The sequence below is a fragment of the Clupea harengus genome, chromosome 21, assembly GCF_900700415.2.
Source record: "Clupea harengus chromosome 21, Ch_v2.0.2, whole genome shotgun sequence".
NCBI lineage: Eukaryota > Metazoa > Chordata > Actinopteri > Clupeiformes > Clupeidae > Clupea > Clupea harengus.
The window spans coordinates 17,492,890-17,562,819 of record NC_045172.1 but is presented as its reverse complement, the minus strand read 5'-3'; the positions used below and the strand labels follow the sequence as shown (position 1 = coordinate 17,562,819).

The window sequence follows — 69,930 nt, the reverse complement described above, 5'->3', positions numbered from 1 at the left end:
GAAGAATAATTGAAAAAGTACTGAAGAGAAACAAAACAGCACAGAACATGCAAGTGGACAGGATAATGGAGTCAAGGAAGAACTACAGTAAGCTAGGAGGGTCCTCCATACTGGAGTAAGAATGGAAGACAAAGAAACTAATGTGGGCTTTCAAGTTGGTCGTCATATTGAGACTTTTAAAAGTATGAATCGACAGGAAGCAAAGACAAAACTGCAAATACTGAATAACAATACTTAAGTTAACCTCACTAGACAAAATAATTCATAGAAAGCTTTTTGGTTCATATTTTATCAAAGAAAAATAATTCTAATATTACTTTACAAAATAGGTAAGTCATTATGAAGATTGTTCAGCTTCTTTATGCTACATATTTGGCTTTTTTTGGAAAATGCATTTCTAAAAAAAATTATGTGCATCACAATTTAAGATTGACTGTCTGACCAGAGACAGTTAGATTATCAGACGTACAGGTCTTGGCCTGCTGGTAAAGATGCAGCATCTAACACCCCTGAGCCCCAGACGAGCTGCGTCTGAAGAAGGTGCATGGCTTTTGGAAGGGACTATGGCAAAATGGTTCGCCATTTCGTACCCTCCCCCCATCCCCACATCATAGCCTCTAAACTATGCAAAGCAATGGAAGAAGCAGAAAGCTCATTTAATGCTGTGGCATGTGTTGAGACTTCTTCGATTGATTGATTGATTGATGGAAGCATTCTTAATATGCAATGTGCAAATCTCAGGTTGATGTACCCATGACAGTACTGCGCCACAAAATACACTCTTTATATAGTTAGTGTGACTCTTCATGTGGTACATAATTAGAGGGAGCATTACATTTTCTAAAAGTGACCTGTGCTGGGAACTAGCCTATAACTATCATGTCCGAGTCTTATCTGTGCTGAGGGGGCAAAACAGCTCTTTTAAAGGATTGCAGTTTTGTGATTGCTCCCACCCTCCACACGTGATTGGATCGCCACCTTCTGAAAATATCAACTGTGCCTATTTTCCTCTTTTGTTTGTTTCATCCATAAATCCAATGAGAAAGCCGCACAGAAAATCAACAGGAAAAAAAAAGTCAATCCAGACCAAGTATACAACGTCCAGACCACAAAGAACCAACACCTTCTCAGAACATGAACATATAAAATGAAACCCACCAGAGCTACCTCACCAAGTAGCAGATTAAAGTCCAAAATAGCACCATTCATCAGTGTCTTACTTCCGTGGCAGCATCTCAATCACTTACCACAAGGAAACAATGCATTTCTACAGCTACTTCTAAATTACAACGCACATTATTATAGATATCTTTTTATACTAGCAAAGCAAAACAGAACCAAAAGAAAAGAAAACAACAAAACTAAAAAGCAACATTCTAAAAATAAAACAAAATGAACACACCATGAGCTCAGAAAGCACTTACTAAAATACATGATAAGCAGGGACTCTTAGCCTCAGGAAATAACTGTCAAGAGTGTGAATAGTGAAATTAGATTGACCGTGGTATCAGAATGAGATTAAACATAGATCTTTAGTGTGTGACTCACAAAAGAGGGTCGTTAGCACACGTGGAAGGTGTGCCTGTAGATTGAGTGTTTTATTGTCTGTAGGATTTCTGATGTTTTTGCCATCTCGTTCAGAGGTGCACATGTTCTGACTTGCATAAAGCTTAAATACAGAAAAGACACAGGGACTTTTGAGATCCTGATCAGAGCACTTGTGAACAAGTGCATAGACCAGAGTGAATCAACAAGACAAACGAGCTGTGCTTGGCTTTGAATAGGTCTGAACTGGGAGTTGGGCGCTGACAAATGGTTGTGGTGCTGGGGCCTGGGGTTACGAACTAAAACGACATATACAGTGGATGTGGAGAATGAAACAAGCAGTGCAAAGTGTGTTGAGTGGACAAGTGGAAGACATGCTGCTGCAAGGGCTGTCGGCCGTGTGGGGCCACCTGTGGGGTTTGTAAACACAGACGCATGGGCTTCTGGGTAGCTCCAATCATGTCAGCTCTACCTCAGGTTGCTTTCTCCCCCCCCCCCCTTTTTTTTTGGCATCTTTCCCTCCGTCTCCCCCAAGAAGGTTTAAATATCATCAAGGCTTAGAGTCCCGAGTTTTCCTAACACATTAATAAAAAAAAAACTATAATAAAATACACAGACACACAGAGGGAGCCATGCCCCACACTCATGGTAGAGCTTTACCTCATACCGTACAGTCAACCAAAACAAACACAAAAACACATAAAAGAAAATGACTATGGAAATAAAAACATTACAATATGGGGGTAAAATCTCCCCTGTAGGTTTTTTTTCATGATAAAAACCCTATCTATCCAACATCAGGTGAAAGGAATGTTGAGTATTCATTGTCGATCCCCTCCATTTCGGAAGAGAAAGGGACTCTGATGTTGCCACTGTGAAGACAGAACAGAATAAAAATAAATGGTCGTCATATCTTTTTTTACTCAATGATTTGTCACTACACGTACATCACCACCGCAGCTGCCGTCTATAACAGTAGCCCATTTTCAAGTTCCTTCTAAATTAAGCCTCTTAACCGTCACTCTACTGTCTGCTCCACTTACCTCAGGGAGCGTCCCATTGCTCTGGTTCTCACTTAGATGCCGGTTTCTGAAAGAAAAACCAAAAAGGTCATTAGTAGAGGTCACTAGCATGTCTGAATTGCAAGTCTTGAAAATCTTACAGCATAAACTACACTAAAGGCACACATCACACATACTTCCTGTGCTTTGATGAACCAGTGTGGATTTTCCACTTGCTCTTAAGATTTAATTTGACCAATGAGGTAGTGTGGGCTTGACTTCTGATACAAGGGTGTTTAATGAATGAACGTCAACGTTTGGGATGTTTCTGCATCAGCAGCTAAGCCCATCGTTTCTGTAACAGTGAGTGGTGGAATATCCAGGGAGGACTTTCTCTGTCTACACAGGGAGGTTAGTTGCCTCCAAGTTGGGAAAGCACTTTGAATTGATATTTAGTCATTTTGCCCCTTAAAAATATTTTTTCTGCTGTTATATTCCATCTGTGTTAGAACACCTTCCTGTAGCTGTACTGCATGACTCGAGCACACAAGCCTTACTGATGATTTGGACTTCTTGTCTGGAATGTTTGCCCCCACACACACACACACACACACACACACACACACAAGTCAGACTAAAGCAACTCCACACGTACACACAGAATGTAGAGTATGTTCTGCCAGTGCGCATGACAGCCGCAGAGTGGCTGGCCACCTGCTCTGCTCTGCTCTGCTCTGATCTGATCCAGCCTCTCAATGCAGTTCAGCAGCTTCTCCCTCCTGCTCCAGTCAAACCAGGTCACGTCTCCCCGCCTCACACACACACTCGCTTTCCCTCCTCCCCCCTCCCCGCCGCCGAGTGCAGCTGAACCCGTTGATCCCTCCTCTGCCTGCAGCGCGCGCACGCGCGCGCACGCACACACACACACACACACACACGCACACACACACACACACACACACAGCGGGAGGCACACCCCTCTTGACTCAGCTCCAACAGCAAAGCGCCTTAATACACTCACTCTCTTTTTCTCTCTCATACATACATACATACATACATACATACATAGACACACAGACAATGGTCCATCTAAGACAGTATGGCTGACATCACGCAATATGACACACATACAGGTCTTGTTGCATTGTCCAACACCAAGCTGTGACCAGAAGCCAACATGCTTAAAGGTTGGAGAGGAGGGTCTCACCACTTAACATTAGCAAGTGCAAGGACAGCCAGGAAAACATGCACTACATGAATAGCACTAAAATGTGTCAAGACACATATACTTGCCTTACTGATACAATCTATGCGAAAAGCCTGACATTGTTCTATGCAAAAGCCTTGACACAATTATCCTGATTTTATTCACTGACTTTCACAACCGACAAATAAAATACTTTTGTACTTCACATCACCAACAAATCTTTTTGCAAAAACATTGACACGTTCAAGCTGAAGGTGATATTGCATCGGAATCAAAAAATGTGCCGCTCTAAGCTGCAGACCTTACCGGGATCATCTGTTAACAGCTCCACTGCAGACCCGGCGCGCCAGACAGGAGTGAGGGGGGAATACTGCAAGACAATGCACACCGGTATTTTGACACCAAACATCGGTAAACAGTGACACAAACGATCTGTCTTATTCAGTTGGAGACAAATATGCGGTCTACAGCATGTTGAATATTCCAGCTAATTTGAAAACAGAACCCATATCTTCAGCTGTGATCTAACAGAGTATGCATGACTTCATCGGGTCTCGTCGTCTAATTTTAGGACTGTAGCTACTACCCAGTCATACATCCTTGTACTTAGTCTTTTTAGCGTTCATTTGTCAGTGTACATAATGTTCCTACCTAGTAAAATGAAGCACCCACAACGGTAAACCTTGGAATAAGTTGCAAAAAAATCGGTTTCTTGTTGACTGCCCGTTAAGGTCAGTGAAATGCTCTCTGCCTAGATGTCATTGTGAGCTATTCTAATGGAGCGACGAGGTGATAGAAGGAGAATACCAACTCTTTAGTTCAGTACGGTCATTTTGTTACCATAGCACACGGGCAGTTCTGCAAACCCAACTGATATGACATGAAACACATACTGTACTGCAATAAGTATGTCTTGCAACCAAACCTCTTATCAATGTGCAAAGTATTCAGTTTGCTGATAGCCAGGGCAGCTGCTGGATAGCTTCGAAACAACCAGGAGCTAATGTCAAATCGTAGACTTATTAACCCTGACGTCAACAGTGAACAACAAATAACTAACGTTAGACTACTAGTGATGTTCACGACCTTTATATAGTTAGGTAAGGTTATCCATCATACTAAAATATGTACTGCGTCGAAATTGGTTTCATATATGTTAAAGGAAATTGTCCGAACAGAGACAACGGGATCGCTAAATGACTATGAAGGGCTCAACGCTTCCAGTTATTTCCCCTTTATTTACCAAATTTGGTCGCATTGCCACGACTTTCCGGTTGGACTCCACCACAACTGAAGAACAAAGCCGCACACTTCTCAGGCTAGCAGTTGCAGTCAGGCATGATCATTGCTCACTAATAACATTCACGCGTTGATGACATTTCTAACAAATATTGAGCTAGATAGATTGAGTAATTGTCTCGTCAAATACAGACACAATGCCCAGTTAGCCCTCGTTTGGCAGCTGGAAAGCTCAAACCATGCTATGCTAAGGTTAGCTGGCAAACGTTACACTTGGAGTATGTAGGAGGACTTGCATTAGGTAACTGCAAGCGACCCAGTTAGCCGTCTTCCATGCAAAGGTTTTGTTTCATGGTCGAAATATACGATATGCAATTCTACTGTTAAACATCTCTGCTAGAGAACTTCGCTAATCATCGACCTTATGCTAAAAACTACTAAGTATAAGCTTTAGCCAAGTTAGCTTGCTGAGTTATTCAGAGGACTGTCTTGCAAGGTGATATTTTGCAAGTTTACCAAGCCGTGTCATTGCAACTATCTGGCATTAATGCAGTCAATGTTACTTACACACCCCTTCATGTCGTCCAGTTTTGACTCAGAATTGCTGTTGCACAGCAATATCATGCAAAAAAACAGGTAATTCAGTTGAATGGATATTAGATAGCCAAGGTACCGTTCTCAAAACAATTAGCACAGCCTTTTACTGGGTACTGCGGCCCCGTTTAAGGCTGCGTTGAGTCACCTACCAATAGCTTTAAATTTGGTAGTTAGTTACACCCAACAATGAGCCTTTCTAACCACTGTTGGCCTGGGGCCAAGCCCCCCATTCCAGCCGCAGCAACGATACCGCTAGCCAGACTGCTTACTCGACAGTCCGACAAATCTACCGAAGCCCTTCTCTGTCTAGAGGCAAAAGATGCACCAATCAGAGTGAGAGCTGTCTCAGCAACCTCCTATAGAAATCTAGTTCTATCTTGAACGTAATTTTAGTGGGCCGATGTAACTAAACCCATCACTGATTGGCCAGTACGTGTAAGTCAGCGCTCAATTATTCCAACATTGTAACTTTTTGGAGTTCCTTGCAGCTATAACTTTTAGTGACAATAACTATGCCTTGACTGATTTGCATTCAGCATCCTTATGCTGTTCAAGATTGGGTGCCATCCCCAATTTGCTCTAAAAATACATTATTTTTCTTTGCTCACTCGAGGTAAAGCCAGTTTTCTCCAGGTTCTGTAGTGATGTGGTCCGAATGTTTGGCTGTTACTTGACTGAAGCACAGTGTGTGGCACATGCATAAGAAATGGATGCATGAAACATAAGGCTGTGGTCCTCGAAGTGGAGAACATTATGACGGATGTTGTCACTACAATTGAGGGTACTCTTAGGTGAAGTAGTCAAGAGTACCTGAGGCTACCCTAACCTTGACGCTGAGTGGTGGGTGTTATTTGCTTTCGCTGGAGTTACAACTAGCCTAAATGATTTACTATACACCTCAAAACACTGCATTGGAAATATAATTTTGACCACCTTTGGTTTTTGGGGTAACATTTGAATTCAAGTTAACTATTTATATTTGCCTGAAAGCCTGACAACTGCAGCTATGAAACAGGGTGCATCTGTGCACTTTAAGGATAGCAAGTTAAGGTGCCTTCCAACCTGTGCGTGTTTTCCAATAGGCTCGCGGTCCACTGCTGGTGTCTGATAGTCCTAAAGCAGAAAAGGTCACTCATTAGTGCAGACTTTCTTGTGTTCTTCTTACCTGTAAAAAAGGCCTCTGTTAAATGAAGAAGGTAAATAATTTGCATAACAAATAGTTAGTCAGGTTTCCATATTCCTAATGTATTCAGTGATTCACCTACTCCTGCTGTGTCTTACTGATTGACCAAGCTATTTATAGGTAAAATCAGTAGGTTTAATTGTTTTTCTCGTCTGGCCCATAGTCACTCTATTCTCAGCACCACCTTCTGGCCATTGCTAGTATTACATATACTTTCCGGAAGCTAAGAACATGTAGTCCCTCAACAGGAAAGATACATCTTTGTCCTATTTTTTCGACAGTTTGAGGTTGTGCACTAAAGAAGTAATCTAGAAGTATTTCAGAATTCCACAAGCACTCTAAAATGTCCCCCTTTGAACCAATCTGTGGTAACACCCTTTTTGTAGAACCCTCGGCACTGCTACACGCCTTACATCTTTGCCGATACCTAGACAGGTCCCTTAAAAGCAAATCAATTAAATTCGGTGTCTTCGTGGGCAAAATAACAAAATTTGTATGTGTGTGTTAACATGTATTGTTTGTTATTTATCCATGGCTTGAGTCTTTATTCAGGCTTTGTTTTATAGAACAGCTGACAACAAACTGTTGCTGTTTTTTATTATTTGCAATGTGGACTAAGACACTTAAGTCAAATAAATGATCAATAACATTAGTTTATAGAAAGTACATTCAATATTTTTGTCAGATTTCAGCATATGCAAAACAATTATCCATATCCAAAGTATGCATACAACACAAATATTTCAACAAAACTAAACATCAGAGCAAGACAGCAAACCAGCTACTTAATTACTAAGATGTACTTAGTAAAATGTTTCACTGACAATCTTTAACAGCTTAGGATCTCCTATAGAAATACTCAATACAAAAGAGTAACTGAATTCAAAAGAGAAAATAATAATGTGACCCGAATTCCTGGTTACCTGAAATGATAAGGATACCACCAAATGAAATAGGTCTCAAGGGACCTAAATTCTTTCAAATAATAGATTTTACTTCACATTGTAATATTCATTCCTCACATTTATATTAAATGGAGTTTTGTAAAGTTGTCCTAGCATATCTGTTAGTAATACTAAATATGATCATTTGTAATACAAAAACAATGCAATATCATGAGTAAACACCACTGTCAGATAGTGATCATAAGTTTAAAGCTGCACTTTCACTTAAAAAAAAAGCTGAGTTAAATTCTCAGATATAGATAAGATAGTTGCTAGCAATTGCAAAGTTAAGTTACTATGGTCAGGCAGAGATAACTGTAATAATACATTGGGTGTGGGCTGCTAATGCAAGAAGGGCAGTTGCTGAGACACATGGATGAGGGTTGCCATGGTGACTCATACAGAATGAAACCTTTGGATTATCAAAAGTGTAGAAAACCTTTTTCTACTCATTTGGCTCACTGACATCCTCAAAGCCATTCAAAGACAGCTCTGCCATCTGTCTTGCCCTCAGTCAGCACAGTATCACTGCACTTTAACATGAACACTGCATTCTACTCAAGAGACCAAAACAAAAACACTAAGAACAGAACATGAATGTCATAGTCTGATGAGTCTACAGATTATAATACTAAAGTATTTTAAAAATCCAGTATATAACAATTTAACAGCTAAAGAGTTTTAAATCCAGTATATAACACTTGAACAGCATTTGAACAGCTCATGTATTGATTATGTCAGCCAGAAGACACTGTCCTTCAGCCAGCCCCATAGCCTTGTGAGCCAGAGGTTTACCCCGAGCTCTGTCAAGTACTGGATCTCTGGGGTGAGCATCTTACGGCAGAGCTCAGCATGCTGAGATTCAATGTCCTTCTTCAGATTGTATCCCATAATGGATTTCTCCCCCATGGGTTGCCATGGTGCCAACTCTGTATTCTTGATTCCAGTGGATTCCACAGCAGCTCCACCCTCCACACAGATGGCCCTCATCTCTGCGTTCCTCCTCCTCAGCTCCTCCACCTGTATTTCCATACGCTGGCGACCATACACTTCCACCTTTGCCCAGAAAGAGTAGTTAAAGTGGCGGTAGAGCCTCCAGTCAGCACTGTTCCATTGTAGGGCTTTGGCCCTCAGTGCAGGGCTGAGCCGGGACACAGAGGAGCCCTTCCGAACATTGAGCTTGAGAAACAGCAGGTCCTCCATCTCCCAGCAGAGGGCGTCCTTCAGCAGGATGAGGGACTCCTCAAAGTGCTCAGCCAGCAAAACCAGCTGGAAACGCTCAGACACCTCATGGATTGCCCGGGTCACACCCGGGTCATTTGCCTCCAGAGTATTGTCATATCCAAAGTCAAATATCAGCAGGTTCTTGAGGTAGAATGAGTTAAACCCATCAGAGGTGTAGTACCGTGCCGGGTCCTCCAAAAATGCCCTCAGTTTGTCTTCCCCTGGGATGAACCAGGTGAACGGCACCACATGGTGATAGTAGTGGAAAGCCGACTCAAAGACTTCAGACGGGTCTCGCAGGATGGTGAAGAAGGCAGCATCAGGAGGCAGCAGCTGTTCCAACTCCAATCTGTTAAAGCGCATGTGGTTGGCCACCACATTAAAGCAGGTGCCTGGACTGTAGTCTCGAACATATGAGCGGAGAAAAAATGATGGGTAGAAGAAGTCATTGCGTCCATCCGGGAGGGCAAACTTCAGGTGGTGCTTGTCTCCAAAGCGGAACAGGATGTTGAGTAGGGTGCTGCTGGCTGTCTTGTGGGTCTTCATGAACATGAGGTTGGTTTTTGGAACACAAGAACTGTCTTGACCCCACGGTTTGTGAGACATATTGGACGACTCATTTTGAGTTTGAAGGCAGGAAGATGCCTGTGAGATCCTGTGGATTGACACAGCAAGACATTGACAAGTTTTATTTTTTAAATGATATGATCATTTTGAAGGCATTTATGGAAAACCAAGTCTATACACTCCAAGGAGTAATCTAATTGCAACAAGGCAGAACTCCCTTTAAACAAGAAGACACCTACTTAATATTCCTACAGCAACCACTATTGAGTTTAGACTTACATTTGCACATTTGTCTGGACTGGTGAGGAGAGGCAGTAAAACACCATAATGACGGACACCAGCAGCCCACCCATGATGAACCTCCGTGTCAGAGACCTGAGCTGAGTGCTCTTCAGGTGCTGCATGCTCGCCCAGGCTACTCTGGAAAGAATCTGGTCTGGAAAGAATAAATGTTTTGTTTTGAATCAATGTTTTGACTGTGGCACACTGCATGGCCTGACAGAGGCAAGCTTTCTAGAGTTTTGTGGCAATAAATTTCATTGCCAAATCCTCATACTGCCCACTGACATAAATTAATAACCTATATGATTGCATGGCTTGGTACAGTGGCCAACTCCTTCCAATACCCTTAAGAACAGTTAATTGCACATATTTTATGCAATTAGGCAACAACAACCAGTGTTGCAGTGTAAACAGTTAACGCTGTTCATCAAGCTTTGACAATAAATAACTCAGCTTAACCATGTAGCCTACACATCTTATGACATGGCTTAAAACCAGTCAGGGAAATGGAGGCAAGAATACATAAAAGGGGGAAAAAACATACAAACAAAGAATAACTTGATCTGTCATTTTGTGTTGATAACAGCTATAATGCATTATATGATGGCAAGTTGGCAGCTGTTTTAAATGTGGTTGGTGGCTGAAAATGACAACCCTCAACTGTAAGTAGGGACTATTTTAAATTTTGTAGGGACTGTATTTTAAATAGGGCTTATATACAATTGTGCATGCCTGAACCTCAATCACCTGGTTTTCTGATTCTTGAAATTCTGGTTGATCACACCATTCCTGGAGATCACATCAGTATTCTTATCAAGAAAATGTTCAATGCTAATCACTGTATAAGCTGCTGGGTCCTCTCAAAGCAGCATATGTTGCTCTCAGATGCTATGCCTGCTCACAATTCTTACAATTGCCTGCACTGTAATGCTGCACAATCACATTAGAATATTCTGAGAGTGCTAGTAGAGAACCAGCTAAGTTCATCTTAAACTAGCACGTGGGACAAGAATTTGCAAACAAAAATTGACAGTAGCTACCTATCCTAGCAAGCTAATAACAGCTACACATAAAGTAACGTTACTTTGCTAACATTATCTATCAAGTGCACTTATTTGACACTCAAAATCCATTTACTATTGTGGCTTAATTCAGGTAAAGACGTGTAACGTAATTTAGTATAAAGTATTTGTTAGTTACCCTGCCAGTTAGAGTACAATTACATAGTTCAACAGACTCCGAGATGACTGAGCTGGTGAAGTAACTCCAGCTATCTAAGTTAGAAGCTAAGTTTATGAAGTGGTTAGTTTTAAGTGGAAACGTTAAACTGTCTTGTAAGAGTTGGACGAATGAGTATAATGAATATTGGGTTAGATATTGAGAATGGCTATAAATGCAATCGTCGGCCAGGCACTAACACCGTATTCGTTAGCCAACATATAACACAATGTTATGCTAAAGGTAACCCCATTTAGATATCTAAAGTTAGCTAACAAGAGAAGATCGGAATGATCAAGCCTTGACATTCAAATTAATTGGTGCCTGATCACACCAAAGATCAAAGAAGACAAACAAAGCGATTTTAAACTAATCAAACATAATTGGCCAGATTTGTTGCACTACTAAGACGTTACTCACTAGTTACTGCCACAGTCCTTTCTGCATTTCGATCATGCCACCAGTTGTATGATGTGGAAGATAAAGATGTGACAGTCATGAGGCTCAGTAATTAAAAAAAACCTAAACTAGACTAGAGGAGGCAACCCAACCTCATGATCTGTTAATGTTCCTAATTTTGCATAAAACTGTTGGACAATTTCAGTGTAAATGTAAATTGCTTGAAGTGGCATTTCAAACGCAAAATTAGACAAGGTTTCTTTTATTTGTATGAATACTATTTTTTATAAATACATCTCACTCCTATTTACACTAAACAGGGCTCTAGAGCCTCATACCCTGTGTAGATTGTTAGAGGAGAATGCCAAGTCTTGTCACGCCCCATCCACAACCCCCATGTTGATTTATGAAACATACTGTTTACAGAAATCACCGCTTCTGAAATGTTCAGATTGCAGTATTTAACACTGATCATGGGAACTGAAATTGTCTTAGTCTGCGTCATACTGCAGGCTACCCCTGACCTTGCATGTATTCACACTTGACTAAGGTTTAAGATATGCACATATAGCAAGGTCGCTACTATGGTGTATTAATACATGAAGAGGAACTTATCCTGTAACCGATATGACCAAATGATGTACATCATGACAAGTTTGCCTGTGTCCTGTATTGATGGAATTCGGTGATTAAACATGCTGTGTATGATCCAACAAACATGAAATGCTTTGGGCCCTGCCTCATTTCATACATATTAAGGCTAAGTATGGATGCACTTCTGAATCTGACTTCTTACCAAAAGTGTGATACTGTTCTGGTAAGTCTGTCATAGTAAGGAGTCAATATATTAAAAATGAAAAGTGTTTTAAAATATTAGGCTATTCATCTAAAGGCAGGCACTTTTCGGACTGACCAGTGAGTGTAAGTTTTTCACTTTCCTTTCATCAGACTATTAATCAGTTGTTAGACTTATAAAAGAAAGGAGGAAAAAGAGTGAGAGGAAGCGAAGACTGACCAACACAAACTATTATAGAGAGAACTATTATAGGCAACATTACAGCAGGTCTCATTACTTGACCACTTAACCACTCCCTCAGGCACCGCAATTGAGCCCTCTATCTGTCCAGTGATTCAAGGCATTGTATGCACAGCAGTTGATTATTAACTTAACATGAAACCTTAATAATAAATAATAAATCTCTTAAATACTTCATTCACAAAACAAAATGTATGGATTTTTAAATTAATCTCAAACCCACCTGCTCTTTTGACAGTAGTAGAGGTACTGTATGTCTTACCATGGGAAAATAACAGTGGCATGTCAAAAGACTTTATGTTATAGGTTTCTGTTGTACTTACTGTTGCTTTGAGGAGTTTAGTAAGAGATTAAATTCCACAAGAAAGGTTTTGAAGATAGAGGTAACGCCAGCTGCTACAGGTAATGTTGCTGCTCCAGTCATGTTTAGTGCTCAAAAACTCCATTTTTGTCATGACACAAACTGCTGCCTGAAGTACTACAGAAACCCGTTCCACGGGTGTGCAGTGCTTATCATGGGTAGATCCTGTGTTTTGTGTTTAGTTTTTTCCATTGTGTCAGCACTAACTATGCTCAAGTGCCTGTGATGCAGAAGCTTTTTTGAGATGAATATGCTCATGTGGCACTCCCAGTTTTGATGTTTTTAGAGTATACAAATAGTTGTGGTCTCTATGTACAGAGCAACCAAAGAAAGAAAATACAAACTATACAGATGACATGGGCAGGCCACAGTGCAGTTGATTTAATTATGTTATGACATGCGTCTTATTAGCACAATACTTGTTGTCCATGTTGGGCTGAAAATGATATCCTTTCATAATGATCACAATGACTTGGGATAAACATGAACCTTTTCATGAGATAATTTGAATGTTACAAATTCATTATCCAAATGTAATAGCTGTGTTAATTCATCCATGGAAAACATGCGGTTTCCATCATCACATGTTCATCACTGTGTTCCCTCAACAGGTGCTGTTATATTGAACATATTCTTCATTTCTATAGACTCAATGTATAAACAATATTCATAGATTTTGTATTTCTCTCCTATGGGAATAAATGTCCATATATACGTAATGTCCTTGCTGCCGTAATACTTTAATCTAGGTCTGGGATCATTAAAAGATGAATGACTGTTCTATCTATGCCTTCACAACATGATTATTACCACCTTTCTGACTGTTTAGCCTACATCATATTTTCAGGCATAAGTGAAGTTGTGGGAACGCAAGCACTTTTCTTCAGTTTCATTTCCCAGTGATACATTTATTTGGGATATATGTTGTTTGTGTTTTTTCTATCCTTAATCGAAGGAGCATTGTTGAAGATGTGATGAAGTTTGGAATGCAAACGGTAGATTTCATGTTATCCACAAACATTCTGCTGTCAGGAAGTGACTACTACAAAGTTGCGTTCTTGGTAAAGTTCATGAACATGTGTATGGTGGTGCCATGCGTTGCAAAGCATAAAGAAATTCCATAAACTTTTGAACTTTAACTGTGTATCATGAACTTTTTGTTTTTGAATGTGCAATCAACATGAGGCAAAAGGATGTCCAGAAGTGGCAGAGAGTGGGGTAAAACGAGCCAGTGGGTAAGTGGAACCACCGCCTGTATCTGGGCAGCCATACACAATTTTTGTCATGTGACACTAAATTTAATTTGCATTCTCCATTTTCATATTGCTGTGGAAGAAAGAACCATGTGGATACAGGTAAGTGTATTTTGTCCCAATATTTTCACAGGCATATTGTTTGCCTGTCAAAGTTTTTTGGGGGGCTTATTAGGTATAATCAGTCTCACATCAAAAGTAGTTCATCTCAGTTAAAAAAGTTATATCAGATATGTTGACGAACTGGCAGTGTCTAAAAACAGGTGAATGAATTAGTAGAAGTGTAGCTCTGGGTTGCTAGACTAAGCACTTTTCCCGAAAGTGTGGGGCAAAATGAGCCAGAGCCTTGGGGGAAAGGTCAACCGGTGCTTCATCTTACGCCCTCATGTTTACATGAAGTCAAGTCAAATATTTTGTGTTTAAATTAGTGTTGCATCCTAACAACAAATAACTGACATTATTTTTCATATTTTAGATGTAGCATAACAGCTGTCTTGCCAGGTAATTAAAGAAAAAAAACAGATAGGAGCTTCATACTCATGTGCTTTTAGCTCTAATATTTTAGCCCCATATTATATCGTCTGTTTGAGTTAGGCACACTGTTAAGGGTTCAATTGATTGCACACATCCTGAAATTGTGTTGTATGCATTATTTTATATTCCCTTGGCTATGGGTAAATAAAAGTTTTAAAAAACGGCTCATCTTACCCCACTCTCCCCTACCTGTGCTTTAGGTAGGTTTGTGCATCAGACATCTGTTTAATTTAATCCTGTCTGAATATTGTGTTAATCTATATAGCCTCTGCCCTACATGCCTCTGCCCTACATTGCTCTGCCCTGGACTAGAATATCCAGTTCTCAGGATTTGCAGCGCGTTCCTTTAATGTGTGCTTTTTTTCTGAGTTTAATGACAGTTAAAATTCTGACTATGAACTCAAAAGTTATTTCGGACTTTTTTTCTCAGAAATTCTGACTTTAAACTCAGAAGAATACACACATTACAGAAACGCGCTGCAAATCCTTTGATTAAAAAATATATAATTTTCTGACTAATATTGGATGTGCCAGTCTGCGTTAAACAGACTACATGAATAGTATAAATATCTATATCTATCTATATATTTTCAATACTGTTTTTATGCCTTAGTTCCACCAAAGTCCTTATAACGTCTCTGGTTCTACTTAATTGCTGCTCATTCTCTCTACATGACTCTGCCCTGGACTAGAATTTCCAGTTCTCAGGATATGCAGCGGGTTTCTGTAATGTGTAATGTTGTCTGTTTTTCCAGCATGTTTTCTAAAAGCTGCACATGTATTGATGAAGCTGTTTTCTTTATTTGCTTATGTTTTGTCTCTTTGTATGTGTTTTCTTAAGTTGCAGTGCCATGAATTCTCAGGGCCACCGTATACTTCACCAATTCACCAATATGGAATATATTGGTTTGTGTCCCCAGGTAGGCGTGTCCCTTCATGCTAGTGCTCCTTGAAGTGGGGTAGGCTCAAAGCACTTTTGGGCAATAGCTCAACAACCGTTTTGTCAAAAAGTACGGACTTTTAATGTTAAGTAGGAGGCATATGACCCTGGCTCATTACGGTTTGTTTGTGAAATAGCACCACCTAGTGAATAATGTCTAATGCAAAAGCTAGCACTTCATTAGGCAATTTCTTATGATGTAACAGTTCATGATATTTGACACACTGCATCGCTACCACATTTTTTTTGATGCATACCAAATTCCATAGGGGGCGCTGCAACTACCACATTTCAGTATCTCAAGAATGTCTTAAGCTAGAATTTTGAAATTTGGTATGCTTGTACTTGGTTACATTATTTGGGTGCACACCAAATCTTTTAACATTTTGTCCATAGGGAGCACTGCAGCTGACACATTTCACATGACACATCTCCAAAAGTTACATTTGTCAAAATATGGGAAAGGTAAGTAACTATCATCAACATGATCAATACTTTCCTGAAAAACCTGTAGTAATTGGTAATTTAGAAAAAGTTACTGTAAGAATAACATTTATATTGTTAGTAATATTACGGCATAAAAAATTACTGTACTTGAAAATGTATGTATCAAATGTGATACAGCAGGTATTTAAGGTAAATACATCAAGTACCACTATGCCATGCTATGACATACACAATCCCTCCGTTGTCTTTGTATTGCAATTCATGATGCTGACAGAAAGATCATATCTCAGGAACTTTTTGATAAAAGGAAACTTGGTATATGGACTCCCAGAGTGGAGCAAATATTTGGCATCATTAGCATCACGTCCACTAGAGGGCGCTGTAATACGCAGAAACTTTTCTTTCTTTTTTTTCCCACGACAAGACGAACTAAAAAGGTTGTAAAAGAACCAACCCACATAAAATATTACAAAATATTCCAAAGCCAATAAACAAAAGTTGTTTTTAGAATAAAATATGTGATCAATACATTTTCATAAAGGTACGGAAGTGTAGTAAGGCCACCTAAGGTGTTATTTCCCTCCCATGCCTCCAGGTGATTTGTTTTCTGAGTTTAATGTAAGAATTTCTGAGAATAAAATCAGAATTTCTGAGAAAAAAAGTCAAAAATAACTTCTGAGTTATTTCAAAAACTCAGACCCCTCCCCATTTTTTGTCAAAACACGTCGATTAAAACATATATCATTTTCTGACTAACATTGGATGTGTCAGTCTGCATTAAACCGACTACATGAATAGTATACATATCTATATATTTTTTTTTATGTTCAATATTGTTCCAAGTCCTTATAACATATCTGGTTCCACTTAATTCCTGCTCATTCTTTCACATTATTTAGCAGTGATATTAAGCACTGCTGTGGGAAATATCTTGTTAGAGTGTGGATTATGGAATCATTTAGTTTATCAACTGTCCCCCCAAGCAAAACAATGAATACTCCTCCATAGACCCCCTTCTCAAATGTTTTGAGTCTCTGCTGCGGGAAAGCTGCAAATACAAATATTTCACAACGAATTCATAACGTGCTAATGTGCTAACAGGATAGTATATGTTTACGTTGCTGAAACCAGGCCGATGCTTCTCTGCTCGGCCGCAGCTGACCTTGAGGGGGCGGGATTGCACAGTAGCGTCTTGATTGAACAGTCGGTGAGGGAGCGGTGAGCAAATACTTCCTGCTCCGGGGGAAGCTCGAGACCTTGTTTATTCTGTCCTGTTGATAAAGGTAAAACATATAAATGTACTGTAAGTTGTTTACCTGTTTTCTGTATCCGTATTGTGCATGAGTAAGAATCATACAGTGCAGTGAGGTCATGCCCGCCGTTTATTTTTCAAAACTGATAACGTTAGTGTGTGCCTGTAGACTACTAGCTGACTAGCTAACGTTAGTTATCTAGACGGGAATGTCTCAACAAAGAGGTTTGCTCTGGTAATGCAGCTAGCAGGATAACCAGCATGACTGAAAGTGACTGATTGCAACGCCACTGCAGAGTTTGGATGAAAACGCAAATTAGGAATGCTTCAGCAACTATCGTGTGTTATCTCGTTGTGAGTGAGTCACTAGGATATGTGTTGTGCGGTTCGAAGCAACTGCTATTCTTCTAGCTAATGCTACACAATTCAGCTGCTTAGCTAGTTAGCTATCTTGGCCCAGAGGCCTGAAGGAAACTCTTTCATGTCGGCCCTTTGCTAACGTTAACTTAAATAAATCGGAAGATCATGTGAGGTAAGGTGTACCAATGTAATGGCTACAGCTTTGGCAGAGTATTTATCGTTTTTTTTTTTGGAAATCCATTCATGTTGGCCAGCTGCTTCAAGGAATATGCTCCTTCCTGTACCCTAATGTTAATGCTAGAATACGAATATCAGTGTAACCTGGCGTTAACATATTTTTGCTGATAACACCGTGTCCCTCAGAACAATAACCGTTCATGTTTCATTTCCTAGCTGCATATTCAATTTGGCAAATTTAAGCGGAAAGACTAGATTATATCGGCAAATTTGTTAGCTTTCTATCTGTCTGTAAACGCTAGCTAGATAGCTTGCTTGCTTGCTTCAGGGGCGGTAAAAAGGTCTTGCTACTTCTCTTTAGGTACGTTAGGTGTAGCACAGGAAGAGAAGCGCATCATCAGTTTATGTAACCAGATATGAACTGAAACCGAATGTAAAGTTAAGTGGGCCATGCCTGAAAGTAGCATTAAAATGTTCTGTTATTTTTCGTCGGTGGCTATATTTTGTGCAGACATCGTCCCCTCAATATACCTAGCTAGGTGGCTAGGTACTTATTGCAGCTGAACCAGTTTTAATCATGCGAGTAGTTTTGGGTGTAAGGTGGCTCACGTTAACGTTGCTTCTCACGGAAACCCTTTTCAGTTGCTCTAGGTTTGTCTTTACAGTATTGTAATGCAACATGTTGTACATATGTTTAACATCTGAAAACAGTGCATGCCAAAATCAGTTGTGTTGCAGAAGGCTGTATTAACACTCGTGTGTTTTGAAGTTTGCAGACTCGGGCGCTGGAGAGGTCCTTTGGTGTGTTTCTTGAGCTCCTCACACACTACCACCTCACTGCCCAGAGTTCTAGATTTGTAATTAGGGGATTGTGCGAGAACGGACTAGGATTGGGATTTTCTTCGCACCTGTGCAAGGAAAACGCCATCTCTCCACGTTAACAGGGATAGGCCCAATCCAAGCCATGACGGACGGGAGGATCTATGTAGGGAACCTTCCCATGGATGTGCAGGAGCGGGACATTGAGGATCTCTTCTACAAATATGGAAAAATTCGGGATATTGAGCTGAAGAACAACAGAGGCACCATCCCGTTTGCCTTTGTGCGCTTTGAGGACCCACGGTGAGTTAGTTTCTGCGCCAGGCGGTTTCATTTTCCGCCCAGCCTCAGAGAGAGAGATCATGGAGGAAGGGAATGTCAGGTGTCCGTCATTAATAGAGAATTAGGAGTCCTTTACTCTTTCCCCCAGGGATGCCGAGGATGCTGTCTATGGAAGGAATGGATATGGATTTGGAGACTCTAAGCTGCGTGTGGAATACCCTCGCTCATCTGGATCCAAGTTTAGTGGCCCCCAGGGAGGGGGACCCCGGGGAAGGTTCGGACCCCCCTCTCGGCGGTCTGAGTTCCGGGTGATAGTGACTGGTAGGTAGACGTCGTGGGTCGTAGGCTTTCAACCTCCTTTCACTCACTGGACTGGCCTCAGCAGGAGGATTATTCTGGTCTAGTTCACTTACAGCATACTTACAGCATGCAGAGCTACAAGTCTGTAGCACCTGGTAGGTGGAAAAACTTCATTTTTGTTTTGTTAACTTAAATCCAGAGTTACTCAGGTGTAAGTCAAAATTTAAACGGTGGTTTAGCATTAATTGGCATTTGCATCAAAATAGGTCTTAAACCTCAAGTGACCTACAGATATCAATGTAGTCAGCAATACTGGTTTGGTCAGTTAACAATAACTTAAAAACTGCAAAAATAAATTTGTCACTTAATGTTTATCCTCGTGAAAAAAAAAATGAAGTACACATGAATTAACTCTGGAATGGCCTGGGATATGAGTGCTGTGTGTGTGTCTTATGCAGTCTTATTCCTCCTCTCAGGCCTCCCCCCGACAGGCAGCTGGCAGGACCTGAAGGACCACATGCGTGAGGCAGGGGATGTGTGTTTTGCGGATGTTCAGCGTGACGGTGAAGGTGTCGTAGAGTTCCTGCGAAGGGAAGACATGGAGTATGCCCTGAGGCGCCTCGATGGAACGGAGTTCCGCTCTCACCAGGTAACGGAAGCGCTAGCATGTATTTTATGACTGGTGAAACAAGGACAAATAGTGGGTAACCTTCAAGGAGTGACCGGTTGACTATTGTAATGTACAATATGTTGTGTTCTGTGCTGTGTGTTGCAGGGGGAGACTGCCTATATCCGAGTTATGGAGGAGAGGGGTTCCAGCTTCGGGCGCTCTCGCTCTCGGTCCAGATCCCGCGGGCGCTACTCGCCCCCATACCATAGCAGAGCTTCCCCCCCTCCCCGCTACCACTCACCCCCTCCTCGCCACTCCCTGTCCCGCCATAGCCCCCCCAGCCGTAGGCTCCCCTCACAGCACCACAGTCCCCCTCCACGTCACTATCGGTAAACATCCCTCTCCAGTGCAGGAGAGTTTTGGCCCATGTCTGTTTTTCTTTCTTTTTAAATCCCATTCTCCCGCCCTTTTTATTTTGAAATTTACATTCCATTAAGATTGCCCCACCCCAATTAAGGCCTTAATTGTATGAAATTTTCTTACAAATCTCTGATTACATAAGATGTGTTTCCTGGATTTTACCTTGTCATGCCGTCAGTCAGTGTGTTTGTATGTATAGTGTGAGTATGACCTCCATCTGCTGAACCATGGGAGCTTTGCCAATACAGCTTACCACTGGAGTCCACACACTTTGGGTGTGGGTGTAATGTACGTGTAGGAGCACCTGCGTGGCAGTCTGAAAGCCATCCCTACAATAGTCCTTTCTGAAGTCACCCTTGTTTGAATTTTATTTTTATTTTTTTTCACTTAGCCCAAACAGCTCAGCTGCTTAAGCACTGATAAGACAATGTTCTGATGGAAATCTGGTACACCTTTGTTTTTTCAATATATTTTTTGTTTTGTTTTAAATTAAAAAGATAATCATTTTAACTCGCTCATTCTTATGCCCTCGGTTTTGTTTTGTACCCTTTGATGGCTGTATGCAAGGAACATTTATTGTTTGTTTTTCAATTAAAATATTGAATCACATTCAAATTCTGCTTTGGATGTTTGTATCGTCATAAATTGTCATTTATGTATATCTGAATGTTATGGCGTTGATGCATTGCCAATGGGTCCCAAAACTATCCGGTGAGCTGAACTGGCAGTTGTTAAAGGGTCGGAGAAATGGGACTCCTGTCTCTTTACTGTCCAGACAACCTGACTCAGGATCAGTGTTGTTGTGAAAGCATTATGGAGTGCAATTTGACGGGTCACCAATCAACAGCCAGTCAAGTAAAATGCCATGTCCTTTGCCTGCTCCATTCAGGTTACTCACACAGTCCAGAAACGGAAAGCAAACAGTTGCTCAAGACTGAAAAACATTTAATTTATAACTAGCTTTGCGGGGAAGAAATATTTGTGAAATAAACGCTTTATTTAAAAGGTCTATCCCCGACTACATTTGAGATTGCTTTAATGTTTTAAAATTAAGAACATTACAATAATGATCGTGACGCTTACAAATCATCGTAAATCTTTAGATATGGCAAATTTGGATGGATGAAACATCTTGAGTGGTACATTCTCATGCTACTGAAACGCTTAAATTATTTATTTAATACATTGTCAACAGTGTATAGGATGTACTTTGTGCTGCACAACTGTCCCTGGCTGCTACACAAATGAGATCTGGTTATGTATTTAAATGCCAATTGAGTCGTAAGTAAACGTGTAGAAAATATTGTGAGCCTTTATGCTTCTCAACATACATTTTACATGTAAAACCAAATTATATAAAAGTTTATAAAAATGAGGTGAAACAATCCCTTAAGCATTTCAGAATTATCAGCCAACAAGTCAAGTGGGTAACAGAACATTACTGTTAGGTACACATTTTAATGAGTACAGAACAGAGTTGTGAGACCTGTGTGTAGTAGTCATGCACAAATAAATGTACTGTGAAATTCAATGTCTGCCTCAACCAAAACATAAACAAAAAGCTCAACATTTTCTGAAGTATAACTTGCATGGCACTTCCGTAAGGATCAGTAGCTCATATTACTGCTAATTTAAAAATAGCAGTAGTTACATTTCCAAAAAGAGGTCGCAGAAGCAAGTTAACAAGATTTGTCTCCTGTCAGGCTGAATCTTGTCTCTGAAGACAATCTCGACCGCTCCAGACTTTCATATCTGATAGAATTATTTAAAGGCCAATGATGCACAATGAAAATTGCATCACCGATCTTCAAATGCAGTTAAGAGGCTAATTGACTAAATGAAACCCAGGATGGATTAACTTTTCAATTTCTCACACTTCTGGAAGGTCGTCGGCTGATAACATGATACAGCAAAAGCAAGTCATTTCATACTCCCCAATGTCTGCCTGGCGTGAAAAGGCCCGCTTCCCGACCCTCGAAGACACCTCGAAGACCCCGTCGTTGGAGTTCCCGGGATGCCAGGAGAATGGATACAATTTTCAGTTATTATGTCAACTGTCAGGCTTCTCTTTGTCCGGTCCCATGAATTCAACGCCATCAATTGGGATGTCCTTCTCTTTGATAGCTTTCTGAGAATTTAGAAGTATGGCACAGAAAAGATACGATTTAAATGTATGTGTTCGCTGATGGGCTAACTTTATGCAGTGTAGTGAACTAAACATTTCCAGGTCATCGATGAAATCATGAATGATCTAAATTATCTATGTTGTTTATGTCCAATAAGTGTATTTTGGAAACATTCACAATGCTTGAAATATTTTGTCAAGCAAGGTTAGGCAACCAGGCAATGTGAGGCTACACCCCACCCCCCCATCCCAAGGACAGCGTTTACCTCCATAGCATCTGATAGCGTTTTACTCATACGAGGTTTGAAATAACCTACTCTAGACCAGCAAAAACCTAAAACTCAAACTAAATCTTGTAAAAAATATTTTCCTAGCGATACCGTAACATAGTTCGTTTGCTTGCCTTACCTGAACACACGACTGATATTTCTTGAACATTTCGGTGCAAGGATCACTACTCCGATCGCCTTTCAAAAATTTCTCTGCAAACCAGCGGTTAAAACACTGATCATATTCACGCTTTAAATCAGTGCATCCCTCTCCAACGCTATTCATCTTTGTGAAAATGCGTATAAATGACTAGTTTCTGATATATATATATATCTGCAGGCTAACTGTAGCTGCAATTCCCTGTCACCCCAGCGTATTTCCCCTCCTGATTCTCCTTGACCCACGTGGTCTGTCAGAGAAGTCGTGTTTTGATGACGTCTACGTATTAAAGCGAACGCTGCACCGTCATGGATGAGTCTACTTGTTCAACAGATACAGATCCAAAACTTAACTGGATCACTAAATGGATGCTGTTTCTGGCTTTATTTTGTATCCTGGTGTAACTCAACTGATGGTGTCTGAGGCTTCTTCACGCAGTCTGCACCTCAGATTTTGTATATGGGATGTGGTATGTCCTTCCTTGTACTAATTTGATAAGGTGTTCTTACTGTCAGCCACACCTGCTAGGTACTAGCTTCTTCCTCTTCCTCATTCCTTATTTGCATGTCATACTCTATTATTATCTAATGCTGATATCATATCAGTTCACCACAGAGCCATTTTACAGATCCACAAGTCAATTGCAGACTGACCTGACAGTGATACATCCACCATGCAACTGATTAATACAATCAGAAGCTTTTTTGGCTGCTGTTGGCTACCTGTACAAGCTAGGTATCTAATGACTGTTGGTAAGATGTGCATGTTATACCTCTGAATTAGTTGAAAATAACCACAGAGTCAGTCATAGTTTTCTTCATCAAGTTGAATGCTGTTTACTCGACAATCACAAAAGACAGAGAGAGAAACCCGCGATTTCCCCTGAACTAATTACCAGAGACTCAAACAATCGATCCTCAGATCATAGATTTAGGCAGAATCACTAGATAACTGATTACTTTTTTATTAGAAACATAATATTGGCTGAATTAATTAAATATCTAAGGCACCTTAATACCATTTAAACATTTACCATTCTCGTAAAGCCAACCATATGGATTTTTACCATGTAACCAATAAAGAAATATTATCATCACCACTAAACAGATGTCAATTCTCATTCTCACGCTGTGCTCCATCTGTGTCATATGTTGATATGTTATCAAAAACCTGAATCAAACATTTAAAGCTCACACACAGTACAGCAGTGTATCAAACACCTTAACAAACATTTAAAGCTCAATTTAAATCAATGTTTGGATCATAATAGCTGAATGTGCCAGCTGAATGTACCATGTAACATGAATACAACAATATGTGAATCTGTTTATACATGTCTATACATTTTCATCTTTATAAGTCTGTATTATTAAAATATCAGTTCCCATACATATTTATGATGCCTTTGTTAACGCACTGTCACGTCACAAATTTACATCTATGGGTTTCAGAAATATCTTCCATTGTGATGCTGACCTTTCCTATAGTTATTTATTTCTCTTTAACACCGCCCCTTTTTCTCACCCTGTTAATATGTTGTGTTTCTGTGTTAAGTTTATCCTTGTTTGATCTGCATTTAGCAAAGCACTGAAATTACACAAATAATCTCTCAAATGTTGATGAGCCTCACACAGAATCTTAAAAAGTGAGGTAACATTCACCAAAACTTCTTCTGTTGTCTATTCTGAATGTATAAGGCCATGTATAATGTCCTTGGGTCTAACCGTTACATGATTGCTTGGAATTGCTGGTTTACACTGGTTTCTCTCTGGCTCTCCCTTGAGAGAGTAATATTGCTGGACAGTAGTTTGGTTTGTGGTGTGTGTGTGTCTGTGTGTGTGTGACCCTTTGCCTAGACTAGTTATCTTCTATTGAAGTTGTTTTATAAATCTCTCTGTCCTTATTGCATCCTGTAATTTCACAAGTTGTAACACGTAGTGTACAGAAAGCTTGTTAAATGTTAAAATAATGCACAGGCTGTGGAATGCGTCATAATTACAGCTATCAATCTAAAATGCTATTATGTCAATTAAACTAAAATGCTTCTGTAATTTTGCGAGTGAGAATGATCAGTTCTGCAGATGTGAGGGTTTCATGAGTAAGCGTGAGTTGAATAGATAAACCAGGGTGCAAGGCTGACCACACCCTTGTTCATGCCATTCTGTCTCTCAACACTTCAGTCAGTGGAAACATGCAGTCTTTTCAGTTGGAAAGTAACACACAACAAAACACCTTGAGACAGTTTGCATAACCATGAAATTACTGTGTTACACTTTTACATATATTTATTACAGATTGATAAATAATTCACAACACATCAGTTTCCACAATATAGTCACAGTACAATAAAAATATATAGGTTTACTTTTTTTCTTAGCTTACTGATGTATGTACATCTATATATTTATTTGTTTATTTTCAATTCACAATTTTTAACACTGACTTCATATATCATATATGTGTTTTACATTGAATGTCATGTAGTTATACAGTGTAATTCTGAACAGCAGCAACATACATCAATAATTCTCAGATTGGGTGTGAGTGAAATATACTGAAGACAAAAGATTAGTGTTTTTTACACTGGCACTTTTTACCAATGACACTGTTTTTCCAGGTGAGTTTTAACAGGATCTAACAATCACAAAGCGTGTGAACAAATGTGAAAGTGGTGAACAAATTGTAAAAAAGGAGGCTGAAGGAAAGATGACTTCTCCATATTTTTCAGAATCAGCTAGCAGAGTCTCAATCAGACCACATTACCACAAACACCCCAATCACACATCGCAAGAGGGTTATATAAGCAGTAATCGACATGAAAGATATTCACTGACAAATCCCTGAACAGAAGAGCTTACAGTAACCTAAGGCAAAAGTTACAACAGTATGTGCAAATAGTTTTTTTTCTGCCTTCATTGATTCATACCTGAATGAAAAATCAGGGGTTATTAAACAAAGAAACACCATGTTTGTGCAGTTGGTATAGCGTTTCTAATCATTTACACATATGACACCAGCATTATTCAAAGGCTATTAGTCACGGAGGCTAAAACAAGAATGTATGAAACAATGTTATGTTACATTTGGCTTTGAGTTTGATGTGTCATTTTTTAACATCCCATAGTAAGTCATATACTGCAGGTCTATTGAGGCACGTTGATTACACAACCAGTGATGTTGTGGTGAACAGCCCCCTGAATAAGTCTTTCACAAAACTGAATCCGTAGATGAAACAAGCTAACACAACTGATAACACTTCTAACTAAAAAATCCCAGACCTGATCCGACTAGAATTTTTTAACCAACCAAAGCAGGTCACTTAAGGCTCTGTGGCCAAGAACCAGCGCCATCCTGAGGTCACCTGTCAGAAGGGAAAAATCCATACCCCCAGTTTACTAATCTGTTCACTCAGTTCATGGATGGATTCTTAAATCTGTCTGACAATTTAATTATCCATGTGTAAATATTTGCAATCCAATGCCTCCGTCTACCAATCTATACTAATATGAGGGAATGGATTGGTAAATTGAGAGCATGAGTGGCCAAGACTAGCCAACTATGAAAGTGAGGGAAGGAATGTTCACATACAAATAAAGAGAGAGAGAGAGAGAAGAGATGAGAGGACAAATTGTTAAATTGAGTGAACTAATTGTTATAATGAGGGTAGGATTGAACCCTTATGGTAATATAGATCAACTATGACACTTTTCCAGTTCCGTACCTTGGTGATACTTTAGGTTCCTTAAATTCTACACTCATCTGACTACTACAGTTTGTGCTTAGGAACGACCAAGGTGGTATTAATCTTTCTGTTATATTTTTTAAATAACATAGACAATATATGAGCAATATTGTTTTCAAAGAAGCTAAAAAAATAAATACATTTTCAAGTGTGAATATTTATTATGGCTTTCTTAGCTTGGGACAGTTTCTCTGTTGCTTATTTTGTTAATATGGTACTAATGAGCTCCCAAAGAGATTAATATAGCATTATGACCTTAAACATGGCCTCACAATATCTCTTAATGATATATTGGTCTTTCACATGTCATTTTTTATTTTATTTCATTTCTATAATAACCCAAATCCGTCTAAGAAGAAAAGGTGATAAATTCCAGGTCATGACAAGCATGATGTTCAAGCATGCAACTAAACTCTGTGGGCAAATCTGGTATTACATCCTCTGTGTTCGGAGCATGATTACCAGCTTATTTAGACGTATCGGATTACAATTCATTAAACGGGGCGATTTGGCCCTGATTTCTTTTTTGTTTTCACATACTCTCTGCAGCAGGATCTGGCAGCACAATAGGAATGACATGATGGTGGATCTCGCCTACTTGTTCTCAATGAGGGTTTGAACTTTGTTGACTAACTCCCGAGCCTTGACCAGAACCTGTGGGACATCATGTCGTTCGGCCATTTCTGTGGAGAAAGAATTTGAAACAACTGTACTGTTTACTAGGGTGGTCACGAACAAGGCAAGATGTGTGTCCACTGATGAAGTGAGTTGACTACTCACCGTTGAAGAATTTGATGATCTCTGTGAAGTCCATGTTATTCTCCAGGATGATATCCCGGTAGTGCTCCACGAGGGCAAGGGCGATGAAGAGAACAAAGTGGCTGGAGGACACAGACCTCGCTGCCCAGACGGTCTCCCAAGCCGAGAACACGTCATCATACACCATTTCTGAAGGGGAGACGATTAGTGTTAGGCTCAGTGTTTGCGGTTCGCTACACCATGGCATTTATTTCAACCATCTAATCGCATGAAGGTAAGCAGGATCAACTTGCTTAAGAGTGCTTTACAATGAGTAAAGAAATAGCAGAAAACAGAAGATATGGTTCAATAAAAAAAAAAAACACTGATGATCGTGTAGTGTTTCTAAGTAAAACGACTTTAAAAGACAAAATAACGATTTCAAATCAGGAAAAGACAGTTACTGTATAGCTGTAACTTACCCCTCTTGAAGTCAAGCAGAAACCAGCGGTAGCAGAAGTAGAAGTGAGTGTAGTCTCCATTCTGCTGCATCAACTCAAAGAGCTCAGAATCTAAGATCTAAGATGAAAAAGGAACACATCTTTTACTGCTGTATAATTCATTCACATGGATCCGAACTACTTTTCAGGCTTCATGATTTCCCAGAGTGAAGTCCTAGTGTAAAGACAGATGACTAAAAGAGTGTTGTCCTTCTATAGAACTATCAGGTTTCCTGCATATATACTGTACCCCAAAGCACTTCACAGTCACAGTAGGAAACTCATCTGAACACCACTAGTTTGTAGCACCCACTTGGATGGCGTAACAGCAACCATTATGTGCCCTACAACCACAACCCACTGGCTGTCTTGAGAGGGTAGTGTGAATGCAGACCAAGAATTTTGATAATCTGCAATGGGGCATTGGGATCCCCACAGGCTGCAGTTTCAATTCACTCTACTGGGCCCCCAAATCGCTCCCAGCAACTAGTTTAGCTTTTCCAGGAAGTCCCCCATCTTGGTACTGATTAAAACATGCGTAGCCTCTGAGGTGAAGTTTGCTGATTGTGAGTTACATTGTAGTCTGGGTGCAGGAAATGTGGTGGGTCACATATTTGGGTGTATTTGTCACAGCAGGTATAGAGTTTAGTCATTTTATGTCTGAGATACCTGGATGAGTGAACGCATGTTAGCAAAGTGTGAGTCCATGGCTCCCCCATGAGGGAAGTTTTGGTTCATTCTCTTCATGAGTTCAGTGAAGCAGCTGAAGGCCATGGCTTCTGTAATGGTGGATAAAAAGCATACAGTTGTTTGTAAAAACAAGTACAATTTCACCAGTAAAATGCGCTTTCTAAAATATTGATGTGCTCCTGGGTTTGACATTATAAGAAAACCTACCAAAGGTTCTATTCACAATCAAGATGCTACCCATATCCCTTACACTTTTCTTCTAAGAATGTAGTTTAGCACTAGCGATGAGCATAGATGTCTCTATTTGGCATCTATCAATTCTTTATCGAGGGAAAAGTTTTGAAATGAAACAACGTGTAAAAAAATGAACTAACCATCGTCCAGGATAACTAGCAGAGGTGCTAGCAGGTCACACATGCCCTGAACATAGCCTATCTCCAGATGCTGCCACACATAGCTGAAGGCAAAACACATTTCAGATTAGCAATTTTGATTAGCAGATTAGCAATTTAGATTAGCAGATTAGCAAAAAAGAACATAAATCATTCAGGGTTTCCTCTTCACTGTTGATGTGATAAGACTGCAGTAACCTGCACATGATGTTGCGCAGTTTTTCCAAGTTGGCCGTGGTGAAGTACCAGTAGTTCCGGTCACACCTGTGAACATCCTTTTCGATGCGGTGAAGGTTGAGCATGTACATATCCAGCAGTTCTTGCTATGAACACAAACAAGCATTGGTATTTAATCTTTAAGCATCTAATCTTTACAAGAAAATGACTGGTAATATTGACTCCATTATGCCAAACAATTCAGACAAGTAACTGTGGACTAATGCAATTATTTAAATACAATTCTTTTCACTATACATTGCATATTGCCATGGAGAACATTGGGTCTAACTATTTCACTAAATGTTTACTCGGCATGTCATGAAGTTACTAGAAACTGCCCCAACAAGAAATAGCTACTACTTGATGTTATACACAAATCCTCTCGGACAGTATGCGTGATAAGCATGTGTAAATAAAAGAAAGTCAACTGGATATCTAACAACCAAGGTAGTGTTTAGATGTTCATAAAGAACACTTTTGGTCAGTAGCACTCACAGAGTAGGTTGTACCGATGGAGGACACAGGAGAGGCCAACTCGTTCTTCAGCTCCCCTCTCACGGCCAGGGAATCTGCCTTTGGGAAGAGGCTATCCATGTCAGCGTCTTCCTCGGACAGGATGGACTCCGTGGCTTCAGGGCTCGTGTTGGGACCCACTTCCAGACGGAGCTCCAGGATGGGCATGTCCATGCCAGGCTCTCTGGGCGTGCGCTGGGCAGAGGGGGCATCCAGGGTGAGGAGCGGCTTCCCCCAGTGGTCATCAGAGGCCATACAGATCAAGGAAGTAGGAATCTCTTCCATTTCAAGGGCGGAAGGGGAGTCGTCTGAGTCGGCCAGGTCTAGGGTGGAGGACTGCTGGGTGAGGAGAGGCGGAGCTGAAACACAGCCTTCAGACTCAGGGTTGGAGTCTCTCCTCTCCAGAGCCCAGCCAAGTCCCTGCCGGATGGCTTTGATGTCTTCTGACTCAGAAACACATGTTCCCTCCATCCCTGGAGTGGTGATGTCCTCTGATTCAGAGCCTTGCTGTGCAGTCTTCTCACCCGCCTCTGATGAGGGGATCTCTTTTGTTGGTGACAGTTCTTGCTTTGATTCGGAACCCAGCTGAACACTGCTCTCAGCTGTCTCTTTTGTTAACAATGGTTCTGCTTCTTTTGAATGTGATTCTGTCTGAACAGCATTTTGGACTGTTTCTGACAAATTGACCTCTTTTGTTGGGGATGACTCTGGTTGCTTCGATTCAAGTACTGGGTGAGCAGTATTTTCATCTATTTCAGATGAAATTACCTCTTTTGTTGGTGATGACTCTGGTTGCTTCGATTCAAGTACTGGCTGAGCAGTATTTTCATCTATTTCAGATGAAATTACCTCTTTTGTTGGTGATGACTCTGGTTGCTTCGATTCAAGTACTGGCTGAGCAGTATTTTCATCTATTTCAGATGAAATTACCTCTTTTGTTGGTGATGACTCTGGTTGCTTCGATTCAAGTACTGGCTGAGCAGTATTTTCATCTATTTCAGATGAAATTACCTCTTTTGTTGGTGATAACTCTGGTTGTTTTGATTCAAGTACTGGCTGAGCAGTATTTTCATCTGTTTCAGACGAATTGACCTCTTTAGTTGGTGATGACTCTGGTTGCTTCGATTCAAGTACTGGCTGAGCAGTATTTTCATCTATTTCAGATGAAATTACCTCTTTTGTTGGTGATGACTCTGGTTGCTTCGATTCAAGTACTGGCTGAGCAGTATTTTCATCTATTTCAGATGAAATTACCTCTTTTGTTGGTGATGACTCTGGTTGCTTCGATTCAAGTACTGGCTGAGCAGTATTTTCATCTATTTCAGATGAAATTACCTCTTTTGTTGGTGATAACTCTGGTTGTTTTGATTCAAGTACTGGCTGAGCAGTATTTTCATCTGTTTCAGACGAATTGACCTCTTTAGTTGGTGATGACTCTGGTTGTTTTGATTCAAGTACCGGCTGAGCAACATTCTCGGCTGCTTCAGATGAGCTGATCTCTTTTGTTGGTGATGACTCTGTTTGTTTTGATTCAAGTACTGGCTGAGCAGCATTCTCAGATGAACTGATCTCTTTCGATGGCAAAGAATCTTCTGCCTCTTTTGACTCAGAGATTGCAGGCTCTTCTAGAATTGGGGATTCGCCGATTTGTGGTTTAACTGTTTTGGGTTCTTCCTTTTGAGGATCCTCAGATTCCTCTGTCTTCAGGGGATCATTTGCCACAACACTTGGGCTATGGTCTGTTACAGAAACCCCACTCCTGTCTTTGGGTACATCGGGAGCTTTGTCTGAGAGGATTTCGGCATGCTCCTTGTTCAAACTCTCAAACTTCTGAATTGCACCTTCAGTACATTGTGTGCTATCAGGTTTCTTGTCCATTTCAGGGGATTTCTCGTCAGCTGTTTCCGGTGTCTTTACCGGGCTTGACTCTGTTTCCTGGTTTTGTTCTGGAGTTGGTATGCTCTCCTGTAAGTTGTCAGTTCTCTCTCCTGACCTATCCAGGCCCTTTTCCTCTTCTGTCTTAGAACCCTTTTCCTCTTCTGTCGTAGAACCCTGTATCTCCTGTGCTTCAGAGCCCCCCTTTGCCACTTCAGCTTCAGCTTCGTTTTTTTGTGGCTCACGCACCAATCTCTCTTCAGAATCCACCTTCTCAGGTGCAGAAGGCTCACTCTCCTGGACGTCTGTTTCTTCTTTCATTGAAACCCTTCCTAAGGCTTCCTCTGAAACCACTTTTGCTTTCTCGGAATCCACCTTCTCCTCAGGAACCTTCAGATACTGCTGTTGTGTCTCACTACATTTAGGGTCTCTATCAGAGAGCGCCACTTCACTCTTAAGTGAGTTTATTTCTAATGCCTCACCAGAATCTGATTCCATAGCTGGGGCTGTGTTATCCTGCTCTGATGCCCTGGGAGCCAGAGGCTCACTCTCCAGGACGTCTGTTTCTTCTTTCATTGAAACACTTCCTGAGGCCTCCTCTGAAACCACTTCTGCTTTCTTGGAATCCACCTTTTCACCCAGTACCTTTACATCCTGCTCTGATGGATGGGGCTTTGGGGGGTCACTCTGTGGTGGGGTCGCTTTGGGCTGGGAGTCAGCTACGCTGGTGGGGGCTCCTTCGGCAGCTTGCTCTGGCTTTTTCGTGGGAGTTTGAGAAGCCCCAGCTCTGGCCCCAGAGTCATGGGCAGAGGCTTCGTCGGTGCTGGGGGAGTAGTCGGAGACGCCAGACGTGGTGGAGAAGTTACGAGACGACGGGTGGCCGGAGTCAGGTGAGCTGGTGCCATTGGCGAGAGGCTTGGGCAAGGGTTTTTGTTCTTCAGGCTTGGCCTCCAATTCAGGTTGATCCTCTTCATCAACAGAAACAAACACCTAAAATGAAACATAAATTGGTCAGGTTTATAGCACACAAATAATACCTAAGACAGGACAAGTACATATATGACAAAGTACTGCTTTAATGATCAGGTTGTCTGACGGACTGCTGCTTTAATGATAGTGAATGCATGAATAATTATACATGGCTGAAAAAATATGCCAGCGCTCCCTCCTGCCCCTACCTGTGCACTGCTGTTAGTGTCACTGTGGGAGGAGGCGTGGGTTTGTCTCTCAGAGGTGCTGCTGCTCTGGGACGACTGATGCAAAAGGAGGGATTACTGATAAACTACTGATGCATTGATCTTAATTTGTTCACAAATGTGATATTTCAGATAAAAATGGTCATAGCAAGACTTAAAACAATTGTCACAATTATATTCAAACATGCAGCTTAGGTGTAGGTTTTAGATCATGTTTTTTGAGAGGTGCAAATCAACACCGAGGCGTAGTGTTAAAACAGGCCATGGGAATGAACATTGCATTCTCACAAAACTCCGTACATAGCCGTTTTAACTGAAACTGAGCAGCGGTCTGACAGTGAGGTTTGTGCACCTGGTGAGGTTTAGGGTCTAAACCATGGCTGGTTTCATTTCTATATTTTGACCTCGGCTTGAGCAGGGACAGAGGGGTACGTCACTGAGCTGCTGAGGTGGGAGTTCTCACTTACGTCTGAGCTGACGGTGGAGTCATGGCGTGGGCCTCGCTCCCCTCCGGTTACGGAGGAGCACCGAGCCAAGGCGGCGGCATGCTGTTCCTGCTCACGCTGCTTCACGATGGCCTCACATCCTAACCACTCACTCATCGTCTGCTCATAGCTGGCCCGCACTTGCTCATCCACCTACACATACGCACAAGCAAACATAGATATGTATATAAACACCAAATACTAATGTATCAGCATACTGTGTATGTTAATATTACTAGAATGATGTGTTATATAACACACAAACCTCCTTCCTCTCCTCTGGGGTCATGGTAAAGGTATAGTGGCCCAGTAGGAAAGGCCAGACCTCCTTGCGTATGCTGGGGTCCACCCCTCCATAGTAGACCAGGCGCAACAGCTCCACCTCTTCATAAACCTGCACAGACAGACGGAGGACACATCACAACACAACTTCATTGCCCAACGTAGTAGACATTTTCTTTGGCTATGCCTAGACTACCTCAGACACAAATATGAGGTGACTTTTGATATTTACATTGGTGATCATCAAAAACACATCTTGATAAGCAAGCTGCAATTCAGTAAGACTCCTATAGTTTTATATTCAAGATTTAAGTTGCTGAGGTAATAAAAGACATTAAGTTTGTGGTTGAGTGTGACACACTTTATTATTACAAAAAAAGAAAAAAAGATGTTCTTTCTGGTTGTTATAATGTGTAATGCAGAATTCCCTGGACTATTCTGAAGTGTTCCAGTAATTTTCCTAGCTCTGACCAATCTACTCAGGTTGTTTCTGTAATTATAACTGTCCCTGAAAATGAACTCATATCTAATGGTTCACTACTCTTCAGTTAAGGTCAATGACTTTGAATATAAAACCTACAAATTATACACACTGCTTGTAACAATAACACAACATAAAGATATTAATAGTAAAACCTAAATAATCACACATGTACTGTATGTTCAACCTCTGGACATAATGTATATCTCAATACATCCAGCACACTTCTGTGGGTCTTAATTGTAATTTTGTGTAAGTAAGGTGCTTTGTTGGTTAAGGAGGTAATGAAGTTTTTGATTAATATGATCCCATTTAAAGAAGCCCCATTGGGACTGATCTCTTACAGAGGAGTCCTGTAGGAAGGCATTCCACACTTCCAAAGTAAGACCGCCTTTGGCATCGATGGGGAAATCGTGCTCGACGATGGAGGGGTTCACCAGGGCCGACAGGTGTGTGCGCACCGTGGATAAGTGACGACAGTAGGCCAACCCTTTGGTCAACAAGAAGAGGGACAGAACATATATTATGCAAAGATGTTGCTGTTAATATTCACAGGTACTGATAACATGTATGTCTAACAGTTGATTAGATGTTTGAACCTAATACAATACAGAGTATCCCCTTATGTAAATCATTATATAAATATTTTAGTCACATACAATATTTATGGGTGTGCAAATTACACTAGTAGGAAAAAATGGCCTCTGCTAGGTTTCAAAACAGAGGAGACATTTTTAATTCCTGTGCATGCAAGTGCTCTCGCTGTACTAAAGGATGGTGTTAATGGTGTATTATAATATGCATATATTTAAATATATTTACATTCATTTTCTGGTTAACACATGAAAAGTGTAAATATTTTGCCATATGTGACAAAAATGAATGTGTATCAGGATAACATATTGGTACATACAGCCATAGAAAGCACGAGAGATGATCTGATACCTCATGGTCTCGCACAGTAATTTCAGAGGAGCCCTGTATGTGTAGAGTAGAGAGCAGATTAACAACAATCATTTTCCTTTCTTGAGGCAATACTATTATGCAATAAAGGTCCCCCCCCCCATCCTTGTTAGGGATAGCTGCGATATGAATGTACACAAGGCATGTTTTTGAATCATCAATGTCCCTAAGTTTGAATTATGCTCTGTTTTTGACAGCTCTCTCAGATGCTGTGCGAAATTGCATCTTAAAAGAATCTAAGTAAAGAATACGTTTTAAGCTGCTATCTTCATCAGCGTTACCATGCACTGGTGGTAATTGAGATTGATGGTAGGATGTATCATTTACACTGGCCTGTCATGGTTGCAACCATCAGGAAGGCCCCCATCTGAGGAACCATTCTGGGAGCAGGAAGAGCAGGAGGACTTCCGTGGTGATGGTTGCCACAGGCTCATGGCTGGATCTATGAGCTCAGGTGCAACTGCATCAAATAGAGTCATAATGATTGTCATCCTATGCATCACACAAAATGACATTTAAATACACATGTGACTCCTGGGTGATACCCAGGCTGGTGGAGCTTATTACTCAAAAGAACATATAAACAATCCAAAACAACATTATACATGATATAGCATGAACAGAAAAAATAGCTATTCCGCATGGTGAGGGATGATGAAATCAAAGGGATTTGGAAGGGGTGAAGCAGACTGTACCAAGCTCACACGAACACGAGGAGCACGAGGTGGAGATGACGGAGAGAGGGATGGGACACGGAGGAGAGGAAATGACATCCGTGCCAGCCTTAACCCAGCCAGCGTGACAGGATGTTACCTATAAGAGGAGGGGGGGGATGTGGACCAAGTCATGATGCAAAGCTAACGGAATGAACAGAGCTTAACACAAAGTCAAGGGAAATGGTGGAATGAACCGGTCAATGGAACCAGTAATCAGATTATGGCCCTGGCATCACTTCACAGAAAACGGCAAAACACACCAAAGTCTGACTGAGTGGAAGGCAGCAAGATCCGGAAGACATAGTCCGTGGCTTCATCTTCTTCTTTGTCTGAGACAGACTCACAGGATCCGTGCGGGCTTCTTCTGCGAAGCTTAGGGAACACTTTCCCCTTTGGTAAGACACAAGACAGGCCTGTCACTGTAACCCCCACACTATTCTCTTTTGACTCTCATATATTCTTTCAATGCGTCTCACAGACTGCCTTTACATTGTAATTCAAGGGAACTCCTGACATATTACACATGACTGGTGGTATTTGAAATCGATCAGTCCTGTATGGTGAAATTACTGCTAGAGGTAGACAAGGCTGTTTCTAGAACACTGCTGCATCAACAACTTCATAACAACAACAAATATACACAAGAACAGAACTAAATCTGTAGCCTCCAGCTATAATGTACATAACATTTATTCCTATCTCATGATGAATAACAAGCTAACATGCTAACACAGGCATGCTAACCTTTCCCCTCTGAGACCATAGCGGTGGGTCCAGCTGCCCATGTGGGAGGAGTCCATTCTCCAGACAGGTGAGGAACTGCAGCAGGTGACCCCCTCGAGGGAAACGCAGTGGGGGTCTCTGAATCCCATCCTGGCTTACCAGGACCACTGTGCCTCCACTGTCCACTGGAAACATCAATATGGGGCATTTACACTTGAAACAAGTTTGTGATGAAAACTTTGTCATGTGAAGCTAATACCATTGGTATTGGTATGATATCGGTATCATATTATGAGGAGCTTTACTGTACCATGCTGATGGCAGTGCAGATAAACAATTTCTTCAAGACGGATGGTCATTGCAAAATCCCAGTATACACTGTCAAGAATAATATGATGTTAACAATAACTAACAGTGAAATCATATAGATATAGAAGAAGGAGATATTCTTGTTCTGTGGCACAGTATAATAACACACTGTGATTTTTATTGCATTTTGATCATAGTAGCTGTTTGAAGCTCAACCTTTTCTCATATTCAGGGTCTCCCATGGTCCCATTCATCAGTTGGTTCGGGGTCCACTTCAAGGTCATCAGGTCAGCTGTCTGGTGCAAAGAGAGGTACCCTGGGATAGACTCCATGTCATCCGTCTGTCATAGGAGGACCAAAGTGAGGAAGCTGTGAGAGATCTACATCATGCTAACCTCCTAACCCTAAAGTCACAATCGTTACTGTCAACAGGACCAAGGAAACTGCAAGATGTATAAAAAGAATTGTACATGGAACTCATCACAACAAATAATTTAACTATTTTATTTTAACTGTTTGAGATTCAACAGTGCCGTGTTAATACTTGATTCGCTTTTATCGATACAACAATTTTTTCTCTATAGAGCCTGGTCTTTCAGTTCGGAGTATGACCAGTCATTACCAGTCATTAAGAGACTCACATACCGGCTGCACCAGAACATTGTTTTTGCCGAAGAGTAATGTGGCACGGGAGTTCTGGTGAAGAGATTCCACATAGTCCCTCGCCCAGAAGGAGGGCCGGTCATCTATGCTTCCACTGGACTGTCTTTTTGTGATCTACAAAACAGGGCCATTGTTTTTAGTGACATGCAGCAAAATGATGATAAATATTTCAATAGCATAGAGTATTCATATTTTGTCATGGGAATTAGTCACCGTACAGCCAGCTAAAACATTTCATGCATGACATGACAAATCCAGATTATATCTGTGTGAGTATATTGTACTATCAAGTGGTCTGTAAGTTTCATTTTCCTATTGCAGATCGCACAACCCTGGTTTCCATAGCACCCAGCAAGCAAGCAAAGCAAGCTCGCTAGCGTGTTTTTCCCAAGAGATACTTAGGAGGGACTGGGATGTACCAGGGCCGGGCGTTTGGTGGGGGAGTCCTGACGGCAATGCCCACTGTGGATGCGGTGCCTCTGTACCAGCTCGTCGGCCGATGGGTCGGTCCAGAAGTGATTGGCCGTCTTGGCCTTGGTATACTCCAGAGCACAGGGGCCCACTACAGGAGCACAGATATCAGAACACCAGATATGTTAATCAAAGCCTAAGCAATAGAAGAAGTTAAATCTGTTGAATATTCAACGGCCATTACCATCTTCTGATTATGCTGAATAATTATTATATAGAAATGGATTCATTTATACCTAACAATGAAGCTAAAATCGGTCCCTCCGTAGGGTCACGCAGCAAAGCTTCCCTCTCATAGAATTTGCTAGAAAATGAGAGATTTTTTTATTACATCGCAGATATCTGCCAAAAATTAAGAAAAAATATAATCTCCATGACACGACCATGTGTGGTTGATGGATTGTTCTCTAACCTGCTGTTCTCCACCAAATAAAGTACAATCTTGTCTAGAACTTTCTCTGTCAGAGCGGTGCGAATCCACAGATATTTGATGGCCTGAGGCGACAGGTTGGGCAGTTTGGACAGCTTCTGGTTGCTGTCTTGGTTCAGTCGGGCCTGGTGCTGCCTGAGGTGGTTTAAAATGGGTCCAAGTTAAAGCTTGTGGAGCACAACACAATGTACTGACAAATGAAAACAAATAACAGGTATCAGTAAAAGATTTTACACAATAATAGAACAGTGGACACTGTTATCTATATTAATAAAGATTGTCTGTAGAATTCACATATTGTTTAGGTCTCAGAGCTGGCCATTTCAGACTGACATAAATGAATACTGCCTGATATATCGTTGATGTGTTATGGGTATTTGTCTGTACATAGATAATCCCCGCCCTATTTACTTTCTTCGGACTAAGAAAAGAGTAGAAGAGCATGTTTAGCCAATAGAGGCACAGAGAAAGACAGCCAGACAGGCAGGCAGACAGACAGGCAAGCAGGCATACTCAAACACATGACTCTGATGTGTATTCTCAATATGTGCTGTGGGCAATATGCTGTTGAAATTAAAATTATAATGTCAGTACACCCTTTTAGAAAGAAAAGTATTTTCTATTTCCAATCGCTTGTTGAATTTGTTCATCGTGTGTTTAAATGTCATGCTTAGTACTAACAAATACCACCTGAAAGGTCATTAGTTTGGCCAGATAAGATCATCCACATCTATGCTGTCATAAATTCCCAGACAGTTACATATTGGATATGGCTTGAGTCTAATTTTCTACTCCTTTCACTCTCGTCATGTGACTGGCAGCTCATACATGCTTGGATAGATTTTTAAACATGGAAAACAAATAAGTTGCTGGACTGTATTACACGAGTAAAATTAAATTGAGCTCTTTCTCTTCTGCACTTGCACTCAAAAAGGTTCCCTTGATCAAAGGTTAAGCCAAGTATTTTACAAGCCATGAATTTTTCAGTTACAGTGTCCAAGTCATTATACATTATATATACATTATATATTTCATTATATGGCATCATGTATATTGTTCTTTGCATGGATGGGGTCCTCACTTGCTCTCGATGATCTGCTCCACCTCCTGGACCTTCCGGGACAGTTCCTCGGCCGGAGCAAACACCTTCCCCACCTTCACAAACAGGGCGGCCAGTTTGTTGCTGCGCAGAAAGCCTGCAGCTCTCCGTCTCAATCCGTGCAGCACGCACGCTTCCACCACCGCTGCAGACACAGAGGTTTTCGACCAATACACAAGCATACACACAGAAACACACAATTACATAAAGTGCACACAAAAATAGCTGTTTTTTTTTGTCTTTACAGAAAACAAGTAGCTGCGTTTATGATCAATGGAAAAGCTTCACATATCTGCCCGGAGGACCTCGTAATCTTTTGAGGATGAATGCTGGTGAATCTAAATACACTGAAATCTATTGTAAGCTTACGTGTAGTTTTATGAGACCTGTTACCTCTTTATGAAAGCTATCACCTCCAGAACAGGGCAATTCTAAAAAAGGGGGCATTACACATTCTGAAATGTCAGCAGGTTTCTAGGAAGTCCTGCAGCTTTCTTAACAAACCTGTAAAATATCTCTTTGGAGGAGCAAATCTGTGGGCTAAATCTGCTTTTGCTTCTAATACACACAAAATCCACACATTTAACTGGCATATTTTTCTCTCTAACTCCCCTTCCAGAGTGGGAGGTGGTGACATGTCATGGCATTTCAGCAGAGGAGTAGCAATTTGATCCCCGTCTCGGGTCTGTTAAGTTCCGCAAATGTCACCAGCGTCATTAGTTTGACTAGAATCTCACCATTACTTCACATGTCACCTCGACATCTCACTTCCCGCAGACTCACAAACGTCTTCTGACAAGCAGCCATTCAACAGATACTGATGAGTACCCGAATGCATGAGGATCATTAGGCTTCACCAGGGACACCCAAACTGTGGCTTTAATAAAGAGGATATTTATACACAGACATGCCACTCCTGTCGAGAAGCTGGTTCACAGATGCATCCAGACTGGAGAATGAGGGTCCTACTGACTTACACCTGCTAACTGAGCAATGCTATAGTGTGATTCCATAAGATATTGGTTTGCCTCCACAAAAAGCACCACAATGGCATGATGGATGAGTGAAGCAGACTTCTAAGGTACCCAGTGGCATTGTTCATCTCATCTAAGTACTGTTTAAGTATAGACGTAGTCATGTAGGTAGTCATTTATCTCACAATTCATACAAATTGAGATCAACAAGTCCAGAGAGCAAGCACATACCACAGAATGAAATGATGTGGCTGCTGTCCTCGTGCACGAACTTGCGGGTCACTGCTTCCTCCATTATCTGTTTCACCTGTTGGGTGAAAGGGGGGGTAGAATCAGTTATTAAAATATACCATATTCAGTGTCTGACAAAAGATGCTGACATTTCTGGAGGTAGCCTAGACATGTCCTAAAGCATTTTTACAATTGAAAAATATGATTACCTATCACTGGACATTATAACCACTTATAGCGTCAAATCAGTACCTAGAAACAGAGTGAGGCACGCCTTTCTAGACCTGTAACTGTTAGCCTACCAGTTTATGTTGATGACTGTGTTACAGTTGGCTATGAAATAAAGAGGTGTATTTCGTGGTCTGTACGGACGTCCACAGCATCAACAAAAACTGTTTATGTACCTTTTTATATCACACTTAACCCACTACCTAAGCATTATATCGCATTCCAGTAAGAAATTACTTGTAATACTGCACCGTCTTCTGTCTATATCAGTAGTCTGATTCAGATAAAGTAATCAAATCGTATAAACACAGGGGCCTGGCTTTCTAAGCATTCTGTTCAGCGGTATTGAAATACATAGCATCCTATCTCTGACGCAGCTTGCTTGGTTTACAGGGTACGCTATGTGGCCTTTACGTCAGCTACAACAACATGGTTTCTGTTCATTTCGAGATTATCGATATACATGTTCTACTGCAGCATTCATCACTCACCTCTTTCTTTACGCTGCGCAGCAGCCTCTGACGAGTCTCTGTCTCTGTTATCAAACAAACAAATCAGTAGCCTATTCTTATATTTAAAACCCAAAACAAGAATCAACAAATCGCGTTCCAACGCACAGAAATAAAACATAATTTACAGTCGCTTACCTCCCATTGTCACTGACGTGTTTAGCTATTTCCTCAAATTGCTAGATCCTCCACTGCTGACTGAGAAAATTAACAAAAGCTTTTAAACGATTTCCGCAGCAATATCCTAAATGGCATGAAAAATGTCACCGTGACTCAACCTTGTCGCGGGTGTGGCTAGCTACCACGTTTGGTCACGGTGTCACCGTGTCACCTTAACTAAATATCAAATGCAGCATAAAAACGACACATATTCTTCATCCGTCCCATTGTCATCATGTATATAAGCGTTCTGAACGACGACGATTTTCCCTGCGCCGTAGGCTACCCCTTGATAGGTTGGCTACAGCGACACACACCCCCTTCACTTCACAGAACCGCCCGTACTAACATGAATCATTATAACATGTCAGTCAGAATGTTCAATTAACCAAACTAAAGAGGCGCCTTCAGAAGAAATACGTTCGGCCAAATTACATCAACTCAACACCTCACGCATGTATGTGTGTGTGTGTGGGGGGGGGGGGGGGGGATCTTGATGAAAACAATATCCAATTACAGTGATCTCTCTTATAATAAACCTGTCAATATACATAGATAGAAGGAAGATGTTTCGGAGGTGTATTGCCTGTTAAATCAAAGTCTTGGCAACGGGCAGGAGGTGTCTCCCTTAAAAAAACCTGAACAAATAAGATAAATAAATATACTCGCTCCAAGTTTCTGTCTCAATCAGTGTGTTTACATGATGGTATAATTCGAATCTTTGCTTAGTCGGACTATGCTTTCTTTCGAGGGTAGGTGCTATTATCCCAATGTACATGGCAGTGAATAAATCGAATCATTGGCCGAAAGCATGTCATATCCGATACGATAGGTGGCGCTGTTTTTATTACAACTAGTGGTGATACAGCCCTTTCCGCTTGACCTCTTCACCACTTCCAATAACAACAACAGTTGATTGAGCATGAATTGCGTCTGTTCATCGGTCCAGAAATGCGTGTTGCCTCTTGGGTTGTTTGTTTGTTTGTTTGTTTCTGCCAGGCCGATGTGTTTATAAGTTACATTATTCAAAGGTGAAAGATAAAAGGCGAGAGAAACGTATGCACATTCACACACACACACGCGCGCAAATAATGGGTTACAGCCAAAACGCATTGCCCTTCTGCAAGTTGCATCAAATTGTTTAAGTACTTCTTCGCTGTCGATTTCCAAATCTGTGTGAATATTCATAAGAGCAAGTCCAGTCAGTCTTTTGTCAGTCATCGTACTTCGTAAGATATGTCTTAAGACGCCCCATTGTACTGAATGACCGCTCAGCAGACGCTGTGGAAACGGGCAAATGTGCCGAACTTTCCAGGGCTTGATAAAGCTCACTGCATTTGGGCTGTAGCTCATTTAGCTGTTTCCAGCTCTATATCTGCATCGTCAACGCTGGGCATTAGTTGTCCGTACTCCGATTTTATAGTTTCCCCATCGTAATAAATATGCATTCATGATATTTTTTTATGACCGAGTTTGACAGGTATTGGTCAGGTAATAGTCGAGTGACAGCTGATTTCACAAGGGTGAACAGGGTTACAGGGTGGGTTACAGGGTGGGTGTGGCAGAGAGAGAGAGGGAGAGCGATGATGCACACGGATATATCAGATTTAGCGACCGGAGCAAAGTTATGTTGCTGTAACGTTGAACTCTTTGCAATCAATAAATACAGTACTTAATAGGCTAATTGATACAATATCTCCTCGTTTGAGTGTGGTTGTTTGAGTGCAATGGGAGTGTATGATCGTTATTGTCTATAAAGCAGTGTTTCTCAAACTTTTTCAGACCAAGGACCACTTAGCCAATAAAAATTCGCGGACCATTTAACTAAATATCCCCGGAACAACATGCCTCCTACCCAAGACCTGGCGCCAGACAATTGTTAGCGCACACATGATTTTCGCGGGCTCTCCTTTTGTACGTACCAGTAGGCTAGTTATAGATATGACAATGCGCAAGGCAAAGCATCTGGAACCCTGCTCCATGCGTGACTTGGTTATGTTACAAACTAGTTCGCTCACAGCCTCATACTCCCATCACACACTCAGACAGACATCACAAAACACAACGATGCGCATACTGACCGCAGTATTTCACTACCAACAGTAGGCTAGCCCACTGGCATTAATACAGCCATCCTAGTAGTCAACTTTTCATAATTAAAAGCTGTCATTATCCAACGTCACACAACACAGAATATAGCCTAGTTATCATCTTGCTGTCTCAGCGGGAGAAAAACACAGTGTTTTGAATGCAACTCCGCGACGAGATAATGCCCTATGAGGCTGAATCACTTTCTCCTTGTCTATGTTTGAGGCTTTCTCATTTAATTTTCTTTTCATAGTTCCTGTCTTAAGCCACCAATCCATGACCTTGTTAATAGATTAGACAACTCTTTATTAGATTAGGCTACTACTGGCTGTGTTCTCTTCGTTCTGAGTTGTATGTTAGAAATGTCGCAATAATTTACTTGTGGCCGTCGCGGACCACACTTCATCATATTTGATAGAATGAAGAACAAATTAGTTGTGAATACTATCACCGAGTTTGAAAGGTATTTGGTCAGGTAACAGCCCTTTAACAGCTGATTTGCTTTCTGATTTGACAGTACTGCTGTGTGTTTTAAGCAAATAAAATGTGGACTGTTTACAAGCGGGCACCTGCTATCGTTGATTATACAGTAAATACGTTGTGAAATGAAACAAAAACACATCACAGTTAAAGATGTATTAGTATTGATTGATTCACATCGATATGAATGGATGACATGACTAACAAGTGGTGGGAAATTAATATGAAAGTATTTGTTCGGTGAATTAGCGCGCTCTGTCCAAACAGTCGCAGTCAACGTTTTTGTCAACACTGGCACCACATAAGTATCGTAATTTGAACGTCCTTATACGTTTTTAAGGAGGGGTTGTAAAGGTACTCATATCTTCGGACCTCTTCTGTTATGTTTGTTCATAGTCAACAAGAATAAGCTTGTGAGACAGTCTGCAGGATATTCATAAATAAACGTGTCATTAGTATGAACAGCTGAGACAACGTATCGTCTCTTTCGTCTTCCGGGTCACGACCTGGCAGGGAGGGAGGGAGGATGGCGGCGGGATCTCAAGCATGCGCAAAGACGCAAAGTCCAGTTCCTTATCCAATTCACCGTTACATGCCGCAATAGTCGAACTATCAACTGGATCGGATCGAGTTATCCAGGGGTGTTAGTCCGACTATGTGCGGTCCGACTACGATCCGACTAAGGTGCTTACATGAAACGGATAATGCGATTTCAGTCCGACTAAGGCAGTTATTCGAATCCATGTAACCACGGTCAATGTATCTTTCTCAGCTCTGACAAGTCGCAAACAAGCGCCATAGATAGAGCTTACTCCCGTGACCCCACCCCTCATCAATGACTGACCTATCTAAATCTCAGATCATTCCCTCCCGGACACCTCCCCTCAATCAACAACCTATCGTAACTGGTTGACATATTCCAAGACAATAGAGGCAGAGAACACACGCGCGCGCGCACGCACATCCACACTGTCACTCAATCACTCAAACAGGGAAAACAAGAATCAAACAGAGGGTAGACGGAACTCGGGGCTACAGTATATAGGATACATATAGCCACTTACAAAACAATTACACTTTGGTAGGATGAGTGCATTCAACAGCTGTGGGATCAATTATTGGTAGTTAGCAAAGGTATTTGCTAGTTAAGTTTCTGTGACCAAATTTGTTTGTGGCCCCGTACAAAATAACACTGGGCCAGCAAGGACAGGAGGTTACATACATTTACAGTGCTGGAGAGAGAGAGGAATATAGCGGAACCACCGAAGTCCTCCATAAGGGGCGGGCTTTATTTAGCTGGTTCATGTGCTTTTTCAAATTGTAGAGGTAACATCAAAAACATCTCTCCTCTCCTCAAATTTAAGGATATGTCTAGACATGATCAAAAATACTTCTATGTCAAGTGTCAAACTGCCCTGCATGTGAGATGTTAATTGTGGGATAACACTTCATCACATTCTAATCCTGACCACATCTCATTCCAGTCCTGTTGCACTAAATATCCAGTTATAGCAGATATAGTAATAAGACATGCCAAAGATATCTCTAAAAATAGTATGGCTTTATATAAACACAGGACAGATGGCAGCCAAAGTCTACAGTTTTTCAGCTCAAAATAAATAATGTGTCACAGACTTTTGGAGAGTAGGGTATATTTCAGACCAACCACATGAACGCAGATCTGTGAGCAGGCAAAGGTTATTTTTTAAATGTAGATATAACTTCCATAAATGAACATCTGTGCCCCTTTCTCCAATGCGCACATTATAGTGCAACATACGATACATCTGATGATAGACCCATGTGTGCTTGTGATTATGCCGTTTTGCCAAAACAATACGTTTGGTTGGCCTACTACATTCCAGATCAGCATCAGCCTATACAACAGTTCCCTGGCATGCTGCCGTCTGCTCTGTATAGCTGACATAGCTGGGTTTGACAGTTCGTGCTTCTTTGCTCATTAATCACTCTTCAGCTGAATGTGCATGCCACCACAGAGTGAAAGAGGTTATGAAATATATATATTCAAGGACTCAAATTTCCAGTGCATATCGTACATGCACTGCTACTGACGACAACAGGCGCTGTCTTGGTGCGCGTAACCGACCCCAACCCGTCTCTGTCAGCGCGCCTATGATTCACCAGCTGATGTTCACTTCCCGTTGAGGAAGTTGACTTGAAAAAAGTGGAGAAGAAAAGGGCAGCACACAGTACAGGGAGCATTGCGATTTCTTTTTAATTTTTTTTTAATCTAAATCCCTCTCAATGGTTAGTAATACTCATGTAGAATCTCATGAATATTGCATCAAAACTGGTCTTCATCAAGGATACAATTGAAAAGGATGTCAATGCGGCCTCGGAATAGAGACGTTTGCGCTGATTGCAGCGCTCCTGGTAAGGACAACCTCATAACACAGGAGAGCTAATAATGCACATCAGCTAACAACTACCCAGATGTAAAGATGAGACCAAATGTTTCCTCTGTTTAAGCTCGATGTGTTGAAAATCAGCTGTATCAGTCTTAAACCGTGTATTTGCGTTGCATCTATTTACAACCCTTCTTCGTCACGTTAAGGTATTAGGGCAATCAACTTCTCTGCTAATATGACTAGCTAGCTGTGATAGCATGCTAATAGTGGAGGAGGGTGTTTTCTAGATAGCTTATGGGCAATTAATGGTTCAGCCATAATGGTTAATAGTGCAGTTACTTGACGCGGTTATGAATGGAGCAGGATTTTGAATATCCTGTTTTCGTAGCGCTCATAGACTACATCTCAGCATTTCGTGTGGTATGAAAAAGGGTTTACGTTATATTGGCTAGCTAGTTAGCTTGCTTACTTGCTTTTTTGGTATCTATTAACAGGCAACATCATATCATGATTCATGAACTGCAGTTGTAATAAGCATAGTGAGCTGAGATAATGTACTTAAACATGTACATGTGTTTATATGGCGATGGCTATTCTGAGACAGAATATCGAAGTAAGCAAACAGTAGTGTAAACTAGGTTGACTTTGTGCTGCTGGTGTTAAGTGAGCCGTCCGATTGAAGTGTCAAATCCCCACAGTAAACCAGTTCACGTAACTTAATGCCTTTCCATCTTGTAAGACAATGACGAGGCCAGAGACTTCCAGGCCACGTACAACTGTAACATTAGTTTGGCCATCAATTTCCATATTCGCGGCGGAGTCAAATGGATGGTCGTAGAACTTTTTATGTCGTGCCAGGCTACCATACCGAAGTGCCATAATCTTATTGAATGCTGTGTCCTGTTTTATTTTATTTTATAACATCTAGCACTACCCTTCAGAAATGTGCTATACCATTAAAGAGTTCAATCTCATATCATGTTTGTAAGCTAATGTGAACGTGTGGTATGCAGGGCCAACATGGGCATCTGTGAACCGTGGCGTGCTGATCTGTGATGAGTGCTGCAGTATCCACCGTGGCCTGGGCAGGCACAGCTCTCAGGTCCGACACCTCACACATACATCATGGCCTCCGTCCCAGCTGCAGGTGAGTCTGTGCAATCCATCTCAATCTGTCATAAGACTAACTAGTAAAACACATGACTGCTGTTCCTAATTTTGCTGTTACATTAGAATGAATCATTTGGCGCTCTGTGTTAAAAAAGGCCTAGTTCTTTTATCATTGCCACATGCCGCCCTTTAGGAGATGCATCACATTTACCAGGAATTTCACCCTCTTAACTGCACCATAATACAGCACAATGCATTTTTTTCAGACGGTGCAGACGTTATACAACAATGGAGCCAACTCCATTTGGGAGCATAGTCTTCTGGATCCCTCCTCTATAATGACTGGGAAACGCAAAGCCAATCCTCAAGACAAAGTACAGTGAGTACACGGCTGAGCACTAGCCAGAAGAGAAGTCTTGCTAACCAACTCCATCTATGCATTCCCTGAAGTTGTTGTGTATTGTGAATGGTTTAAGGTTAACAAAAGTAATTGCTGATCGCAGCATTCCTAAGGAGAAGGAATGTCAAACAATTCAGTCACAATGCCAAATTATTTTCTTTTTCTTAGCTTCAACCGACATCTAGAGGATAGTTTCACATTACCGCAACGTATTCTTTCTAAATTCTTCGCATTTCTTCTTTCCACAGCCCCAACAAAACAGACTTTATCAAGGCAAAATATCAGATGCTGGCATATGTTCATCGGATGCCCTGTCGTGAGGATGACAGCGTCACAGCAAAGGACCTGAGCAAGGTTGGCGAGAAGCATATAAAATAAATCATTTAAGGTGTTCAGGGGATTCCTCCAGTTGCCGGAAGACTAGAAACTTCATGACCTTGTGAAGAGATTGTTGAGTGGATGCACATCTATGTGTTACTAGATGACATGACTCGCATGGCACACCCTGCCTTTATTTTAATTTCCAAATCCTACCTGGTTACAGCACTAACCAATTCTTAACACTCTTCAAATTGTCCAGCAACTTCACTCCAGTGTGAGGACAGGCAATCTGGAGACCTGCCTGCGGCTGCTGTCTTTGGGAGCTCAAGCCAACTTCTTTCATCCTGTAAGTTCCAACTTTTCTATTGACTCTCAAGAAACGAACTGCAAAGCGGCGCTATAAAAGGTTTCCTTTTCGCCAGGCACCTTTATGGTTTTCCCCATAGACTCTTTTGAATGGTATATAAAACTCTTAGATCACTAGTTGTTTTGGTATGGACTCTATGGCAGTTTTATCCATGAACAACCTGTATCATTATTGAAGAGCCTCTGTGTGGTATAGGTGTAAGAATTAATTGATTCAGTAACAAATTGTGATTCTTGACACAAACAATTATTAAATCGTCACAGTTATGAAAAATCGATTCTTTATTATTATTATCTTGAAAACAAAACATTTATAATTAACTATGTGCTATTGCTATGTGCTATGTTACTATTGTAGAAAACATTTATTTACACCAGTAGCTTGTAGACACAACTTTTCCCTATTTTCCCTATTTCCAAGCAAGATTCAGTTGTAAAAAGTGAAATATATATTGAAACGTTGAATTGCAATATCTACAGAATCACAATAGTTTCCAAATCACAATATGTATTGAATCGGCAGCGAATTATTGTTGTAACATTGAATTGGGAGGTCAATTTCCACCCCTTATGTGGTATGTGTATGTATCTGTGCACATATTCATGTTCTTGTGTCATGTTTTTGTGCCTGTGCTGCTCACCCACTGCAGGAGAAAGGGAACACGCCTCTGCATGTGGCCGCCAAAGCAGGGCAGCTCTCTCAGGCCGAGCTCCTTGCTGTATATGGAGCCGACCCCGGTGCTCCTGACGCTAACGGCCTCTCGCCCATCGACTACGCCAGGTAACCACGGCTTGCCTCATGTTACACTTTTATCTCTGAAAATTCTTGTCAGCTCAAAGTGTTTTACGGTTGAGCTGTACCAGGCACATTTTCATGATCCTTTTTTTTTTAACATACGAAAATGTACATTTCTCATCTGTTGCTGTAAAAATACATTTACTTAATTACACATATACACAAGTTTAATGCAGACATGAATGTAAAATTGTATTGGTATTCAATTAAGTACAATTTACTAGCTGAATCATCTAAACTGCTGTGTTGATAGTTTGAGTCTGATTTCTATGGTTCTTCCCTCGTGCACCCTAGGCAAGCAGGTCACCATGAGCTTGCTGATAGATTGGTGGAGATCCAGTTTGAGCTCACAGACAGGCTGGCATTCTACCTATGTGGAAGGAAACCAGGTAAGGCTTTTCATATACCAGAACCTCCATAATCACTTCTAAAGAAATGGCTTTTAAACTTCGATGGCTGTGATGGTTATAGCTGTCATCGATTGTTTTTACTGTGAGTTGTATGTCATCATTTTTAAATTGTGGGACTATGTTATCATTGGAAGAAATAACTCCTGGGTTTTGTATTTTAGATCATAAAAATGGACAACATTTCATTATTCCCCAGATAGCTGACAGGTATGGAAATCATTATTAATGCTTTTATATAGAAATTACATAATAAAATGAATGATTATTTAAACTGCAATAGTGAAAGTCTTCTCATAGTTTTCTAACAAATATCCTATTAATGAAATAACTCTAACCTGTTGAGACTTAATGTTTTTTGCTTGCATTGAATGGATAAGGAATGAGTAAGTATGTTTAAAAGTGCAAAAAAACTTAACTCATAAATAATTGTTTACTCAGTGACCTGAACCTGAAGAGTCTTTGAACATAAGCCTTTCTTTTTTGCCTTGTGTGACTAGTGGTCTGGATCTGTCTGAATTGGCGAAAGTGGCAAAGAAGAAGTTACAGTCTGTAAGTGATATGGTGTTGGTGATTCACTGTATGCTAGTTCTGCTCCTCTCCTGGTAACGCCTATAGCACCGGTTGTGTTCTATTTAATTCCAGCTCACCAACCACCAGTTTGAGGAGTTAGCCATGGATGTCTATGATGAAGTGGACAGAAGAGAAACTGATGCAGGTAAAGGGAGTCTGTTTAGTCTAAACCCAAAGGCTTCTCATCCTCAGTGTCTTCTCTTTGATGCTGTTGATAAAACCAACAGACTGGCCATAAATGATTGTGTGTGTTTTTTAATTTTTTATTATATATTAAACTAATGATCAGTATGATCTGACATTTTAGGTCATGTTTCTCTTAGTTACTACTGCCATATCTGCCGTGTGTGTGTGTGTGTGTGTGTGTGTGTGTGTGTGTGTCAGTGTGCTAATTTGAAGAAAATAGTCAGTGGGCACTAGCACCGTGTTGGACATCATTTCACCACCTTAAACTTTTCACCGTTATGTCCCTAGTATGGCTGGCCACACAGAATCACAGCACCCTGGTGACGGAGACGACAGTGGTGCCCTTCCTCCCAGTCAACCCTGAGTACTCCTCCACCAGAAATCAGGTCTGGGAAAAACCCTCTCTATCCTCGGCTAAATGTAACTTTAAATGTGCTTTGACGAAGAAGTTCATGTAATTATCCATTAAAGTTATGTTGTATGTCCCTCTTGCTCAGCAGTTAAAAAAAAGGCAAATTAATTTCTGATTTCGATAATCGTTTTGACCATTCAGGGTCGTCAGAAACTGGCTCGGTTCAACGCTCATGAGTTTGCCACGCTGGTCATCGATATTTTAACTGATGCCAAACGTCGCCAGCAGGGGAACTCTTGTGAGAATGCCAAAGGTAATCAGTCTGATTGATTCTTTTTCAGTATCAATTGGGGCAGCGTTGGTGCACCACTCTGTTAACTCACACTCACTCAACTGCCATTTCCTTCTTATACACTGCTGATAAATAAAATGGAAGTGATCTGACAGGATATTTTAACTGGTGCTAAGTCCATTTAAATATTCTCTCTGATTAGTGACTGATTGATGTTTCATTGAGCTAGAGTGATCTTAGTTTGGGAAATCAAAGATGAACAGACAGGTGAAAGCTGTTTAAGAGTATCATGGTTCACCCTGGTCTCACTTTGCGCAGAAAATGTGGAGCTAATCCTTAAGGGCATTGACAACCGTGAGAGTCAGGACGTGGACCAGCCAGATTACGACAGCGTGGCGTCTGATGAGGACACGGAGAGGGAACCGGCTTCTGGGAAAGAGGACCGGACCAAGGTATGGAAAAGTTCAGAGTCAGTTGAGAACGTGGAATGGGGTTCTAGTAACTGCATTACTTATCTTTTGGTGAACAGACACAAAAAATAAGTGATTACCTAGTTAATAGTCCTTATTTTCTATGATTTGAACTAGATAGATATGAATTTGGTGGACAAGACAAAGACCCTACAGATATATAGTTGTATTTGCTAGGATGGTTCATTTGATGCCTTCATTTACAGTAGTGATCATTTAAACAAGACTGAAATCAAAATACTAAATACAATTTCCTTGATAAATGACGTTTCAACCACTGCTAACACTGAGGTAAAAATAATAAATACCGTGGCTTTATTGGCTGCTGTCAACATCATATCACATCATATTTCAGTTCCAAACAACTTGAGGAAACCCTTCACCATTTAGCGCATCTGTCAAAACTGCTCTCCATCCGTTTTTATGAACTGCAGTTTCATGGGGTGTGACAATGTGAGTACTCTATTTAACGCTGTTTGTCCGCTGTCCTTCAGAGCTCTGAGTCATCTGACCTATCAGATGGCCCAATCACGGTCCAGGAGTTCATGGAGGTCAAGACTGCTCTCAACGCCTCAGAGGCCAAGATCCAGCAGCTGCTGAAGGTCAACTGTCACCTGAGCGAGGAGCTGAGGAGTATGCAGAACAAGGTACTGCCCAGCCACCTGTGCACCCTCGCAAGATAAAACCAGAGCGATTATCACTCACATTTGAGGCAATTTTGCACGATGAACAGACATGGATAAATTAAGATGAACAGATAAACAAATCAATGAATCATTATGGTGCAATTGCTCTGTCTGTTAGCATTTGGCTAACTTAGCAGCGCATTAGAACTGTACTGCTGAAACCGGAAGTTCGAGGGGTTTAACACGTAGTTGTGCGGCAAGTTGAACGTGATTCCTGTGTAAAAAAAGCTTGGGTTAAGCTGATATGCTGCTAAACCGCCTGGCATTTCGGGGTCCTCAAATTTAATGTTAAGCTGTTGGCTGTACATGTACAGCTGTTTGTAAATATCTTTTGTTTCAATTTATATTATTAGTCTTTATGTTTATATTTTCACATTCTTGGATTATCCGCCTGGTGGAAAACAAATACATTTCCAACCACATAGCTTTTGTCTCCCTGCTGCCTTTTGTGCCTTCCCTAAAAGACTCTCGACACAGATACCCTTTGACAAGCCTACTAAGAAAACCTGGGTTTCCATCCAGAAACCTTTGTTCCAAAAAGAGCTGAGCTCTTCTGCTCCTATAAGTCGCACCGCAGCAAGTGCCAGAATGTCTGTTGAAACATTTAACATTTCAGCAACTTGTTCCATTGGATCCATTCGATTTCCAGATTTGTACAGTTCCATTAGAGAATGTGGCTTGTGTTTGAATGTCACATAAACAAAACAAAAAAATCAATATTAATTAAGCGAAGAGAATAGGCCTGTTTAGCATTTAGTTCACAAAGTAGTCCTTAATTTAATATTGGTCTAATTCTAGGAAGAATTGTTCTGATCTCTCCTTAAACCATCATCCCACCAGGGTTAAACTCAAACGCTCAAAAAGCCACCTCTTGTGGCTGTTGTGAGATTTTGTGACGACACAGCAACTGAAATCAACCTAAACCTGAATTTTAGGTTAACCCACAGTCACTCATGACACCGCAGTGGGGCTTAAGGTGCCACGTGACTTCCACCGCAACATGAGTTTAAAACCTTGTTGAACTCTTTGATTCACATTTGAGTGAAATTCACACGAGTGAAAGTGAAATGTAAAGTGTATGTTCAAAGGCACAGTGCCTTTAGTTATTTGAGAGACTTTCTTCGGGGAGGCAAAGTCACTTTAGTGATTTGATGAAGTTATGGGTGCATTTGACCCGAAAAGAATCTAGAGCAGCCCTTCATATGTGTCGGTCAGTCTCAGTGAAAACTCTGATAACTACTTCAGCCCTCTTGACTTCCTGGTATTGTTTTTGACTTCAATGACATAGTTGTCTACATTTGCGTGGCAGTGAACAATATGCTTATTTTAGAGAATGATGTTGCTAAGGCCGCATGGAAGTCATTGCTAAATTTAGATTGTGGAAGTGGTTTGTGGCTGATCTGTCAGTGTCTTCACTGCAAATGGTTCTCTGTGTTACTGGGGGAAGTTTTAAGTACTTATTCAAGATCTCTCAGGTCAGGTCAGGTCAGATCAGGCTATATTATTCAGTATAGCATTGATAGGTAGACTGTGAAAAGCTACATAGTAGACTTGATGAAACCCAAAACAACTTCCCATATTGTTCTGTTTTTGTGAACTAAACTGTCATGAAGGCCAACTAATTGAGACATTCCCACCAGCATCTGGAGTGGTCATGCACTTTGAAGCCACCTGCCCCCTTTTGTTTGTTTTCTCCCAATCCTGTTTGCACTGTAAGCAAAGAAGAACCAGACTTTCTGCTCCCCTCTTTGCAAATAAGCCATGGGAATTGTCGACGAACATCAATCTCATGTGGAAGTGGTTTTTTTTGTCTCGGTGTTGATTCTAAGGCCAAACCGAAGAAACCAGTCCAACTGTCGTATAAACCTTGTCACTGAATAGGTACTTCCTTGAATTGTTACTTAATTTCTACGCATTCCCCTGGGTCCTCTCTTATTAAATTACAAAGGAAGTGAATGTATGTGCTGATCTAGTGCTCCCATAAAAAAAAATTCACCCAGATGGTGGTCTTCACTGCAGGATTGCAAGTTGTGGTATTTTGGATGACCTACCAGTACTGAAATGTGTAAATCAAATTGTGTTTTTTAGGGATGCACAGATGCCAGACAGAGTAGGAGTGTGAGTATGAGTACTTGCATTTGTGTACTTGCCGATACAGAGTACCGATATGAGTGCTCAATAATTAGCTTATGTCGGTGTTCTGTCAATTTCTCCTACCCAACTGTTTCCAGTAGGCAAGTCTGATAGGGCAGTACAAAATGAAACCCTTCCTGACCACAGCCTTTAGTTTAACTTAATGTTGCCATGAAGTGGTATCGATGCGTGGTATCGGAGAATATTGGAGAGTCCAAGTATATGAGCACAGTATCGGCCCAATACTGGTATCGATACATTCCTAGTTTTTTTTCGGCTAGGCAGTGTTTCTAGGGTAAAAATCTGCTCAGATGTGGACACCAGACCTGCCTGCCTGGGAAGAACGTTTACTGTCTGAACTTTGGAGCTGCAGTCACTACTCACACCTCTGTGTTTCGCTCTCCCCCTCCCAGCTGAGCTACCTGCAGGATGAGAACTCTGGCCTGAGATGGCAGGCTCCTACCAACTCTGTCGCGCCTCCGGATCCTGTGCGCCGCCCGGCCGTGCGCGGAGGCCGGGCCATGTCCATGTACGAGACCGGATCGGGCCTGAAGCAGTACCACCCCCGCGGCGAGGCGCCTCGTCCTAACGCTAGCACCCTTACCCTGCAGCCCCTTCCCCCAGACGTGAGTACAAGGCTGCCATTGGAGCGAAAGGTTGATACCACTGCTTTGTGACGCCAAAAGCTAACGACGATGTTGCTTTCAGAACAAAAAAATAAGGTGTTTTGCTTTTGGGAAAAAAAGAGGTTCTTTTACTTCGAGATGGTGAGGTACTGTTGGCTCCTATCCCGATTACTTTGTTTATGTTTCTCTCCCTTTCATATGCGAAAATGGCCCAACATCCTTCTAAAGCGTTTTTTTACAACCTGGTTTGAACCCTTTCCAGATGGGGAAGTGTTCTTCCGTGACAGCCTCCTCCTCCCTTCCCAGCTTCCCCTCATCCTTGTCCTGGCCTGGGGATGAGAGAGTGCACAGGGTGAAGTACCGCCCCAGTCCTGCTTGGGGGCGCCGCTTTTTTGCCTGGCCTATCCTTTCAGTCCCTACTCCACTATCTCCTACAATCCACTATTGTCTGCATGGGCCACTTTGAATGTCTATCAAATGTTGGATGTCAGTCAAGTATTTTAGCAATTTTGCTAATTCACATGTTTTTTTTTCCTGAAACAAAATGTTGCCCTTCTCTCTCCACTACTAACTTGCTTATCTATCAGAAAATGAGCTTCAGCCTGGAGTGGTGGAAAGCATTGTGCCCTAATAACACAACTGCTTAATGTTCACCACAGTGACGGCTCTGTTTGTCTAAACATGTTCAGCCCTCCAAAAAGTCCAGATTTCCTTGCTTGCCTTGATTTGGCAGATTGCCCCACATCTTAAGCATGAATTGCATTGTTTTTCTCAACCAAGATGGCTGATATTGGCTGCCCTATTACCTGCAAATGGCCTTTTGGCCATGGCTAGCCTTTTAGCGTGGCTAGCGCACTAACACTGGCCAGCCCATTAGCTCCCCAAGACTTGTTAGCCTGTTAGCTTTAGCTAGCCAGCTAACATTAGCAAGGTTAGGTCATGCACAGGTCTGGGGAGTCTGTTAGGTGTGGCTGGCCTTTTGGCTCTGGCTGGCCTGTTAGCTGTATCTAATATTTTGACAATGGCTGGTCAATGCGACACGGCTGTTATCTGTTCCGAAACCACTGCTGTCATTTTTCTTTGTGTTAAAAGCTAACCCATCTGCAAACCGAAGTCTCTGACTGTGGTTCTGTGTGGGGGTGTTTCCAGGGCTCCAGTGGTGTGGAGGGCCAGTGCGGTGTCCCGGATAGCGACTACGATAACACACACAATCACTCGGAGCCAGACGAATACGGGTACTCATCTTATCTGTCTGATTTTAAAAGATTTCAGTGTTTGGTGTGTGTGTTTGTTGTGTGTGTTTGGTGTGAATGTTTGGTGTGTGTGTGCGTGTGTGTCGGCACTCACCCTGTTGCTTTGTTTTGGGGATACAAAAAGACTGCAGTGTAAGCACAAATAAACACTTACACCTGTAATTTAAGCCCCAGTCCTCCTTCCAAAGTGTGGGAATGTGCTCTGCAGCCCACAAGGCTCTCCTCCCACGCCCACCTTCAGTTTGTCGTCTCTAAAAGTGTGGGTCACCCTTTAAGATTCCTGTGCCTCTCAGTAATGCCTGGTTAGTGGCTCACTGAGAGAGAGGGAGTGAAGGTGGAAAAGGAGTTCTTATCAAGATGTAAAGGAATTCGAGACAAGCTCCATGATTTCTGTAAGACATTACAAACCCATGTGTTATGACTAGTTATTCCTTGTGATTTCGAATCGGAGGAAATTATTCATACATGAAGCTTTACGACATTCAGGCCATTGTATCCCACAAAATAAATAAACAACAATGTTAAACTAAGAACAGGACTTCTAAAAAACACAATTGTATTGAATACCTTTTAACGCACTGTCTACCTGTCAATGCTTTCAGAAGACCATATAGCAAGAGAACCAACCATGAAAAGATTAGTTCAGAAAATCACAAAAGGAGCCTGGAAAATACCTTGGAAAAGTCCTGGAGGGAATAGAAGCTGAGGGAACCGAAGTAGTTTATAACAAATGTATTAGTTTGTTCAATAAGAACAACTGTTTTAAATGCACAGCTTCATTTGGCTTCCAGAGGGTTCAGACAAATATGCTTTGCAGTATGGATGAGCTTAGAGGATCCTCAATGACAGGCCACTCTGCTTTGTCTCTAGCCCACGGCAGGGGAGTGTGTGCGGGGTGGCCTGGATGAGTGAGGGGGCCATCCCAGAGTCGGACCCTCAGGAGGTGGAGGGCGAGCCCGATCCCAGTTTGCCTTGCACGGAGGACGTCATCAGCAAGACGGAGCAGATCACCAAGAACATCCAGGAGCTGCTGCGAGCTGCCCAGGAGAACAAGCATGAGAGGTGAAGACACACACACACACACACACACACACACGTACTGATAGAATCACAAATTTTGAACAAGAGCACAAACCAGTGTAACCAGATATATAGATTCATAAAGACACAGAAAACAAATAGATTTCCCTCATCCACATAGACAAATACAAGGGTGAGGGGAAGACAACCAGAAAAGCTCCAAGCACAGGACAGTTGCCTACATGCAAACACTTTTTGTTCAATCCTCATCATCTGTGTCCTCATACCTTTTCCCTTATCTCTTGCATCATTGATGTAATTTGTGTATTTTTCTGCACCTTCTCCGGTATCTGTTTTCTCTTTCAGTTTTCCTGTGATTTCACCTTGCTCCCTTCTTCTCTGGTTGTTGTTGTTTCTTGTGTCTGTCAATGTTTTCTGTCATCCCCCATCCCTGTGGTTTATACCTCCGTCGTCATTTGTCTGCCCACTGTGGACCCGTCCCAACCCCGACCCCCTCCACACTCATGACAGCCCTGGCCACCGGGACAGAGACAGCCAGGGCTGCTTCGGTGCCCTACTGCCCTGCTCCGATGGGGGCGAGCGGAGGGAGAGGGGCTCGTCCGTCCTCTCGCAGGCCGACACACCCTCCTGGTACACGGGTCTCTGTTCCTGCCTCCCGGGCACAGTGGCTCCTTTGTCCGCGTGGCGGGCAGTGGGCTTGAGTCAAACACAGCTGCTGCCGTGTTCCGTCCCCCTCACACCGCGCACAGAGAGAGCACTGAGGCTCAGAGCCCTCAGAGCCTCACACAGGGGTGTGTGTGTGTGTGTGTGTGTGTGTGTGTGTGTGTGTGTGTGTGTGTGTGTGTGTGTGTGTGTGTGTGTGTGTGTGTGTGTGTGTGTGTGTGTGTGTGTGTGTGTGTGCGCAGCCGGCCACGTCCACCGTACACTGCTTTTGGATTTAGGTTTAGTGAACGTGACCGTTGGAAAAACTATATTATAATTTTTAAAAGATAATATTTCAAATATTTATTTGACCAGTTCACCTGTGGCTGGAAGAAACGCACAATATTTCAGACCTAGGTATAGGATGGGTATAGTCCGCCGGTCAGTATAGGGAAATAAATCCTGACAGGACGAACAGGATCCTGACGCGCAGCGGAGACAGTTGATGTTACTTTCCTAAATGTTAACATTTAATCATGCCTAAATCAATCATGTCTGGAATATTCTGTATTCTCTAAAAACTCTACCCACACCAGGAAATTGTCTGACATTGCGTCTGTATTAGTCTTCGGCTTCTGCTTTTCTCCTAAAAGGAAGTGTAACGTTTTATTTTTGAGAACGTTCAGTCGTCAGAGCGGTCACTGTTTTTGACACAAAGCCTCACTGTGGGGTGTCCTGCTAACTCGACTGATTCCGTGTGCGTTCTTTGCCTTATCTGTGCCAAAGTTCATGTTTCCCATGAAACGACAAAGAACTCCTTAATGTTTAACCCCTCGGCTGCAGGTTAAAGACACTGTAGTGGCTGAATGAGCAACATGCATGACCTAAGCATATTTAAGTCTTGACCAAATCCGCTTTGAGCACTGAATGTCAGCATGTTGCAGGGTGTCTGGGCATGCTCAGTGAATCGGACGTCCAACCAGATATAAATATCCCCTTCTGAGTGACATTGTCATGCCTTGCATCATTGTTGTAAGGCATATGCACATACTTCAATGTATAACTTCAGCTCTATACATAGGTACAGTACGTAGAAAGATTCATCAACTTGCCTACGGGCCTATGCAATGTACCACTAGTATATTAGCCTCCATCTCTAGTCATTCCCATCAGTAACCTGGTTTTTGAATAGACTCAAGTTGTTTGTATGGTTGTATGTGTCCTTATTTAACCAAAGTACCTGCCTTAGCACTCTGGATTCTAACTGGAATGTGAATGTTGGTTAACAGATGCTGTGGCTCTCTGAGCATGTTGTGTGTGTGTGTGTGTGTGTGTGTGTGTGTGTGTGTGTTTATCCACTCTTATGAAGGTGTTAAGATGAGTATGATCTTATCCCAACAGTTTTGTACCCTGCTCAGAAAGAATTCATGTGGCTGTAACTGAGATGGCTGCTCTGTTTCCTAAGGTAAGATAACGTCTTTGCATCCAAACGGAATACATTGTGAGACTGAATATCACTGCTACAAATGCATATTGTATTCTCCATGTTAATATTACCCTGTTTGCATTTTTGTTTCGTCCGCATTGATATATACGGGAACTGTGCGTACTATTCAGTAATGGTATTATCAATTATACATACTGACAGTTATAGCATTGGGACTAAATATACAGATATACTTTGAGTATACACTGAAATACACTAAGAGACGCAATGTAGCAATCGGTCATAGATGGGTGTGTGTTGAAGCGAACGGGTTTATGTTAGTCATGTTTACTATGAATTTGTATATCTTTGTTTGTGCATAAACGTGTGTGTGTGTGTGTGTGTGTGTGTGTGTGTGTGTGTGTGTGTGTGTGTGTGTGTGTGTAGCGGCCCAGCTCAGAGACTGTACATGGCTCCCTGCGTCTGCTCACCTCCAGCGCCAGCCGTCTCCAGGGGGAGTGTCACCGGGCGACGCCCCCTAACGCCCATACTGGCGATTCCCAGCTGCTCACCCAGCAGGTCATCCAGTGCGCCTATGACATAGCCAAGGCTGCCAAGCAACTCGTCACCATAACAACCAAAGAGAGCAACTGACTGACTCGGCACCCTCTCTCTCTCTCCACCCACCTGAAATTGACATTTGTGTCTGTGAGATAACATGATTTTTTTGCCACTAATTGTGTTTTTATTTTTTTATTATATCAGTATTATCACTTGTATGCCATAATTTTTTTCTAAAGGAACCAGTCGTATTATATATTTCTAATATAGTTGTAATGGCGTGATGCCCATATATGCTTTCTAATAATGTTTGTGTGTATGTGTGTGTGGGGGGGGCGGGGGAGTTGGGGGGAGCTGTGAATGATGGTCTGAGTGTGTAATGCCTCAGATTTATTTGCAGTCGAAAGCATCATGCATATTGCAAGTCTAAGTGAAACCTCCCAGAGTGAAGCAAGCCTCTCACATCTCTCACTGAGCACTGTGGTCCTTGATCCCAAATCCTGATCCTCTTTCTCATATCGGTTTTTGGTCTTGGGTCGGGACTAGCCTCGTCTCTGACCCTTTGATTTTCAGCCTCCAGTGAATGGCCTTACGGTTGCCACACCATACTCTCTTCAGTATTACGCCTGTTATACCTCATTCATTTGGCCCGTGAACAGTTTCCCCTGTCTGAACCTCAGCTTGTTTCCTTTGGAGAAACCCCAAGTGCTCCTGATAACCCAGTTTATCTGAATGTTTTATTTTAAATGTACTTGAGTTTGGACTAACTAATGTGAGGACTTGTACGGTTAAGTATTTGTATTATCATCCTATACTCTGTTTCTGGATAAACTCTTAATGTGGACCTCTGTGTACTCTGTCCTGTCAGATTGGGTCATTCCCTGTGTGTCAGGGGTTGAAGAGACTGAACCAGTGTATGATCAGTGGCTGTGTGTATCTCTGTCATGACCTTCGTCAGCATGAGTGCATGCGGGTCTGTGTTGTGTTTTTGTTTTCCCCTGCGTGGTGCCACAACGGTCAATGCTTTGTGTTCCGCAGATTATGTAAAATGTGTGAAGTGAACTACATATGCAACCACTGGGGTGGCCGGTGTTGTAAAGGTAAACATTATAACATCAGACTCAACCAAGGTGCAAAGGCCTTAAGAGCTGCTTCATAAAGACAGTGAGTGTTACTGATCGCCACATGTCCGCCGTAATGGTGTAGATTTGCCAGAACAGAGTGGGTATAGGTGAAAAACGTTTAAAACATTTATAAACTGTTGTACTAATGTATATCAGATAATAATACAAAAATAATACAGTACTTAATGCAACATGTCCCTCCATTGACAGTCCATTGAGGCCAAAATGCAAAAGCAAGTAGAGGTTGTATGGTCATGTTGGTGTAAAACATGTCACCACAGGACAAAAACACCCGTGACTCCTATTGGCCAAATGCTTGCAGAACATTTTAGCAACTGTGAAGTTATCAAGACATTTTAGAGCCAGAACTCAAGTCTCTATTCCTCAAGTCCTCGGTTTCCTCATTTCTACACTATTATATTCTATGTTGACTGGACATGTATAGCAGCTCGGTATGGGATGTGTTCACGTTGCAGCTTTTAAGGAGCCTGAACAGGACCCCATCCAGGGATATCAGAAATGCAGACAATGCAGCTGTGGTGATGAACAATAATAAAACATTAATAAGCCATTTATTTCAATAAACTTTAATTTATAAATCCTCACAAACAGTCTCAACATCAAGTGTGTAATAAAGAAGAATGTGGGGAACACTTGTTTCAGTGTTACCGTTTAATGATGAATGGTTGTTGGGGGTTGGGCAATCTTTTTTAAACGAATTTTTCATATAATCCGATTTAAGCATTGGGAGAAGTATCCTATTAAGTAATCAAGGCTAAGGTATGACTGGGGTAAATTAGACTTACCTGTGCTGTAGGCACTTTCCTGATGATGCTGTCTCGGCTAGAAGCGGAAAAACTACTCCTATAGGACAGCCTGGTATTGCACCTGCGCTGCTATTGGCCCTCAACTACCCCACCTGTTGAATATTCTGCTTTACTCCACGGTCGTCTCTTGGCTGCAGTGTCTCAAGTTTAGAAGTTGTGATGCGGGGGGTAGTTCCGGGTTGATCCTTTCTTATGTAGACTACTACATATATTTGCACACAGAATGGCTCTGTTAATGGATCACCAGTTCGTTCCCTTGCCGGAGAGCAAAGAGGTGGCCACGAAGACGTTTTTGGATTCCGTGTCTTATATTCCGCCTTTCTTTGGTAAGTATTATCAGTCATACATGCATACAGTGAATCCTCAGAAATTGTAGAGACGCACGTACTCGCTGGCGCGTTATAGCTTACTCTGGGTAATTTATGTAGGTTATAACATGGAAACCACTTACATGTTGCAATCGCTGTAGCCTATGTTATACATTTGAGTGCATTTCATGTCTATTTGAATAAACGAGAGTGAGACAGATCGTTTCGATTTCATACGTTCAATTACAAGTGGCCGACGGTAGGATGTCATGTGCCTTTAAGTTCAATTTTTCCCTTAAGGCTTCAATTTCTGGCCCAGATTACGTGATGGGTTTTCATTCATTCACCGTTTGTCACCATTTCAGGGATACATAATCACGTAAAACTTGTACAGTGTAACGTTTCGTAATCAACGAGTAGGGTTGTTAAATATTCAGTGGTGTGGACATATTATCTCTAGGTTGGCTTCTTATAACAGGGCGTCAACATAAAGCTACAGTCGTGTCATTCATTTGTTAGAAATGTCATTTGTTTGTTTGTCCTTTGCCTTGCCAACTACTCTTCTGGCCTTTGTCCCCCTCCATTCATTCACATACCGTCATATACCCACCTTAAACTCTACTATCTATTCTGTACGCTATGAATACAGCTGGTTTGGATAAAAAAAAAAGAACGAGTATTTGCTAACACATCTTCAGGCTTGTTATATTAAGATGTTTTGCCCTGAATTCGTATGCATTTGCCAGAACAAATGTCTTACTGTGCTCTATTCTGAAATAAGTTGATGGCAAATGATTGATATTCCTCACACACAGTAGCGTGAATGTGAATAGGTCAAGGAGTCAAATGTAAGAAAGAGCTGCAATTTTTTTGCTGTAAAGGTTTCACTGGGCTTGTTCTGTGCAGTGAATCTCATTTTACCCCAATGATTGCAGAACTGCAGAGTGGTAATGAATTATTTACAGAGGGAATTTAGCTTGCTGTCTCTCATTACAATTTCTCCATGTCACACTGTACAAACCTCCTACTTGTAGCTCAATGTGATAAGTTTGTGCACTTGAGCTCACCTAAGAGTTTGATCAATGTCCTGATTATCTCACTCTCCCCCTCTGTGTGTGTGTCATCCTACTTTAACCTCTTCTCAGACTGTCTTGGATCTAAAGTTTTTGGCCCAGTCAAATCGGACATCAGTGGTAACATAACTGTAAGTAGTCTTAAGTATCATTCATTTATGGACATCATAACTGAGAAAACAAACACCGTTAAATAATCTTGCTATATGACCTAGCTGATTGTAATGTGTGTGAAAAATCCTTAGAAAATCAAGGCGATTTATGACTCGGACCCTGAAAAGTATGGGACCCTGCAGGACATACTGATGACTGAAAAGGTCAAGTATGGTGCTGAATGGCCTAAAGCAGGGGCCACACTTGCCCTGATGTGGCTCAAGAGGTAAGCTATTCACCGCCATGCAGCGTTCTTCAGAATCAGACCACTATTAGAGTCTAAGAGTCCCGCAAAGCTGTTAATGGACGTCACTGGATTACATTTATAGACAGTCTGTTATGATTTTTTTTTTAGATACAATCATTACCACCTACAGAGGATAAGGTTTAATTACCACATGACTTTACATGGAAGTTAGGCAACAATTGTCTTGGGCACACAGTTTCTCATTACTACACCAGCCTTTACTGTGCAATTTGTCACTTGAAACTATCTTTCTGTGCTGTATACTGGAGATCAATAAAATAGTTTTCCACATTTTGTAGTAGCAGGTAGCGGCCCATCTGAGGTTACTGTTGCAGTCAGATTTGTGCAGAGACCATGCTGTACTCATACAGTTGTATTTTCTCGATAAAACTAATTTTAAGCCATGATGTAAAAGTTGTTACCTTCACAGTAAATAGGTGCCCATCATTCTCTCACAGGATTTTTTTGACTTAACATTATTAGCCTAGATGTAATAAGACTCTATGTATTGTCATGCAGTCAGATCAATCACAGGCCTGTGTCTGTGGAAACCGGTGTGTGGTAAATGACAAAAATGCTTAATCATTCTCTTGAAAGGACGGTAAAGTCAAGCATACTGTTTATCTGTGGAAACTAAAGTCATAAACTAGTAATGAATGATGCATCCTCTCTCTCTCTCTCTCTCTCTCTCTCTCTCTCTCTCTCTCTCTCTCTCTCTCTCTCTCTCTCTCTCTCTCTCTCTCTCTCTCTCCATCCATCCATCCATTTATCCATCCATCCATCCCATAGGGGTTTGCGCTTCATACAGCTTATGCTTCAGAGCCTTGCAGACGGGGAGAAGGATGAGAACAACCCTAACTTGATTCGCTTTAACATCACCAAGGCTTATGAGCAGGCGCTGAAGAGATACCATGGCTGGCTGGTTCAGAAGATCTTCAAGGTGAGATTGTGTCTATTTTCCAATGCAAGGGATTCTGGTGCCTCCAGATGGCTGCCTCTCTAAATATATGTTTTTGTCTTTGCAATGTATTTTGCATTTTTTTGCACATTTGTCGTGCAAATGTTAGTTACCACTTGGGTAGAGTTAGGTAGTAATGGGAGGGCAATTTATGATGGTATTGTTATTCAGTTGAATATACATTTAAGGGTTCTTGGCTTTGTTTTTATAGGACAGTTCTTCAGTTACCTATTTAGAGACCTCTGATGTAATTCTTTAGTGGTAGTGGTTTTTGTCTGTAAATATTGCCTTCTACGGCCTGAAGGACCCCTGGTGTCTGTATTGAAACAGTCCAAATTTGAACCAGAAATCCATTTACAAGTTGCCATTTTAGTCATCAAACTTCTTCAGGCTTCTCACGGAATTGTTGAAACATTCAATCTAATGTTGTTGTTGTTGTAGTAAATGTAACTTTTGTCCTGCAGGCTGCGCTGATCGCTGCACCTTATAAATCCGACTTCCTGAAGGCGCTGTCCAAAGGTGAGGAGGTCACAGAAGAGGACTGCCTGGCGCAAGTACGCCAGTTTTTAGTCAACTTCACCGCCACCATCGACGCCATCTTTGAAATGTTCATCGCTCTGAACGCCGAGCTGGACTACTCGGTTTGAGAAACGTCTTCACCCTTCCTCTTCTTCCAAAACAACCTCTTGAATGCTGTGTAACCATCTTTGTTCACTAGACCATTCAGACCATTAGGCCCATGCCTAAAATGGGATTGGTGGGAACAGTCCTTGGAATTAAAAGGAGAGACCGTGCCACTCTATGAAGGCATAAGAAACTGTTTGACCTTTGAAGAGGTCAGCAATACACTGCAGGAATCGACATCCTTAGATTGGGCTGTCCTTATTACTCAGTGTTTTAATACACATTTAATTTCAGTGTGCGATTTATCTTTTGAAAATGATGACTTGAGTAAATCTCGAGTAATCTTTCCTCAAATCCTCAGGAGATCTGTAAATTCAGGACATTAGTAAATTGGCGATGGAGGGATAAGAATGTTTTATTTTGAGTAATGTTTTGCATGGCTACTTCTTGAAAATGTGGCATCCGTGATGTGTTTTCCTAATGCTGTATTTTACTTAAAGAAAAGAAAAAAACATCATTAAACTTAAACTGATGTTTTTTTTTTACCTTTTTCATGTCACTGTTGAAGAAAATGACAGATACATCACTGCTTAAACTGTAGTATTTGTGATCGCATTAGTCCCAAGCATGTTACCTGAAATAAGCTGGGAACTTTTGAACATGCCAGTTTTTACAGCATGGCTACAAAAGACCCAGTCTGGTTTTTATCTCTACCTATTACCTGCTGTTGCCTTTGGGTGCAGTCATTCGTGTTCTATAAAACACCTTTACTGTTTTACTCTGAAAACAGAGTGACCTCTTTTTGCTAAAAAGTTGGGTACACATTAGGTACATCAGCTATTAAACTATGCAGTGTTGTCAACATCCTTTTGTGTATGTGACTACTCTTTTTGGGAGCATTCAAAGTGATTTAATTACTATTCCATGGCTTTGTGCTTTTCACTCTGCAACCTGTAGATGGAGCTGGTTAGCTATCAATGAGAACTCAAAAGGGATGGGAAAATCTTGCTCTGACTCGAATTATTTGTGGTTACTGATTTATTTTTTATGTTGTTAAATACAATTGTCTATTAATTCAGTTGTATATTAATTCAGGTCTTTTTTCTCTATGTAGGTGCTTGTCAAATTAAAAGCTCTTCTAGACCACAATTGTAATTCTAAATCTGTAATCCATATTGTAATTCTAAGGTATGACTTAAAGACCTATATTACCATATTTCTGAGCAGCCTAGGCAGCAGCAACCTGGGAATGTAATTTTTCTGTTCCTTCAAAATAGCATTGTTGTTGGAAGTATTTGGGATATTTGATGCACCTTTGTCATTTATATGGCTGTTTCCCCTCCTTGTGTACTAATAGGAGACCGGTCCATTTATTTTCTATGACCTGAGAAATAGAAAATCTGTTTCTTGCTCTTCTTATTGCGTGTTGAGTAGTGATTTTCAGTAGGTTATTAGAGCACGATGGCCTCGCTTGTAATGTTTTATTTCCCCTTGCTATAGATGCTTTCAAAGGGTAATGTCAGTCTGTGAAGATAAAATATGTGACAGTTCTCCTGTTGTGGTTTGGCCAGAGCAGCCTTGTTTGTTCTCTGGTTGTGCTGTAGGCCTGCATGTGTGCACTCTTTTAGTAGACATATGTGCCACAGCTCTCCTGCAGAATAGAGTTAGGATATTTGCAGGATATGGCTGTTCTCTGTCCTCTGAAATGAAGCATGTGTGGAGTTGTTCTCTATTGGCAAACCAACCTGTGTGTTGTTTTTCTCTCTCTCTCTGGTCCCTTGCCGCTGAGGGCGGATATATGGGCCTTGCGGATTCTGTGGACTCAATATCCCCCCACACCATTCAACCCCACCCCCCCCCCCCCTCGGCCGCGAGCCGCAAGCAGGCCCCGCTAATCCTGCCGCTTTATCTACACAGCTGCCTCTCCTGGAGGTTCACAAATCAGTCCAGAGGCTCAGCCAACAGGGAGCGCATTCTGTCGGCCTCCCTTTGAAGAGCCGTGTGTCAGTAGCATGTCTCCAGTCTCTCTGTAACCCATCTGTAGTGCTTGCTGCTGTGTGTCTGTTTTATTTAGTTTAGCATTGGCTAGTATAGATCTCAATCACTGCACTCCACTGTGAACCGCTTTAGGAATATTCAGGATGACATTTAACTGGCATGAGAGCAGCTTGCTCAGCAGGGATTGGGTTGGGTGGTGTAGGCGGAGGAGGGAGGGGAGGGTTGAGAGTTTCTGGGGAGCGTCCTCAGGTCCCAAGGCTTCTAGCACGGCGCTTCAGACAAACCCCCTCACCAGGGGCCCCACAAGGGGCTTTCTTGTGCCGCTCCTTGCCGTCATAAAAGGGCTCTTGTTGAGCTAAACCAACAACATAAATCAGATGCCGCCGGAGAGGCAAGACACGCAAACACGCCCTAGCCCAGCCTGGGCGGCATCAGATTCAAATTCAGTCAGCTGCCGCTGCTAGCCCTCTCAGCCACATGCACTCATCTCCCTGTTATTAGCAGCGAGCTGATTAGGGCCGATGGAGCAGACGGAGGCTGCTGTATAATTAAAGGCACAGCTGATATGCCCAAGCGCTCAGACGAGACCAGCCTCCTCCTGTCTCCCTTTACCTCCAATCTCCAACCCTGATCAAGGGGAAGACATCAAGAGAGGATTTGAAAAAAAAAAAAATACAAAATCAAAGACGCCCAGCGCGTGTGTGTGTATAATGCATAGCCTACACACAGCCCTCAACACTTCAAGGGGAGATTTCCTGACTAACAAGAGATGCATGTTTGTTTGTATTTTCTTTGTGCAATGTTAGCTAGATATGATCAAAACAAAGGTTTATACAGAAATGGCAATGTTATTTGATTTAGTCAGGTTCAGCAGGCTTCAAAGGCTTCATCTTAATACATCTCCTGTGCATTTGTACAGTGTACATTTGTATTATCTCTCAAGTATTCTTCAATTTAATTCTGGCCACTTTGTAATTTATGACCAAGATAATCATTCTGGCTGTCACTGCTTGACAAAGAATGGAGGATGACAAAGATGAGCGACACAGCGGAAGTCACCTGCTAGACTGCCTGTCCTAAGGTTATGAGTGCCTCGTCTGAAACTGCCCGAGTGCAGCTGAGCGTGAGTGAAAAGCCCTCTGTCTCACAGCTGGCCTTTCATTTGAAAAGGTAAGAGCAGTCGGGGGCAAGTTCAGGGCACCAGATAATCACCACCATACTCCGGATGTCCCAGAGCTTCTGTTGCATGGCTCTGGCGAGGGCCCTCTGTTCCTCAATAACTGGGTAATTCATACATTAACAGTAATGTATTCTAAAATTTGAACCTACGGAGACTGGCGATTTTTCATGCGCAAATCCAGAATCGCAGGATGGAGTGGATGGAGGGTGGGGGAGAGAAAGAAAGTCTTATAGATCCCCATTTCCATATATATGACTTTCCTCAAGGAAACTAAAGCCCCTGGCTTCCAACGCAGACATTCAATACAGTATAACAATAAATAATCATAAAAAATGACTGTATACAGAACACTCCCGCTCCCTCCGCCTGTAATAAAATGTGCTTTCCCGGAACAGATGAGGCTGTGGCCAATTTTTCTGTTATGAGTCCAAATGGAGGCGTCGGGACTATTGTTATGAAGCGACGCTGCTGATGCCTCTATCTCTGAAATCATAACAAGGAAATTGGCCTTCGCCTTCACCCTCGCTAAAAAAAACGTCACCTCCATGGCTGAGTGGGCAGGTGATTACAGCTGATGACCAAATGGACAGGAAGATATCTAAAGTGCCGCTCACAGCATGAGACGTCTCCTGTGCTTTAGATGCATATATATCTATTTATATATTTCATCCACGTACCTATCTATCTGCCATCGATTCAGCCACAGAAATGATATACAAAGAGATATAGCCTACTACGGCAAGTTGACTGGGTTGATGGGCAGAGTTTGGCGTCTGGTACCCCTCCAGCCTTTCCTGCACTCTGCTGGTGCTCTCCTGATGCCCTTGAAGAGCTGATAAAAGCGCCTGAGGAGTTGTGTGCTAGCTCGGGTCACAGTGAAAGCTGATTAGTCTCAGTCCCCCAGGGCCTGCAGAGGGATCAGTCAGACACAGGCTCCAGGGTCTGCCCACAGAGAGTATCAGAGTTTGAGGCTTGCTCATCTGCCCACGGGGGCTACACCCAGGCTCAAGCCCAGATCCAGTTGATAACAGAGGCAATAATAGAGGGAAATGCTCAGGATATTAGGCCCTATTGACAGATGGCAAGGTTTTGTTTCATGGTTATTTATGGGGAATCAGCTGGTATGTGAGGATGAATCTCACCACACCGTTTCAGTTCGCATGTTAATTACAGTATCCCCCCCCTCGTGTTTGTGGAAATTCAATAGCAGAGGGGTTAGTGGGTCATCAGCTTCAACTCTCCAAACCATCATGTGAGACAAACACATCATCAGCAGCATCCATCAGAGACCAAGCACAAAACAGCCTGAGCCCGAGAAGATTAGTCAGTCGTTTTACATATCCTGGCTTTGTGCAAGGCTGAATACTTATCTTATTTCTGTTACACGGGTACATAAAACAGGCAGAACCACCCCCAAAGAAGCTTTGAACCTGCACTGTGCAGCCTAGAGGATGGGGAATTTCATTTCTGACTCATAACACCAAGGTAATACTGCTCCACTGTGCGCCAATTCTAGGCGTC

At 41.7% G+C, this 69,930-nt stretch overlaps 6 protein-coding genes and 1 long non-coding RNA gene across 14 annotated transcripts in view; 3 read left to right on the top strand and 4 right to left on the bottom strand.

Moving 5' to 3' along the window:
• The window catches only part of LOC105911870, a 6,146-nt gene extending 244 nt beyond the window's left edge, over positions 1-5,902 (bottom strand). Inside the window, exons 1-4 of the long non-coding RNA XR_001162857.3 lie at positions 5,560-5,902; positions 4,060-4,123; positions 2,589-2,634; positions 1-2,417 (exon numbers count right to left, since the gene is read on the bottom strand). The exon at positions 1-2,417 is cut by the window's left edge and continues 244 nt beyond it. This is a non-coding gene — a long non-coding RNA (uncharacterized LOC105911870). The remainder of the gene's footprint in view (positions 2,418-2,588; positions 2,635-4,059; positions 4,124-5,559) is intronic.
• Positions 5,903-7,289: 1,387 nt separating this feature from the next.
• gal3st1b (galactose-3-O-sulfotransferase 1b) lies at positions 7,290-9,546 on the bottom strand. Its single transcript, XM_012840589.3, has one exon. It carries the CDS (start codon positions 9,544-9,546, stop codon positions 8,449-8,451), a length of 1,098 nt encoding a protein of 365 aa, XP_012696043.2. The 3' UTR covers positions 7,290-8,448.
• Positions 9,547-17,113: 7,567 nt separating this feature from the next.
• srsf9 (serine and arginine rich splicing factor 9) lies at positions 17,114-20,812 on the top strand. Its single transcript, XM_012840748.3, has 5 exons — positions 17,114-17,260; positions 18,536-18,888; positions 19,016-19,188; positions 19,644-19,816; positions 19,943-20,812. The coding sequence occupies exons 2-5, from the start codon at positions 18,731-18,733 to the stop codon at positions 20,168-20,170; spliced, it is 732 nt and encodes a 243-aa protein (XP_012696202.1). The 5' UTR covers positions 17,114-17,260; positions 18,536-18,730; the 3' UTR covers positions 20,171-20,812.
• A 404-nt stretch (positions 20,813-21,216) lies between these two features.
• triap1 (TP53 regulated inhibitor of apoptosis 1) lies at positions 21,217-23,137 on the bottom strand. The gene is made up of 2 exons (XM_012840749.3): positions 22,731-23,137; positions 21,217-22,325 (listed from the first exon to the last, which is right to left on the bottom strand). The coding sequence occupies exons 1-2, from the start codon at positions 22,875-22,877 to the stop codon at positions 22,248-22,250; spliced, it is 225 nt and encodes a 74-aa protein (XP_012696203.1). The 5' UTR covers positions 22,878-23,137; the 3' UTR covers positions 21,217-22,247.
• Positions 23,138-25,010: 1,873 nt separating this feature from the next.
• sgsm1b (small G protein signaling modulator 1b) lies at positions 25,011-41,798 on the bottom strand. 3 transcript variants are annotated; one of them, XM_031558635.2, is made up of 25 exons: positions 41,319-41,798; positions 41,163-41,206; positions 40,444-40,519; positions 39,221-39,383; positions 38,122-38,274; positions 37,946-38,013; positions 37,658-37,800; positions 37,221-37,352; positions 36,792-36,916; positions 36,577-36,644; positions 36,288-36,451; positions 35,804-35,933; positions 35,155-35,287; positions 34,778-34,842; positions 34,209-34,354; positions 33,367-33,495; positions 33,084-33,254; positions 32,599-32,673; positions 29,528-32,410; positions 29,012-29,136; positions 28,796-28,878; positions 28,401-28,510; positions 27,714-27,810; positions 27,274-27,441; positions 25,011-27,176 (listed from the first exon to the last, which is right to left on the bottom strand). In XM_031558635.2, the coding sequence occupies exons 1-25, from the start codon at positions 41,323-41,325 to the stop codon at positions 27,088-27,090; spliced, it is 5,547 nt and encodes a 1,848-aa protein (XP_031414495.1). In that variant the 5' UTR covers positions 41,326-41,798; the 3' UTR covers positions 25,011-27,087. The 3 variants fall into 3 exon arrangements, with proteins under 3 accessions (XP_031414495.1, XP_031414496.1, XP_042558768.1); XM_031558636.2 differs by having other exon boundaries at positions 35,161-35,287; XM_042702834.1 differs by lacking the exons at positions 37,221-37,352; positions 37,658-37,800; positions 37,946-38,013; ... (3 more) ...; positions 41,163-41,206; positions 41,319-41,798 and adding an exon at positions 35,523-35,640 and having other exon boundaries at positions 36,792-36,813.
• A 4,205-nt stretch (positions 41,799-46,003) lies between these two features.
• git2b (G protein-coupled receptor kinase interacting ArfGAP 2b) lies at positions 46,004-61,650 on the top strand. 6 transcript variants are annotated; one of them, XM_031558418.2, is made up of 21 exons: positions 46,010-46,301; positions 47,290-47,423; positions 47,653-47,765; positions 48,035-48,140; positions 48,367-48,453; positions 49,124-49,254; positions 49,564-49,658; positions 49,841-49,886; positions 50,057-50,062; positions 50,177-50,228; positions 50,322-50,394; positions 50,724-50,821; positions 50,989-51,100; positions 51,398-51,531; positions 52,044-52,196; positions 54,782-54,994; positions 55,257-55,346; positions 56,144-56,229; positions 57,118-57,309; positions 59,332-59,395; positions 59,804-61,650. In XM_031558418.2, the coding sequence occupies exons 1-21, from the start codon at positions 46,250-46,252 to the stop codon at positions 60,008-60,010; spliced, it is 2,244 nt and encodes a 747-aa protein (XP_031414278.1). In that variant the 5' UTR covers positions 46,010-46,249; the 3' UTR covers positions 60,011-61,650. The 6 variants fall into 6 exon arrangements, with proteins under 6 accessions (XP_031414275.1, XP_031414276.1, XP_031414277.1 ...); XM_031558415.2 differs by lacking the exons at positions 59,332-59,395; positions 59,804-61,650 and adding an exon at positions 57,799-59,219 and having other exon boundaries at positions 46,004-46,301; XM_012840734.3 differs by lacking the exon at positions 50,057-50,062 and having other exon boundaries at positions 46,011-46,301.
• Positions 61,651-61,961: 311 nt separating this feature from the next.
• On the top strand, positions 61,962-66,375 carry LOC105911878 (glycolipid transfer protein-like). The gene is made up of 5 exons (XM_012840735.3): positions 61,962-62,194; positions 63,322-63,380; positions 63,495-63,628; positions 64,439-64,589; positions 65,072-66,375. Exons 1-5 carry the CDS (start codon positions 62,092-62,094, stop codon positions 65,252-65,254), a joined length of 630 nt encoding a protein of 209 aa, XP_012696189.1. The 5' UTR covers positions 61,962-62,091; the 3' UTR covers positions 65,255-66,375.
• Positions 66,376-69,930: the final 3,555 nt, after the last annotated feature.

Coding starts and splice junctions, on each gene's coding strand:
- sgsm1b (XM_031558635.2), bottom strand. Junction 37,801..37,945: donor GATTTTAGCTTCATTGTTAG/GTATAAATGAAT, acceptor GTGCTCCTGTAG/TGGGCCCCTGTGCTCTGGAG. Junction 33,255..33,366: donor CCCCAGAGGAGAGGAAGGAG/GTTTGTGTGTTA, acceptor GCGTATGTGTAG/GTGGATGAGCAAGTGCGGGC.
- git2b (XM_031558415.2), top strand. CDS start 46,250: ATGTCAATGCGGCCTCGGAATAGAGACGTTTGCGCTGATTGCAGCGCT. Junction 56,230..57,117: donor TCGGAGCCAGACGAATACGG/GTACTCATCTTA, acceptor CTTTGTCTCTAG/CCCACGGCAGGGGAGTGTGT. Junction 57,310..57,798: donor CAGGAGAACAAGCATGAGAG/GTGAAGACACAC, acceptor CACTCATGACAG/CCCTGGCCACCGGGACAGAG.
- srsf9 (XM_012840748.3), top strand. CDS start 18,731: ATGACGGACGGGAGGATCTATGTAGGGAACCTTCCCATGGATGTGCAG. Junction 19,189..19,643: donor GTTCCGGGTGATAGTGACTG/GTAGGTAGACGT, acceptor TCCTCCTCTCAG/GCCTCCCCCCGACAGGCAGC. Junction 19,817..19,942: donor CGGAGTTCCGCTCTCACCAG/GTAACGGAAGCG, acceptor TGTGTGTTGCAG/GGGGAGACTGCCTATATCCG.
- gal3st1b (XM_012840589.3), bottom strand. CDS start 9,546: ATGTCTCACAAACCGTGGGGTCAAGACAGTTCTTGTGTTCCAAAAACC.
- triap1 (XM_012840749.3), bottom strand. CDS start 22,877: ATGAATAGCGTTGGAGAGGGATGCACTGATTTAAAGCGTGAATATGAT. Junction 22,326..22,730: donor AATATCAGTCGTGTGTTCAG/GTAAGGCAAGCA, acceptor CTAAATTCTCAG/AAAGCTATCAAAGAGAAGGA.
- LOC105911878 (XM_012840735.3), top strand. CDS start 62,092: ATGGCTCTGTTAATGGATCACCAGTTCGTTCCCTTGCCGGAGAGCAAA. Junction 63,381..63,494: donor ACATCAGTGGTAACATAACT/GTAAGTAGTCTT, acceptor AAAAATCCTTAG/AAAATCAAGGCGATTTATGA. Junction 64,590..65,071: donor TGGTTCAGAAGATCTTCAAG/GTGAGATTGTGT, acceptor TTTGTCCTGCAG/GCTGCGCTGATCGCTGCACC.